The sequence below is a fragment of the Lathyrus oleraceus genome, chromosome 2 (assembly GCF_024323335.1).
Source record: "Lathyrus oleraceus cultivar Zhongwan6 chromosome 2, CAAS_Psat_ZW6_1.0, whole genome shotgun sequence".
NCBI classification, from domain to species: Eukaryota; Viridiplantae; Streptophyta; class Magnoliopsida; order Fabales; family Fabaceae; genus Lathyrus; species Lathyrus oleraceus.
The window spans coordinates 136,896,949-136,969,037 of NC_066580.1; the positions used below are offsets into that span (position 1 = coordinate 136,896,949).

The 72,089-nt window shown below is 37.5% G+C and overlaps 3 protein-coding genes across 3 annotated transcripts; all 3 read left to right on the forward strand.

Moving 5' to 3' along the window:
* Positions 1-25,663: 25,663 nt before the first annotated feature.
* LOC127122275 (probable protein phosphatase 2C 51) lies at positions 25,664-27,619 on the forward strand (the record flags this gene model as incomplete). The annotated part of the gene is made up of 6 exons (XM_051052638.1): positions 25,664-25,880; positions 25,978-26,242; positions 26,637-26,742; positions 26,835-26,976; positions 27,212-27,473; positions 27,571-27,619. Coding segments are annotated over 6 exons (1,041 nt in total), but the record flags the coding sequence as incomplete, so codon positions are not given.
* A 149-nt stretch (positions 27,620-27,768) lies between these two features.
* LOC127122276 (SPX domain-containing membrane protein At4g22990-like) lies at positions 27,769-30,314 on the forward strand. Its single transcript, XM_051052639.1, has 8 exons — positions 27,769-28,130; positions 28,273-28,583; positions 28,769-28,944; positions 29,092-29,282; positions 29,531-29,700; positions 29,783-29,880; positions 29,973-30,068; positions 30,159-30,314. The coding sequence occupies exons 1-8, from the start codon at positions 27,769-27,771 to the stop codon at positions 30,312-30,314; spliced, it is 1,560 nt and encodes a 519-aa protein (XP_050908596.1).
* Positions 30,315-38,354: 8,040 nt separating this feature from the next.
* On the forward strand, positions 38,355-41,328 carry LOC127118497 (uncharacterized). Its single transcript, XM_051048707.1, has 3 exons — positions 38,355-38,942; positions 39,548-40,658; positions 40,842-41,328. The coding sequence occupies exons 1-3, from the start codon at positions 38,545-38,547 to the stop codon at positions 41,130-41,132; spliced, it is 1,800 nt and encodes a 599-aa protein (XP_050904664.1). The 5' UTR covers positions 38,355-38,544; the 3' UTR covers positions 41,133-41,328.
* The last annotated feature ends 30,761 nt before the right edge of the window (positions 41,329-72,089 follow it).

Sequence of the window (72,089 nt, forward strand, 5' to 3'; positions counted from 1 at the left end):
GGCGAACGCCAATTATTCGAATAATCGAGAGGTAGTGAAGCGTACGCTTACTATCCTCCTTTTCATCCCAAAATTAATTTTTAAAATAAAGCTTTTAGAGTTATATTAATTAGTTTTGAAATTGTTCGAATTAATATGTTTCGAGGAACATTATTTGAGGTTGGACCAAAATAGATCCATCTTAGCAACAATTATCACCCATTTGATTGACTATAATAATCTAATGCTATAAATAACTAAAATAGGAATTAACGATAATAATCGAACTTATGTTGATAAGATATTTTTTGCTATTTATTAATCATAATCATTATGTTATTCGGATATTTAAATAAAATTTTGGATAAGATGACAAATGAATAAAACGCAGGCTGGGTGTGTGAAAGGAGAACAGGGGGTGAACCCTTGAATCATGCTGCAATGGCCCAACAGAAGTCTTGGATTGTGAGGGACCCGAAATGGGCCATAAGGCCCATGACCTCCCAAACTAAACAGTCTGCTAATACCAACACCAAAAAAAACTGAAAGAATGGGCCTTAAGCCCACTCGACCATCCATCTGTAGTTGTCCGCAAATGGAAGAGGAAAAGTCCCAAAGAGCAGTTGTACAGCCGCTGGGATTTCGAAAATCAAACAATAATATGGGGAAACGCACAACATTGTAAAGCTAGCAGGCACTTAAAGTGGTGTGGGGATATCCTGAGGAATCTTATTCATCAATTAATTCCCAACATGACATTTAACCAATTTTAAATAAATTTTGAAAAAAAGAAATAAAACACAATTAAGTCTTTGGTATCTACAGAAATAGGAAAGTCCATATAAATCTCTCTCTCCTGCATTTATCGTCTCCCTCTCTCTTTGTTAATTGTTCCCAATAATTATGGATTCAAACAAAATTAGGATATTAATTAATAAAATAAAAGAGATTAAATGGGGACTTAAAGGCTAATGAAACTCAATCAGAACAAATCACACCTACCCCCTCTCTTAAACTTCCTATCTCCATCGTTCCATCTTCTCTCGGTTAACTTTATTTTTCACGACTTCAAACTCTCCTCTCTCCATCGCTTCACTCTCTTCCTCTGATAACTTTATTTTCCTCTATTCTAGCACCAACGTCAACATTGAGGCAAACTTGGTGGTAACGACATAACTCTACGATGACATCTCTGTACGGCCATGGCGGCGCCGTCGCGAGTACACAAAAATCACATCTAAATCCTAGCCAAACAAACATTTGAAAACCCGAATCTAGCCATGTAATTTTCCAAACAAAAAAAAAAGGTCCAAAGAGCCAAGGTCAAAAACAAACAAAACAAGAAACCTAAGTTTTCAACTCCAAATTAAACTCAATACAACAGCGATTTCATGTGATAATCATGGGGTTTACGTTCTATGAGGCGATATGAACAAGATGCTAACATCAAAACATGCAAAGGAGAATTTTAAATACCAAATCGGAGCTAGCCCGAAGTTCGAACTCCGGCGAGGTGAGGTAAGCAATCTTAAGAACTTTCCGAGATCTTCTCTTCTTCCCTCTCTGTTCTTTCTTATTGATTCGATGATGATTTATGTTTTAGCAGTGGTTTAGCTCGAGCTTGTTGAGCTTCGGTGTGAAAATCCCAACAAGTTCAAAACTGAGCTTTTTAATAATGGTTTTTTGAGTAATTTTTCTAGAGCAACGGTGTCAGCGAGGTCCTTTATGAAATATTGCTATGTTGTTCTTGATGTGTGTTCTAGGTTTTTAGAAGAAAAATATTGTTGTGCATATGCTGTTGTTGTTGTGGTTTAGGGTTTTTAGCAAAAATTTCTTACTGTCTCTTCCCTGTTTTTCATGAACGTCCTATGAAGAATTTTTTATAAGTTTTAAAAGCTCCTTTCTTTTTCAATTTGTCTCATCCCAGATTATGTGGGATTTGATTTGTTCCTGTTTTATATCAACTTTGACATGCTTTTTGGATGTTTAGGTTAATTTTCTGGGTAAAGCTTCAAACTGAATGATTTATTTTGTTGTTTTGCAGTTTCTTAAGCGCTTCTAAAAAGTGTTTTTTAAATAAGTTGTTTTTGTTCTCTGCAGATTACAACTCTGAGATGACCTGCTGGAATGGAAGGTGGCTGCTCCAAGCTTTAAGGCAACCTGTTTTCATGACTAACTCCAAAGTGATTTCATCCTAATTGCTTGGTTTTGGTCATTAGGAACCTATTTCCATCTGTAGCAATTTTCACTGTAATTACTTAGTTTAGTTTTTTTTAGACAAAATGTGTGTTTGGATTATTTGGGACTTATTGAATTAAATTTTAATTATGTAATTACCTTTTAATCTTTCAAAATTTAACTCAATATTTATTTATGTTAATCATTCAACTTTTTTTAAAAACAACAAATTTCTAACTTAAGTATAATGACTTAATTTTAACAACAACAAATTTCTAATTTAAGTATAATGACTTAATTTTAAAAACAAATTTCTAATTCAAGTATAATGACTTAATTTTAAAAAACAAATTTCTAATTTAAGTATAATGACTTAATTTAAAAAACAAACTTCTAATTTCAGTATAATGACTTAATTTTAAAAACAAATTTCTAATTTAAGTATAATGACTTAATTTTAAAAAACAAATTTCTAATTTAAGTATAATGACTTAATTTAAAAAACAAACTTCTAATTTAAGTATAAAAATCTAAACATTGGACTTTTTAAAAAAAACACAATTCTATTTTAAATACAAAAATCTAAACATGGGACTTTTAATTTTAAAAAAAACACAATTCTATTTTAAATACAAAAAATCTAAATATGGGACTTTTAATTTTAAAAAAACACATACATGTTTCTAAAAAAATGCAAATTTAATTTGGGAACCCATGAAGAACTTAGAACTTGGTATAAATATTTGGGATGTGTAAATGGACTAGTAAATAGTGATCATAGAAATAATAACGTGGCTCTTAATACTTACTAATAGAAGAAAAAAAATAAGTTTTGGGTTAGTAATGTAAAAGGATTCAAACCATATTTTAGATTATGGACACACTTATGCAAATGGGCCTTTGAAATAAAAAGATCTCATGGGTAAACCACAAATGGCCGGACAAAATTTGGGTATGACAGCTGCCCCTATTTAATTACCTCAAACCGGCAAGTGATAATGACAACAGTCTTTACGCATTCACGGTGGGAGATAATTAAATACAAGAAGACCCAAATTTTGTCATAGGAAATGGAAGGAAGAAAATACAGGAAGAAAATGCGGTGAGAAATGGCGAAAGACATTATCCTATAGTAAAATGGAACAGTCAAGACTTTCTGGGAGTCGTCAGAACAGTATCTTGGACGTCATAGTCGAGATATGTTAGCAATGGAATGACATCCCTAGCTAAAACTCCAGATTTTTCAAGATGCTAGAGCAGTATAAAGAAAATATGGCATGAGACTCTTCATATCGATGAAGCAGCATCTCAACAGTAAAAGTGAGATTCTCTATATCGGGTCGAAACAACATCTTATATGATAGAATTAAAATATTCCAGCAAGGGAAAAATACTTTAATTGAATCTAAGACTTTCCGAGGATATTAGAGCAGTATCTCTAAAAGAAATCTGAAATGAGACTCTTCATATTGATGAAGCAGCATCTCAACAGTAAAAATGAGATTCTCTGTATCGAGTCGAAACAACATCTTATATGATAGAATTAAAATATTCCAGCAAGGGAAAAATACTTTAATTGAATCTAAGACTTTACGAGGATACTTAGAGCAGTATCTCTAAAAAAATCTGAAATGAGACTCTTCATATTGATGAAGCAGCGTCTCAAACAGTAAACATGAGATTCTATGTATCGAGTCGAAGCAGCATCTTATATGATAGAATTAAAATATTTCAGCAGGGGAAAAATATTTTAATTGAATCTAAGACTTTCTGAGGATACTTAGAGCAGTATCTCTAAAAAATCTGAAATGAGACTCTTCATATTGATGAAGCAACATCTCAACAGTAAAAATAAGATTCTCTGTATCGAGTCAAAACAGCATCTTATATGATAGAATTAAAATATTCCAGCAAGGGAAAAATACTTTAATTGAATATAAGACTCTCCGAGGATACTTAGAGCAACATCTCTAAAAAAAATCTGAAATGAGACTCTTCATATTGATGAAGCAGCATCTCAAACAGTAAAAATGAGATTCTCTGTATCGAGTCGAAACAACATCTTATATGATAGAATTAAAATATTCCAGCAAGGGAAAAATACTTTAATTGAATCTAAGACTCTCCGGGGATACTTAGAGCAGTATCTCAAACAGAGAAATGAGATTCTTCAGATAAATGAAGCAGTATCTCGAATATTCGTCTGTTGGGGGAATTTTTTGAAAAGACTCCTTTTGGGAGATTTACTAGAAATGCTCTGCAGGGGAAAAGCTCATAAGAGACTTTTTAGGGTAACCTCTGCTTGGGGAGCAATGACTGTAAAGAAAAATGCTGGGAATATCATTATTTAAAAAGTTGAAAAATGATTTGCTGAGAAATAACCCTACGAGCCTATGTAGGGTAATAACTTTATTTGGAAATGAGGAATGTCCGAGACATATACAAATGACCTTGGATCCTGTTATTTTATATTTGATTTTTGTATGATGTCCCACTTTAGGTGGGAATTCCATCCATGGGATGCATGCAAGTATGCAATTTTGCTGGGGATATTTGGCTGTGCATGTAGAAATGCGAGTGATTTTTATTTTGCTGCAATTCCCATTTTGTGGGAGTGTTATGCATGAGTATGCTGATGATTGGTATGACTGTTTTTTGAACTTCCTTGTTTGGCAGGAAATTATGCATGAAATGATGCCTGTGATGCATGCAGGAATGCAACTGGGTAATTGGATATGCCCCGGTTAAGACATTTCGCTTTGAGGTATGATGCCAACAGTATGGATTTTTTATCATTTGGGCGATCAATGGAGATCAAATTTTAATGCCCCTGCTTGGTGGTTTTGGGAATATATTTGGGTTGTTCCGAGTCATTGAAAGGCTCAGACTTTTCAACACGCGATACTCCGTCCATGATTTATCAATGTTTTTGTTGGAAAGGTGACCCGGTCTGGCTATACCGTGAGTACATTTATGAGAGGTATGAATCAGTAGTTAAAAGGAACATAATTGTCTGTAATCAGTCCTGCACCTTTATGAAAGACAAGAGTAAATCTTGAGGACTAAAGGATTCGTCCGCTTACTGTTTCAAAAGCAATTTTACCACTTTATTCAAACATGCATTTTATTTTCTCCAATAGTTTTTAAAAGTGATGTTTATCAAAAATAAAAGGTTCGTTGCAAACAAACAGATAAAATAAAATAAATGATTTGGGCACACTTTGTTGAGAAAAAATTCTCTTTTATTGATTTGACCCTTAAATGGGTGATTGTACATAAAGATGCAATTCCTTAATGAGGTAATTGTTGTGCATAGAAAACAAAATGGCAATGAGAATTGAGTTTTTATTGAGTTTCCACACTGCTATGATCCTTATGTCTTCGATAGCCCGAGCATTTTGCTTTTGAAAAGTGAGGTAGATCGATTCTTTGTCTTCGAGGGTATGTAAGATGTCTGTAAGTACAACTCTTTGCCTTGGAATTAATCCCTAACTTTTGCCTGGACCGTCCTTTCGGGTTTTCAATCCACCGGGATACCCATTTTTGCCTAAGTCGCCCTTTTGGGTTTTCAACTCAGCGGGTCAAATTCTTTCATTTTTATCCCTAATTTTTTCCTGGATCGCCCTTTCGGGTTTTCGATCCACCGGGATAGCCATTTTTTTGCCTAAATCGCCCTTTCAGGTTTTCGATTTAGCGGCTTTTATTATTCCACTTTTTTAGGTGAAGTACTTTTTAACAGCATCAGTGTTGGTGGGAAGCGGCAACTCATCACCGTCCATAGTTGCTAGAATTAGAGTGCCTCCGGAAAAGGCTCTAACCACCACAAATGGGCCTTTATAATTTGGTGTCCATTTCCCTCTAGAGTCTTTGTGAATGGGCAAGATTTTCTTTAGTACTAAATCTCCCTCTTGAAACACCCTGGGACGAACTTTCTTGTTGAATGCCTTTTTAAGACGCCTCTGATAGAGTTGACCATGACCTAACGCTTTCAAGCGTTTTTCCTCAATAAGGTTGAGCTCGTCGTACCTTGACTGAACCCATTTTGCCTCGTCTAGCTTAGCCTCCATCAGGACTCTCATCGAGGGGATCTCTACTTCTATAGGAGAACTGCTTCCATACCGTATACCAAGGAATAAGGAGTTGCCCCTATTGAAGTTCGTATCGATGTGCGATAGCCATGTAACGCAAAAGGTAACATCTCGTGCCAATCCTTGTATGTAACAACCATCTTTTGGATGATCTTCTTGATATTTTTATTTGCAGCTTCAACAGCCTCATTCATCTTAGGTCGATAGGGTGATGAGTTGTGGTGCTCGATCTTGAATGTTGTGCATAACTCATCCATGGTCTTGTTGTTGAGATTGGACCCATTATCAGTGATGATTTTGTTGGGAATACCATATCGACATATGATGTTATTTTTCAAGAAACGAGCAACCACGTGCTTTGTGACATTCGCATAAGACGCGGCTTCCACCCATTTGGTAAAATAATCTATGGCCACCAAGATAAATCTGTGTCCATTTGACGCTTTGGGTTCTATCATTCCAATCATGTTGATGCCCCACATAGAGAAAGGCCAAAGTGATGTTATGGCATTCAACGGGGTAGGCGGTACATGTATTTTGTCAGCATAGATTTGGCACTTGTGGCATGCTCTGGTGTAATGGTAACAGTCAGCTTCCATCGTCAACCAGTAATAACCTGCCCTTAGAATTTTCTTGGCCATGGCATGCCCATTGGCGTGCGAACCGAAAGAACCTTCGTGTATGTCCCTCATCAGCTGATTTGCTTCGTGTTTGTCCACACACCTTAACAAAACCATATCGTAGTTTTGTTTGTACAATACTTCTCCATTCAAGAGGAACTTTGATGCCAACCTCCGGAGGGTCCTTTTGTCAAGGCTGGAAGCCTCTGCCGGATACTCTCTCTTCTCCAGATACTGTTTGATATCAAAGAACCAAGGTTTACCATCTGGTTCTTCTGTTGTCGTCGGGAAATGAGCAGGTTCGTCAAAACGCCTAATCTCAATATGAGGCTGATGGTTGGGCCATATCAATTTGTACATGGAGGCCAGAGTTGCTAAGGCATCTACCATCTGATTCTCTTCTCGAGGAATATGAGAGAAAGTGATTTCGTCAAACTTTGGGAGTAGCTTCAGCACATAATCCCGGTATGGAATTAAGTTAGCATGTCTTGTTTCCCAATCGCCTCTGATCTGATGTATGACTAAAGCGGAGTTCCCGAATACTTCTAGTATCTTGATCTTCAACTCAATGGCTTCTTCCAACCCTAGTATGCAAGCTTCATATTGGGCCATGTTATTTGTGCAGGTAAAACAAAGCTTTGAGGTGAATGGTGGATGGAAATTCTTGGGAGACATCAGCACTGCCCCAATTCCATGGCCTATTGCATTTGAGGCACCATCAAACATGAGCGTCCAGCCTGCTCTTGGCTCGAGGCTCTCCTCTAGTTCGGAGTCTTCAACATCCTTAACAGCCATGATGTCCTCATCTGGAAAGTCAAACTTCAAAGATTGGTAATCCTCCAGTGGTTGGTGAGCAAGATGGTTTGCTAGTATGCTTCCCTTGATCGCTTTTTGTGTAACATATTCGATATCATATTCTGACAACAACATCTGCCATCGAGCAATCCTACCAATGAGAGTTGGTTTCTCGAATATGTACTTGATGGGATCCATTTTAGATACCAGCCAAGTTGTGTGAGTTAGCATGTACTGTCTGAGACGCTTAGCAGCCCATGTGAGTGCATAACAAGTCTTCTCGAGTAATGAATATCTGGTCTCACAATCATTAAATTTCTTGCTCAGATAATAGATGGCATGCTCTTTTCTACCAGTCTCATCTTATTGACCCAATACACAACCCATGGATTTATCGAGCACGGTTAGATACATGATGAGAGGTTTTCCTTTGGCAGGGGGCATTAGTATCGGTGGCTCTTGCAAGTATTCTTTGATTTTGTCAAAGGCTATCTGACAGTCCTCATTCCACTCCACGCCTTGATTCTTCCTCAGAAGCTTGAATATTGGTTTGCATGTTGCAGTAAGGTGAGAGATAAACCTGGCGATGTAATTTAGTCTCCCCAAGAAACCACAAACCTCCTTCTCAGTCTTTGGTGCAGGCATGTTCTGAATGGCTTGAACCTTATCAGGATCTACTTCAATTCCCTTTTGGCTTACAATAAAGCCTAAAAGCTTCCCAGATCGAACCCCAAATGTGCATTTATTAGGATTAAGTCTCAACCTAAACTTCCTCAAACGTGTGAATAGTTTCTCCAGGTTGGTGATGTGCTCTTCTTCTGTCTGGGATTTGGCAATCATGTCATCGACATACAGCTCAATTTCTTCATGAGTCATGTCGTGAAAGAGAGTCACCATGGCACGTTGATATGTTGCCCCAGCGTTTTTTAAACCAAACGGTATTACTTTGTAACAAAAGGTGCCCCAAGGAGTAATGAACGTGGTTTTCTCCATGTCTTCGGGATCCATCTTAATTTGGTTGTATCTTGAGAAACCATCCATGTAGGAAAACACGGAGAACAGAGTTGTGTTATCCACTAGTACATCAATGTGAGGTAATGGGAAATCGTCTTTGGGACTAGCTCTGTTTAAGTCTCGGTAGTCTATGCACATGCGGACTTTTCCATCTTTCTTCGGCACCGGTACAATGTTGGCAACCCATTGTGGGTATTTAGCGACTTCCAAGAAACCAGCGTCAAACTGCTTCCTCACCTCTTCTCTGATCTTGAGAGCCATATCTGGTCGCGTTCTTCTTAGCTTTTGTTTGACAACAGGGCATTCTTCTTTAAGGGGAAGCTTGTGAGTAAGAATATCAGTATCTAATCCAGGCATGTCTTGGTATGACCAAGCAAACACGTTGTCATATTCGTGGAGGAGCACTATCAGTCTTGTCTTCACTGTATCTTGAAGCGCGGCGCCTACCCTTACTTCTCTCTTATCTTCTTTTGTTCCCAGATTGATAACTTCAACGTCTTCCTGGTGTGGTTGAATAACCTTTTCTTCTTATCTGAGTAATCTGGCCAACTCTTCAGGGAGTTCGCAATCCTCCCCCACTTCGTCTTCAGCTTGGTAGATTGGACAATCAAAGTCATATTGGACCATAGCGGTGTCGTTATCAATGGTCTCGGTGGTGTTTCTGCATGTTATGATTTATGCAGTGTATTTAGAAAGTGCGTGCATAAAAAATTGATTGCCATTTTCGTAAATAGATCAAAACGAAAGAAAAGGAACAAAAATTTGAATGCAAAATGTCATTTCATTAATGATAGAAACTCTTGAAAAAGATAAAGGAGGCCCTACAACATGCCACTGTGCCTTGGGCAGAGCACAGGATTTTGTCTAAAAATGATAAAATTACTTTTGAAATATTTGGGGAACTTCCACAGCCTTCCAGTTTGTTAGTTCTTCATTAGGTGCGGCTTGACGCATCCAGCTGGACATCCCTTCCCTTCGGTCTTCTTCACTGATCATTGCCACCTGCTTGCTAAAGATGTGGTCAGCGTTGGTGAATGTTTTCTCCACATAAGGAATCTTTTCTTTGTCAAATTGGTTACCAACTTTGTGCGATGATGGGTCATACCCCAAGCCAAATTTGTCTTGTTTCTCTTTCAATTCCACCACTTTGCCCCAACCTTGTGCATCTTCACTTTCCATAACAACTTTAGCTCCCTGCCATGAGGCCATGGATGGTCCTGATTTTGGGACCTTCAAGGTCTGTTGAATGGCCATCATGTTCACTACTTCCAAGGATCGGAAGGGTGTCTCAGTGATTTCGCCATCCACCTCGATATATCGGAAAGATGTCAAGTGACTAACCAAGATATCTTCTTCTCCTCCAACCACAATCATCTTGTCATTTGTAATGAATTTTAGTTTTTGATGCAAAGTGGAGGTGACAGCACCTGCGGAGTGAATCCAGAGTCTCCCGAGTAAGCAACTGTAACCAGGATGTATATCCATGACCTGGAAAGTGATATTGAAAATAGTTGGACCTATCCTGGTTGGTAAGTCAACCTCTCCTATTACTGCGCGCCTTGAGCCATCAAATGCTTTTACGATTAGGGTGTTAGGCTTCATACTTATCCCTTCCACTGGCAGTTTTATCAAAGTTGTCTTTGGCATGACGTTCAATGAGGAACCTGTGTCTACCAACACCCTTGACAGTATAGTATCCATGCATTTCAAAGAGGTGTGGGGAGCCTTGTTATGGTTCTTTCCTTCAATTGGTAGTTCATCATCATTAAAACCCAAGAAATTTTCAGTAGTCACACAAGCTATCACGTCATCAAACTGTTCTATTGTTATGTTCTTGGTGATATGAGCGGCGCTCAATACCTTCAACAGCGAATTCCTGTGTGCTTCGGAGTTAAGTAGGAGAGATAAAATGGAAATTTTGGAAGATGTTTGGTTTAGCTGGTCCACCACCTTATAATCGCTTTTCTTGATTATTCTCAAAAACTCCTCATCCTCCTCACGAGTGACACCAGCTTTAGGAGACATGTGCATGTCTTGCATCCCCTGATTAGGAATGGGGATCTGGACAGCAGCCTTCTTCCCTTTAGCTCTCTCAGAAGTATCAGCAGTTCTTGGTGCGAACATTCGGTCGCTGCGCGTCATTCCTGTTGGGCCCACAATTGAAGTGACATTTGGTTCGTTAATCATTAGAGGTTTATCTTCCTGCCCCTGCTTAAAAGCTCTGGGCTGATATATCCATGGGATTGCCTTCTCATCTTTATATTCGAATGGTGCTGGGAACTCTATCACCAACAGGCTTATAGGTATTTCTACTTTGACCTCATCATAGGGGATATCTACCACGGCTATCTCTTCCTGACGCTTGCTCTTGACACGGTAAGTTATTTGTAACTCACCTCGATCCAGCATTTGTTGTATAAAACTCCTCAACTCTTCATTATTCTCTTCGTCAACCAGCTCTTCCAGGATCAGACCACTCTTCAGCAATTGTGCTCCTATCATGGTGATAGGGGTTTGAATCTCTTCAACCTTACGGATCAGTTTGCCTTCATCACTTTCCTCAATGGCACTGACGGAAGCATCCTTATGCGTCGACATAGGGTTGGTATTCACGTTCGGGCGTCTTGGAGTGAAAGAAACGGCCTTGGCTTCGATCAAGTCTTGTACTCGATTCTGGAATGCGAAACAGTTTTCCAAAGTATGACCAGGTGCTCCCATGTGAAATTCACAATGGGAATTAGTGTCGTATTCAGGTGGATACGAAAAAACAGCTGGTTTTAACTCCCTCAATGTTAGAAGGCCCTCCTTCTGCAGATATGGGAATATCTGACTATAACGTACTGGTAGAGGATCAAGTTGTCTTCTTGGAGGTCTTGGCTTAAACTGTCTTAGTGGTGCAGTATTTTGCTGATGATGATGTTGTTGATGTTGTGGTTGATATATTTGTTGTTGTTGTATTGGCTGTTGATAGGGTATGGGTACCACGGAGGCGACTTGAACATATGAAGCTTATTGCTTCCCTTTATAGTTCCTGGATATGGCGTTTGTTTCACCTTCTCTTTTCCTTGGGAAGCCTCCAGAATATTTCTTTGGTGCGCTAGATGTTGTTACTGCTCCAGGAATCTTTCCATCCCTCAACCCCTTCTCTATGCGGTCTCCAATCGTAACCAGATGTGCGAAGTCAGATGCGGCACTGCTCACTAATCGGTCAAAGAATGGGTCCTTCAAGGTGTCCACAAATATCCCAGTTATTTCCTTCTCAGACAATGGTGGCTCTACCTGAGCAGTCAACTCTATCCACCGCTGGGCGTATTCTTTGAATGACTCACTCTCCTTCATAGCCATATCTAAGTTGTATTTGTACTGACGGAGAAATGTATCAGCCAAATCCTCCCAACTTTGAATTCGGCCTTGTTCTAAACTCATATACCATCTCAGAGATGCTCCACTCAAACTGTCTTGGAAACAGTGTACAAGTAGTTTGTCATTTTCGGTATGAGCAGCCATTTTCCTGAAGTACATCACCAAGTGACTTCTTGGACAAGTCTGTCCTTTGTATTTCTCAAAATCAGGGGTTTTAAATTTAGCCGGGATGACTAAATTCGGTACCAAACGCATGTTCATGGCAGAAGCACAGAAGATGTTGTTTCCTTCTATGCCTTTGATTTTCTTTTCCAGGGCACGGAGCCTATCTGCAACAGGATCTGAAAGTATCTTGGGCTTTGGTTGATCGGGCATATAGAATGCATCATACTGGTCATCTCCAATCTCGGATCCATGATGAGTAGACGTATCAAAAGGTTCTGCACGGTCTCCATCTCCCTTGCCTCCTACCGATATCTGAACCAATCTCTTCTTGGTGGGGACGTAACTTTTGTCTTGGGGATTCAGACCTGGCGTGCCATCATTCCTTTTTGCCCTAGCTTCTTCCTCCTCGCTCCTCTCTCTCTGAGCGATCGCCAGCATTGTCTCCAACAGTTGATCCATCTTCTCCTGGATCGTATTGATGTATGTCCTCATGGTAACCTGGTTGGCCTCAACTTGTTTTAATGTCATCTTGTATTTGCTTCGTGTCTCGTACCGGTGTTGATTAGTCAGTGTGGCTGAATAAAGGGTAAAAAGGTTCGGTAAGTTTTTTGAGTTACCATGAAGCGTGATGCATAATGAGGATGTGAATGTCATGCATATTTTATTTTTAGGGAATTTTCAACACGGTTGTAGTTATATTAAGCATTTGAAGAAAACATAAAGTCAGGAAATAAAAATGAGCATCATCCTCCTTTATTCAAATGTTTAAAGTGGAGTACAAAGGCATAACCGCCCAAATCGATACAGCTCAAATACTAAACTAAATATAAGAAAAAAATAGAAGAATCACACAGCAGTCTTTCGAGTTATGAGTTCTTCTAATTCAAACTTGAACCTCTTCACCATCCCCTCACACATCATTACAAAACGGATTACAGCAGGATGTGTGCCATGTTGGTCCAATCCTTCCACTGCCTCTCTCAACCTCCAAGGTATTTCTCGGGTCGTCCAGTTGCAGAATTCTACCAAACTGTTGAGCTTTGTACGGTACCCATCTTTGTCCTCTTGCAAGAAATTGATAGTTCTCCTGAAGGTATCGTAATCCTCAATGACTTGCTCTCTTTCCCTTAGCCATATCACATTGTCTTGATGGAATGCCTCGAATTTATCTTTCCAATGTTGAGCAACTTCTCTAGCATCTTTTGCTTCTTGACATTTCTCGGCCCAAGTCGTAGGTGTGACTCGAGAAGCTTCAAGGGATCTTTCCTTAAGTCGGCGCTCGTGCTCGGCTTGGGTCTCAGCATTGTGGAGGGACATAGTGAGATCGTGTATCTTAGCCTCCAATATCTCTCTAACTTCTTTTTTCTCTTCTGTAGCTCGTAGCCACCATCGCTTATTCTTTTGGCACTCTTTCTCAACTTGTCTCAACTACTCTTCAATGGTTTCTAGGCAGTGGTCAGCTTGTTCCATGCCTGCTTTCACTTTCTTTCTCTTGCGTTCTTCCTTGTCGACCTTTTCCTCAGTCGCTTCTAGCTGAACCTTCTTCCTCTCTAGTTCCCACTTTATTTCATTTCTTTCATTTGAAACTTGCTGGAAGCTGGTCTGTAGCTCTTCATTTTCTCGTCCAAGTCTTGCTATAGTAGCTCTCAACGCTTCCACTTCTTCCATGGAGACAGGGATGGGTTCTGGTGGTGGAGGTTGAGTTGGAGGATCGAGGATGAATGGCAGCTTAATCTCTTGACTTCTTCTGGTGACCCATTGATGATAGGGTTCTCTATCCCCTATGACACCCTTTCCTTTGTCTTGTCCTCTGAAGCGAACTTTTTCCCAGGCTCAGATAACCCTTCTTAGCATAACGAGATCCTCCATATCATGGAACACAAAACCTTCTAACAACTGGTCATCCGGCTTGTATGTGATAGGATAACCCAACTGCCTCACTGCTAAAATAGGGTTGTAGTTAATGCACCCTTTTGACCCTATTAATGGTACATTCGGAAATTCTCCACAACTAGTAATTGTATCTTCCACATTCAAACCATGAGGATACCAAATAATGGTATTTTCAGTGAGTCCTACTAGCTTTTGAGACCACTCATATCCATCCATCCTTTCAATTGTATCAGCCTCTTTGAACACATGAGAGACAAACCATTGGTAAAGGAGTGGTATGCAACATAACATCAGTCCTCCCTTCTTCTCAAAGCGTAAGTGCAAGGTGTGATAAACATCTGCTAGGAGTGTGGGCACTGGATCTTCATTCTTAACCTTGACGGCCTAAAACATGCTAATAGCTGCTACATCAATTAACTTCTCCATATTAGGAAATAACACCAATCCAAAAATAAGTAAAGCCATAATAGTATCATGGGCTTCCCACTTCTGGGCCTTAGCAAAGCTTTGAGCAATTTTCTCCAGGTACTCTTGTGGAATTCCTTGTACCTTCCCCCAAATTTTGATGTTAGGGGTTAGATCTTCGACTCGGATGCCTAATACTTATGCCAACTCTTCGGGTTTAGGGATTTAACCTAACCCCTTGTATGGTTCCTTCTTCTACTTAGGAGAGTCCAACATTCTTCCGAATTCTTCTAAAGTCGGGGCCAGCTGGAAATCTTTAAAGAGGAAACTTCTGAGTGGTGGATCATAAAACTGGGCTAGTGCGGTGATAGCATCCTTCTGTACTGGTACAAACAACAAGTGTAGAATCTTCCCATATTTGAGTGTGAATGTGTCTCGACGGATATTAGTCAACCCATCTCTTAATGCAATGAACCCCTTCACACACGGTACCTTGGCTTTGATTTGGAATGTTTTTCTCTTTCCTGACTCCATTTGTTCTTGAATGCTTAATTAACTAATTTTTTGAAATTCCCTTAAAATAAAAAGTGTGTAAATGATTTTGTTATGCTCATAATGAATGCAATATGATGTTTATGCAATGACAGGGATCCAGGTTTCAAATATATCACAAGGTTCAACTTAACAACGGTTCTATGTCTTTTACCCCACACATCAAGGATTGCTCCTAAGGTTATCATTTTCATGATAAGAACTTAGAGTCATGGACCAAGTTCAGTCTTTCATCGCAATAATGGGCTAGCCACATTGAAATGAAAGTTCTAAATCAGTCTACTCTAAGTGGGATCCTCGTATTGTTCGAACAGGGTGTAGCCCTTCGGTTCAATACTACACGATCGCCAATCATGAAGACGGACTTCAATTTAAGATGAGGTTCCCAAAGTCATGGACCATGTTCAACGTTTCCTCATAATAATGGGCTAGCCATATTAGGATGGAAATTCTGAACAAATCTACTCTAAGTGGAGTTCTCGTATTGTCCCAATGAGGTGTACACCCCTCGGTTCAATACTACACAACTCCGGGTTCTAAGTTTTTCTCGAAGCTCGGGTACGGAGCTTATCTCACAACATGTGTCAAACACCATAGATCACCCAACATAATAGCAGAATAAATTACATAACATAAATAATACATCAAGATATACAGAAGCAAATAAAAGCGGTATTTTAACGTCCATAGCAAATTGACTAAGTTAGGCTTGACTCTCTCTTGCTTAGAGCAAAATGTCCCCAGCAGAGTCGCCATCTGTCGCATCTAGAAAAATACGATTCCTCGCGATGGTCGCGAAAATATTTATGTTCGAACAGAGTCGCCACCGAACTTTATTTATCCCAATGAAGGAATAGGAAAATATCGATAAAACCTTTTAAAAAATGGAATAATGGTCGTCGCAACCATAATCGGGTTCGGGAGTCGATTACGCAAGGGGAAGGTATTAGCACCCCTCACGTCCGTTGTACTCAACGGGAGCCTTTTAGTCTAATTTGCTATTTGAATGTTAGTTAAATGATATTTTCTTTCTTCGAGTAATTAGAGTTGATAATAGAGATGGATGAAGACCTCAGAAGGGGAAAGGGGAGGTTTTTTATTAGTGTGCTCGCGAAGATACAGCAATCTCCTGCCTACGTATCCTTAAATAAGGAAATCAGAGCATTCGTAGTTCGGGGAACTACGGTTTTGTTGGTGTCTTTTAATGAACGGCTGTGTAGATCGCGTTCTAAAGGCTAAACGCTGGCTTGTCTACTCTCGGAGGAGGCTTAAACATTGGTTTGTGGTGCGCATTAGAAAGGATTAACAGTGTTCTTTCGAAAAGAATTTTGGTCACGCGGGGATGACAATGTTGAATTGATGTGTTTGATGTTTTTGGTTTCGATCGCGCGGGGACAAGAAGTTAGTTTGATTCATTAGGGTGTTTTGAAGAACGACGAAAGATTGAGCAATGTGGTGCACACCAATCGTCCAATTCTTTCGAGGAATAACAAGGCGAACGCCTTCTACTCCTTTTTCGTTCGAATTATTTTGAAAGTTTGTTCGTGGATGTTAAATATGCACGGTAGTGAGGCGTACGCCTCCTACTTGCTTATTCAAAGAATAATGAGGCGAGCGCCACCTATTCCCTTATCCAAGTTTATTTAGCGTGTTTTAGTCAGAAGTCGATAATTTTGCAATGTGGCGATCGCCAATTATTCAAATAATCGAGAGATGGTGAGGCAAACGCCTCCCATCTTTTATCATCCGAAGTTTACTTTATAAAAGATATGTTTTTAGATATTGTATTTGATATGTGAAAATAATTTGAATTTGAATTTGTAGGTTTTGAAAAGTCGATGATTTGAGCAATGTGGCGTACGCCAATTATTCAAATAGTCAAGGAATGACGAGGCGAACGCCTCCCATTCTCAATTGAATTTAAGTTAAAGTTTATTTTATGAATTTGCGTTTGATCTAAAATGTGATTTTTAATCGATTGCGTTTTAATTTTGACGACGAGAATTCGATCAATATAGCGTACGCCAGTTATTCGAATAATCGGAAGATAGTGAGGCGAACGTCTCCCATCCTTAATTATCGGTAATTTAGAATGAAAAGAATTTAGAATTTGTAGTTAATTTAAAAGACATGATTTGAAATGTTATGGTTTGATGTTTTAATCGGGCGACAAGAACTCGAGCAATATGGCGTACGTCAATTACTCGAATAATCGAGAGATAGTGAAGCGGAGGCTTACTAATCCCTTTTTCATCCAAAGTTTAATTATTAAAATAAAACTTTTAGGATTTATAATTAATTTGGGGGAGTGATTTTAATTTTATGGAATTTTTTTAAGGATTTTAATTGAATGACGAAAATTCGAGCAGTATGGCGAACGCCAATTATTCGAATAATCGAGAGGTAGTGAAGCGTACGCTTACTATCCTCATTTTCATCCAAAAATTAATTTTTAAAATAAAGCTTTTAGAGTTATATTAATTAGTTTTGAAATTGTTCGAATTAATATGTTTCGAGGAACATTATTTGAGGTTGGACCAAAATAGATCCATCTTAGCAACAATTATCATCCATTTGATTGACTATAATAATCTAATGCTATAAATAACTAAAATAGGAATTAACGATAATAATCGAACTTATGTTGATAAGATATTTTTTGCTATTTATTAATCATAATTATTATGTTATTCGGATATTTAAATAAAATTTTGGATAAGATGACAAATGAATAAAACGCATGTTGGGTGTGTGAAAGGAGAACAGGGGGTGAACCCTTGAATCATGCTGCAATGGCCCAACAGAAGTCCTGGATTGTGAGGGACCCGAAATGGGCCATAAGGCCCATGACCTCCCAAACTAAACAGTCTGCTAATACCAACACCAAACAAAAAAACTGAAAGAATGGACCTTAAGCCCACTCGACCATCCATCCGTAGCTGTCCACAAATGGAAGAGGAAAAGTCCCAAAGAGCAACTGTACAGCCGCTGGGATTTCGAAAATCAAACAATAATATGGGGAAACGCACAACATTGTAAAGCTAGCAGGCACTTAAAATGGTGTGGGGATATCCTGAGAAATCTGATTCATCAATTAATTCCCAACATGACATTTAACCAATTTTAAATAAATTTTTTAAAAAAAGAAATAAAACACAATTAAGTCTTTGGTATCTACAGAAATAGGAAAGTCCATATAAATCTCTCTCTCCTGTATTTATCGTCTCCCTCTCTCTTTGTTAATTGTTCCCAATAATTATGGATTCAAACAAAATTAGGATATTAATTAATAAAATAAAAGAGATTAAATGGGGACTTAAAGGCTAATGAAACTCATTCAGGACAAATCATACCTATCCCCTCTCTTAAACTTCCTATCTACATTGTTCCATCTTCTCTCGGTTAACTTTATTTTTCACGACTTCAAACTCTCCTCTCTCCATCGCTTCACTCTCTTCCTCTGATAACTTTATTTTCCTTTGTTCTAGCACCAACGTCAACATTGAGGCAAACTTGGTGGTAACCACATAACTCTACGACGGCATCTCTGTACGGCCATGGCGGCGGCGTCGCGAGTACACAAAAATCACATCTAAATCCTAGCCAAACAAACATTTGAAAACCCGAATCTAGCCATGTAATTTTCCAAACCAAAAAAAAAAGTCCAAAGAGCCAAGGTCAAAAACAAACAAAACAAGAAACCTAAGTTTTCAACTCCAAATTAAACTCAATACAACAGCAATTTCATGCGATAATCATGGGGTTTACGTTCTATGAGGCGATATGAACAAGATGCTAACATCAAAACATGCAAAGGAGAATTTTAAATACCAAAATCGGAGCTAGCCCGATGTTCGAACTCCGGCGAGGTGAGGTAAGCAATCTTAAGAACTTTCCGAGATCTTCTCTTCTTCCCTCTCTGTTCTTTCTTATTGATCCGATGATGATTTATGTTTTAGCAATGGTTTAGCTCGAGCTTGTTGAGCTTCGGTGTGAAAATCCCAACAAGTTCAAAACGGAGCTTTTTAATAAGGGTATTTTGAGTAATTTTTCCAGAGCAACGGTGTCAGCGAGGTCCTTTATGAAATATTGCTATGTTGTTCTTGATGTGTGTTCTAGGTTTTTAGAAGAAAAATCTTGCTGTGCATATGCTATTGTTGTTGTGATTTAGGGTTTTTAGCAGAAATTTCTTATTGTCTCTTCCCTGTTTTTCATGAACGTCCTATGAAGAATTTTTTATAAGTTTTAAAAGCTCATTTCTTTTTCAATTTGCCTCATCCCAGATTATGTGGGATTTGATTTGTTTCTGTTTTAGATCAACTTTGACATGCTTTTTGGATGTTTAGGTTAATTTTTTGGGTAAAGCTTCAAACTGAATGATTTATTTTGTTGTTTTGCAGTTTCTTAAGCGCTTTTAGAAAGTGCTTTTTAAATAAGCTGTTTTTGTTCTCTGCAGATTACAATTCTGAGATGACCTGCTGGAATGGAAGGTGGTTGCTCCAAGCTTTAAGGCAACCTGTTTTCATGACTAAGTCCAAAGTGATTTCATCCTAATTGCTTAGTTTTGGTCATTAGGAACTTATTTCCATCTGTAGCAATTTTCACTGTAATTACTTAGTTTAGTTTTTTTTAGACAAAATGTGTGTTTGGATTATTTGGGACTTATTGAATTAAATTTTAATTATGTAATTACCTTTTAATCTTTCAAAATTTAACTCAACATTTATTTATGTTAATCATTCAACTTTTTTTAAAAACAACAAATTTCTAACTTAAGTATAATGACTTAATTTTAACAACAACAAATTTCTAATTTAAGTATAATGACTTAATTTTAAAAACAAATTTCTAATTCAAGTATAATGACTTAATTTTAAAAAACAAATTTCTAATTTAAGTATAATGACTTAATTTAAAAAATAAACTTCTAATTTAAGTATAATGACTTAATTTAAAAAACAAATTTCTAATTTAAGTATAATGACTTAATTTTAAAAAACAAATTTCTAATTTAAGTATAATGACTTAATTTAAAAAACAAACTTCTAATTTAAGTATAAAAATCTAAACATGGGACTTTTTAAAAAAACACAATTCTATTTTAAATACAAAAATCTAAACATGGGACTTTTAATTTAAAAAAAAAAAACACAATTCTATTTTAAATACAAAAAATCTAAATATGGGACTTTTAATTTTAAAAAAACACATACATGTTTCTAAAAAAATGCAAATTTAATTTGGGAACCCATGAAGAACTTAGAACTTGGTATAAATATTTGGGATGTGTAAATGGACTAGTAAATAGTGATCATAGAAATAATAACGTGGCTCTTAATACTTACTAATAGAAAAAAATAGGTTTTGGGTTAGTAATGTAAAAGGATTCAAACCACATTTTAGATTATGGGCACACTTATGCAAATGAGTCTTTGAAATAAAAAGATCTCATGGGTAAACCACAAATGGCCGGACAAAATTGGGGTTTGACAAGATCCACTTCATCTGCCACTTCAATTAATGAGGGAGATCAAATGTTCCACGTATTTTTGCATTTTCTAATTTTTAGTTTAATTGCTTTATTTTCATTAATTCATATTAATTTTAATATTGATCCAAAAATATAGGACTTTCACCAAAAAAAACTCAAATAAATTCCTCTTTCATTTTCTGAATTAAAATTATTTTTTGGGTAATTATTAATATTTTTCATGATTTAATTGTTTTTGTGAATATTTTTAATTATTTAAAAATACTTTTAAGTTTCCAAAAATAATGAAATTTTTTCTCCAAGGTCCTTTGACCTTGTTTGACCTATGATAAATCTCATGGTCATTTATTTGGTGTTTTGATGAGGTTGTAGGATTTTGACCAACCATGATTTAATTTAATGTATTTTTTAATTGATTTTTAATTGTTTAATTGCAAATAAATTATGTTGAGCCATTTTGATTGACTTGTTGAGTTTGACTATTGTTGTTGGGTCTTGGTCAAGGTTGATTTGACTTTGTTGAGTTAAAATTATTGAATTTAGGGGAGTGATGAAATGTACATTTCATATCCCAAAATGAATGAATGATTTTAATTTAATAAAAGTCCTCCTTTGACCAATTTGTGTTGATTCCATTTCCCCTCTCTCTTCATCTCAATCCCATTCTATCCCTATCCATTTCTTGAACCTATGATATCTCTATATCCTAAGGCTAGTTGATTGCAAAATCAACATAAGTATGGATGAGATTAGGTCCACCCCTTTTGCCATTTTCTTTTAAGTGTGATATATTTTTGGAGTATGGTTCATAATTTCATGTCTCTAACATGCATTAACACTAAAATTTCTATTGTCTGGTCTCAAATAGTTGTGACTTCTACATAAGTCCAATTACGATTGCTTAACATAGCGCTAAATTTTAACACAAAAGGCATATCATTCTAGTAAGTGAGGTTGTAAGTCTCCCCCCTTTTCATGGTATTGTGTGGAAACTTGGCCTTTTTCCTTCCTTTTGGAAGATGTCTTGGTTCAAGGATCCATGCTTGTGAATAGAGGGTTAAGTGTTCTCCAAAGAATGACTTAAACATTGAAAAGCAAAAGCAATACTAACTTCTAATCAACTAACATTCAACTAACATTTAATTTCAAGCTTTTTACTTTTATGCACTTTAAATTCAAGTCTTTATTCATTTTCCATTATTCATACCATTTAATTTGTTTATTTTAATATCATTTTCACTTTGCTCACTTGAGCCTTACTTTGTGATTATATTATGGTTGTATATACTTGTTTGTGTATCTTGTTTGATTTTGTGGTCTTTTGACCTTAATGCACATAATAACAACAAAAACTCTAAAAAAGATTTGTGTGGACTGTTGGACTTGATCTGAGACTTTGGACTTAGAATTAGGCAACACTCCCTATGCAAAAGGACTTGGCCAATGCCAACTTTTCTAAAACCAAGTGCTTGTGAAGTAAACTTCCATATGATGCAAATATTGAGATCCCTTTTGAGTTCATCTGCTACACGGTCTTATTCAAGCTGTTACTTTGAACCTGTGCCTAATGCCTATCTCTGAACCATTCAAGGATTATGTCATCTGATACATGGGAATTATGAAGAAGATCATGAAGTTTCTAAGCTTGTATGTGGCTATCTTTATTTGATGCCTTGCTCTTCATCTTTCTATTTGTGTATTGATATTGCTTGATTCTAAAATCCAAGGGAAATTTGGGTTTCTATATGACATTCTTGTCTATTGGATTGCATCTCATTGGTCAGATCTTTTCAACTCTTAACTTTTAATTTTTTATTAGGATTAGTCTCTTCATCTCCTCCCACTTCTTTAATTTCAAATCTCTCCCTCCTTTTAAAATCTTCTTTGCTTGTGATTTCTAAACTTAGACTTTGTTGCAAATTAGAAACTTTGGCCTTATGCCATTGCATTTTCAAACTCTTTTCTTAATCAAACTTGTAAATAAACTTAACTATACTTGACTTAAAATTTCAAAAGACAAAAAGAACTAACACTAATTCAAACCTTTTTAGGCCTTTTGTGCCTCTCTTAAATTCAAAATTTTGTTAAAAGCAACTCATTCACTTTGAAATTGTTACCACGAACTACGAGGTTTTGATCCCTCATTTTTATGTTGGTACGTAGGCACAAGTCCGAAGATCTTGTCAAACATAAAAAAAATATAATTAATGAATTCTTTTCGCATCCCCACACTCTATTTATTGCAAACATCATTTTATACCAAAACACATGTACACACAAGAAAGGGCTCCCTAGGAGTACCTAGGACACTTTGGGTGTTAACACCTTCCCTCTATGTAACCAACCCCCTTACTTGTAATATCTGGCATTTTATTAGTTTTGATTTGAAAACTTCTTATCTTTGGGTTTTGTCCGTACTTTTTCCTTTTCCCTTAGAAATAATAAAAGCGCGGTGGCGACTCTGGTTTAATTGACGTCTAGCTTATCCATAGCTTGATGGTCATGAATCTACTGCTACAATTACCAAGTTGCAAGTTTTTCCATTATATGCAGTTGATAAAACTGCATGAAGAAAGCTAGTTTGTTCCCGTGATGTTATAGAGTTTTTTCCAAGGTGGAGATATATGAGATATTGGATCAAAATCTAGTATGGTAGAAGGATAGTTTCTTGGTTCGACAATTCTACAGGACCTTAACATGTCGTCGAAGTCTCTTCACATGATGTAGTCGAAATATGCTAGGATTGTTAGCATGTCGAATTGGGTATGTTCGTTATGCCCAATTGTTTAAGTTAGCTTGTTCTCTAAGTTAACTTGTGTGATGAGCATGTGTGTAAAAGCCCATTAGGTTAGTATGTTAGTTTTCTTATAAATAACATACTAGTATCTCATCATTGCGCAATGCAAATCCTACTTACAGTGAGAGATGTTATTTGCTATTCTATAACACTTGTAATCTTGTTTTAATGAGAAAATAAAGAATAGTAGTTTATAACCAATTTCATTGTGTTATTATTGTTTTCTTCCTTTCTATCCTTGTGGGTTTCTTACCGATCAAGAAATCAATTATACTTTGTAATTTCAGCACCGTTTTCACAACAATAGAAAATGAAACCTAAACAGAATCCTCATTCTATTTAAGGCATGAAGAGTCTAAGACTATCAAATCCCTACAAATCTTATGGAAGGAATATGATGACAATGGTTTTGTAAAAAAGTCAGCAAACTGACTTTTAATGTCAATGTATTCAAAAATAACATTTTCTTTTTCCACATGATCTCTAAGAAAATGGAGTCGGATCTCAATGTGTTTGGTCCATGAATGAAGTATCAGATTCTTATTGAGGTTTATTGCACTCGTATTATCGTACTTAATCGAAATGCATCCAAGTTTTAAATCTAGTCTAATAATTGTTGTTTTAGCCATAAGACTTGTGCACAACAACTACTAACGGTTATATATTCAACCTCGACAATAGAAAGAGTAACGATATGTTGATTCTTAATATGCCAAAAAATTAAACAACTTTTAAATATGTGACATGTAGCAATAGTCGTTTAATTTCTAATCTTGCTTTAAAAGTGATTCAAACCAAATTGCAAGTACTTTATCTAATGTATACCTAATGATAAAGAAGATCTCCCATGTTAGTCTTCTACTAATGTATTGAGATATATTCCTACATAGTTCTAAGGAAATTTTGTCATAGCCAAATTGAATATTACTCACTTTCTTGCAAGATAGGTTCCATTTCATGCTCCATATTAACCATTCTCAAAATCTCGAATTGATCAAAGTAACTAACTACTACACCCTCTCTTCAAAAACATTGACGGCTATGATTTTTTTTAGCAAAATTCTTCACAAGAGATTTAAGTGTCGTTGAATTATGGTTATGAAATTATTGTAAAAAATGTATAATTTAAAGAAAGAAACGTGGTCCATCATAGTGAGCTCTAAAAAAAACCAAAGTAGCAATTAATGTTTCACCAAATTGATTACCGTAATTGACGCCATAATAATTCTATTATTGACTAATTTCTCTATGATGTGGGACACAAGGCAGACCAGGTTCCAAACTTCCAACGACTCTAGTATCCAACCAAACCCACCATATTCCACTTTCTCCCCCACAATCCATTTCATTCAATCACCAATGTTATCATCATCTATCATTATTTCGCCACCTTGTACTTTATCACACTAGTACAAAAAGAATAATATAATTTGTAAATTTACACCTGTTTTACAAAAAACGGGTGTAAAAAGCAAATGCGGTGGCAGTTTTGTAAATAAAGTCTTATTTTGAATTTTAGTACGTAACAATAGACACCCTATTTTTAAATAACGGGTGTAAATTCAAGTATTATTTATTATCAACTCTATATTACACCTGATATTCAAAAAAAGGGTGTAAATTTAAAAATAAAAATAAAATATTCGTGCCTTAAACAATAACTTTTATTATTCTTATTTGTTTAATCTTAAATTTTCTTTAAAAAATAATAAATTTTAATATTAATATATAACAATAGACACCCTATATTTAAAAATAGGGTGTATAATTATAACAATATAAATGACTAAATTTATATTAAACCCGTTATATTAAAATAGAGTGTAAATTTTGGAATATTAATATAACAATAGACACCCTATATTTAAAAATAGGGTGTATAATTATAACAATATAAATGACTAAATTTATATTAAACCCGTTATATTAAAATAGGGTGTAAATTTAGGAATCCCTAAGTACAATTTATCATTACCGCCTAAAATATAACCATGACTTCTCATGTTCCAAATTTTCTTTTCATTTCACATTTTAGAAATTTTTCATCATCGATGAAGTGCAAGAAATAGTGAAAAAGGAACAAAGAACGTGATTGCTCGGAAATCTTCACAACCCACAACGGCTTCATCATTCTTCTTTACCGTTTTCTATACTCTCTTTTACGCTGCTTTGGATATTAAAGTTGATTCATTCGTTGTTGTTCTTACTTTTCTTTGCTGGGTTTCTTCTAGTTTCATCGTTAATTCCATCAGTTTCGAACTCGCTTGGAAGGTACTTTATTCATTTATTCGTTTGTTTTCATTCATCTACTCATCAAAATTGATTCGCTGACGGTGAATCATCCACGTGCTTGACGGTTTACAAAAACGGCGGTGCTCCGGCGGTGTTCCAATCCCCGAAATGCCCTCGCTGGAGACTCTTCGATTACGATTCTTCTCCTCGAACTGCAACGCGTTGTCAATCTTCGATGCTCCAGGGTCGAAGAAAATCACAAGAGGATCGCACTCTCTGTGTACTCGATGTTCGCATTCCATTCCCCGGTAAACTATTCACTATTCCAATTTCCTTTCTGTTTCGTGTTCCAGAGGCTTCTTCGGAAGATTTATTTCTGATTCTATGTGTTTGTTGCTGGAGCAGGTACGATGGGGATCAGGGAGGTTGTAGTTGGAATTGTGGCGGTTTTCGATGGACATAACGGTGCTGAAGCTAGTGAGATGGCGTCAAAACTTTTGATGGAGTATTTTGTTCTGCATACTTATTTTCTTCTTGATGCAATGTATTCTGTTGTATCAAAGACTTCCACAGGAAAATTGCTTCACAGGCGAGACCATGATCACGGAAACTTATTGCATAGGTGGAAAGAGATTTTAGGTTGGCAATGGCATGAACTGCATTCTGAAAGGTGGTTTTGCAATTGCATTGCAGCTATAGTTCTACATTTTATTAATAGCTAGCACTAGAGAGGTGTTTTTGCATCTCTAGTATTGTTGATCAAACCTCGAGTATAGTTTATCATGAATGGTTGGTCTTATGTAAGCTGTGAATGTAAATGTGGCATATTGGTGCTTTCTTTTTAAGAATTTATAAGGAATGCGTATCAGTTAGAAATGTGTTATTTACAAAGTGATTTTTGTTTGGATAACTTTTGAATATCTATTTTGCTGATATTTGGTTCGGATTTGGAGTTGTTTTGTTGGTTTATTAGTGTACTAACTATTTCAAACAGCATTTAGTTTTACATTAATTTAGTTTCTCGCATTTGTGTGTCTGTATCTCATCTAAAATTACTTTTCCAGGTTGCAGAATGTATTTTCTGCTAATTTTGATGATTCTTTTCACTTGGAAATTTTGAAGGAAGCATTGTTGAGAGCAATCCATGATATTGATGTAAGGTTTTCTGAGGTGAGATTGAATTTTTGTTCACTTTTACAAAACTCTGTTTGATACAGTTTTGTATGTGTTCTTTATTGACATCTTTCAATTGACCTATGAAGGAAGCCTCTAGAAATAACATTCATTCAGGATCTACAGCAACAGTTGTATTGGTTGCAGATGATAAGTTTTTGGTTGCCAATATTGGGGATTCTAAGGCTTTCTTGTGCTCTGAAAATTTTCAGTCTCCTAAGGAAGCTAAAGGTGAGAAAGATTATGAAATACAGTATAACCAAACTTCCATTATTAAAGATATAAGTTTATCATGTCTTTATTAGGATATCGCATAAAGATTATATTGTTTCTCCTTGCTTCTGTCTAAACTTTAGACATAAAATATAAATATAATATTGTGTGTGGTTATGATAAGGTGACCGGCATACTTTTTATTTAAAGAAAACATGACTATTGTTGTTAATTTTAATATATATTTCTGTAGCCTCCTTATTAGAGCTATATAGGCAGACAGAGCGTGATGGTTCTGTTTCTGTGTGGGATCGTGAAAAGTATAGATTAGCTTCTTCCCATGGGCTCAATCATTTTGCAGTGAAGGAATTGACTAGGGATCACCATCCAGACAGAGAGGATGAAAGAACTCGGGTGGAAGCTGCTGGTGGTCAAGTTCTAAATTGGGGTGGTTTGCCTCGCGTAAATGGTCAGCTGGCCATTACACGAGCTATTGGTGATGTGTTATTTAAAAGGTAGGTTCAGTTGAAATTATTTTCGTAAACTCCAAGCTTATATCAACTTATCAAGTGTATATGCCTTATGTCATGTGCAATGTGGTTCATGTTGAAGATTGTTGGAATTCTTTTCTCACGAATGTGATGAGAGAATTCTCAACTGAATTCTCTTGATTTCTGTATTGTATTTTTGTTAACTGTGATTACAAAGGATTTAGATCTATTTAAAGAACCATAGATTTCAGGGTGACTGGTTTCTTTACAATTATGTATTGAAATTTAACACATTTCTTATAATGAAATTTCAACAGTTATGGAAGAAGAGCTGCCTGCACCTACTGATGAAAATGTTGATGAGAGATACCATTTTACGTCTCTTATTCTAAACTTGGTTAACACATTTTTGTATATGGTCAATACATATATCATTGTCCCTACAGCTGATGATTACTCTATGCACCTTGGGGCTGCACCAACGGTCTGTGGTATTGTGATCGGCGCAATGGCCGTGGCTCAGCTGTTTTCCTCTGTATATTTCAGTGCATGGTCAAATAAATCATACTTCAGACCTCTTGTATTCAGTAGCATAATTCTTTTTCTCGGGAATACCATGTATGCCTTAGCGTACGATTTTAATTCAATATGGATTCTCCTAATTGGCCGTCTTTGCTGTGGGTAAATAGTCTTCTACCTCTTACTTGCTTTCAATATTACTTGATGAGCATAGGTTTTCATGTTGTATCTTACCATTTCACTTTAGATAAATATTATTACATTAAGACCTCATTTGGTTTATAAACTTGTATTATAACTGCAGATTTGGTTCTGCCAGAGCCGTAAACCGGCGCTACATCAGTGATTGTGTGCCTTTGAAAATCCGCATACAAGCATCGGCAGGTTTTGTTAGTGCCAGCGCTCTTGGAATGGCCTGTGGTCCTGCATTAGCTGGCTTACTGCAGACGAATTTTAAGATTTACAATGTTACATTTAATCAAGATACTTTGCCAGGGTGGGTTATGACTATTGCTTGGCTTATTTATTCAATATGGCTGTGGATCTCTTTTGTGGAACCTTCTCGTGAATTTGAAGAGGACCGTAAAACAGATAAATCTCAGAAATCTAATGCTGGTACCTCTACTGATGACTTTTACTTTTTCTATTGTGATCTAGCAAGATAGTTAATCTGTATCATGCCATCTCATTGTTAATCATTATAGAAAATCATCTATGACTGCAATATATCCTTGCACTATTTTCATTCTGTAAAGCATCATACAAGTAATAGAAAATGACACTTTTTCCCTTACTAGTAGAAGACAGTGATGCACTTGAAAAGGGGCTACAGCAACCATTGCTGATTACTTCGGAAGATAAGGTAGATGAAGATACTGATCAGGATAATGATGATAGCGAGGAAGCTCCAGAGGAATCTCGTCAGCCAGCCACTTCAATTGGATCGGCATATAGACTCCTTACACCTTCTGTAAAGGTTTGTGAGCAACTCTAAATGTCATACTATCAATCCACTAGATGTTTTGCAAGTTATTTATGTTCTAATTGTTTGATCTTGCAATTCACAAAGTTCCAATTGAATTCAAGATAAACGGTCCTGACCAAGTTTACTTAACATCTTCAGGTTCAATTATTGATATATTTCATGCTCAAATATGTGATGGAGATTTTACTAGCAGAATCTAGTGTCATCACAACATACTACTTTAAGTGGTCAACTGGCACAGTTGCCATTTTTCTTGCTGGCCTTGGTTTGACAGTTCTTCCTATAAACATTATTGTTGGAAGCTATGTAAGCAACTGGTTTGACGACAGGTAACATATAAGAAAAACTCATGTCTCATTTGATTGCACCCTTAGAAGCTTATCTAGATTTTGTAGTAAGATGCATGATAGTAAATTTTGAACTTCAATAGACAAAGCAATATAAAGATCCAAGTGATTATGATTTTCAATATAGATTTCTTTTGCAAGATCAATTTAGAACCTTAAATTTGTTGAAAATTGAAATATTATCCTTAAGAAGCTAAAGATATAACAGCTTTCTATTGATCTATTTGTAGGCAAACTCTGTTGGCATCAGAAATCATGGTTTTAATTGGCATAGTCTCGGCCTTTCATGTAATCATTCCATACTCTGAGCTGCAGTACATCTGTTCAGGTCTTCTCATGTTTGTTTTTGCTGAAGTACTTGAAGGTAACATTTTACTAGTAATTTTCTTTTCTATTTTTGGTAACTGCCGAAATTGAAAAAGAAAATTCCGATTTTATAATTGCAAGTGATATATTTGTAAGTTATCATTATAAACATGTAGTATATTTATTACTGAATTGCACTTATGGTGATAAAATTATAGTTGTACATGCTCTGAACCAACTAAAATTGTATGTGTTTCTATGTCGAGTGAAGAAAGTTAGTGTTGGTACAAATTTTGTGAAAAAGGAAAAAAGTTTGTGATGTTGTTGTTTTTGGTGGCTTTAATGTAACTAGGAGTTTATATGCAGGGGCATCAACAAGATAACGGATGGGCATGTGGATATTATGTCATGAAAAATATGTTTGACATTATTGATGCTTGTATTGTTGAAAGATTCAATGAGGTATTTTATATTACATATATTTAATGAAAAACATGTAAATTATTGTTTTAACATGTAGTTGTTTAATTTATTATATGTTTGAACTTGCAGATATTCACAGACACCTCATCATATGAAAAAGAGTCAATTGATCACATCCGACAACTTTGGGCTCAATTCTTTTTGCAAAAGGTTGAAGAGCAAGAGAACCAGGAAAAGAAAGATTTAATGACAAAACAGAAGCGATTAAAAAAAACTTATATATAGATATATTTTTGTTCCATGAATGATTTATTGGTACAAGTTACATGAACAAAGTGGTTGAATTTTTTTCTTACATGAATACAATTTTTGTTGATGTATGACTTGGTGCAAGATTCTAAAGATTAGAGAAATGTTTGTTTTGGTTATTTTTGTTTTTTATTGAATATCCAGGAATATATAAAAATATTTGGTTTAATGAAATTTCAAATAAAATATTTTAAAAAAATTGACATATTTTACACCCTTCATACACAAAATAGGGTGTAAATGTGTTAAAATTAAATGTAATTATAAGATATTTTACATTTGATATATCAAAAATAGGGTGTAAATATTTGTCATTTTACACCCGTTTGAATTATAATAGGGTGTAAATTCGTTTAACTTCAATGTATGTAGGTGACAATTTACACCCGTTTTATATTAAATAGGGTGTAAATGTCCTAAAATTCAATGTATATATCTACCAATTACACCTTTTTTTATCTAAAACAGGGTGTAATAGGTGACAATTTACACCCGTTTTATATTAAATAGGGTGTAAATGTCTTAAAATTTAATGTATATATCTACCAATTACACCCTTTTTTTAAATCTAAAATAGGGTGTAATATATTCTCTTTTTACACCCGTTTTAAAACGGGTGTAAATTCTTCATACATATCTCACCCTTTGAATTTACACCCTATCATAACGGGTGTAATATGTATAAAAAACGGGTGTAAAATCTTCTTTCTGCACTAGTGTCAATGCATTATCACCCTCATTTTTCAAATTTTACATTTGATTTGGATCGCTAGCAAGACCTAAAACAAAAATTTCAAGAGCACCACCAAACAATAAAGCATGTGGAATAAGGGATCCACCATTCGTCTAAGAACAAAAAATTCCGTCCTCTAGACACATTTATCATCATTTGATTAAATCCAACGATTGTCCGCACAACACGTATCACCTTACGCGGATGATTTTAACCGCTCTCATTGTATAAGGAGAAAAACATGTCATTTCAAGTATCTATATTCATTTTCATTCTCACATTACTTCTTATTCTCTCACTAACTTGGGCATTAGAGTAATTACCTCTCAGGTCAGTCCCTTCTCCGTCACACTTGAAGCTTGTTACGTCGTACCAATATCTCATTTTACTGTTCATCGAACATTCTGGTTCCATGACGGAATAGTCGCGTCATCTGTGGGAATTCGACATCTGATTTTCGCAAATTTTCGCGCCCAGATCTTTTCTGATCCTGAGATTTAAATATCCTTTTCTAGAAAATCCAGATCTCTGTTTCTAAATTTTCTACCTTGGAGTTTCAATCTCCTCCTCCAACAGATTCATCCACAAGTTCATTAAGCATGGTGACAACCAAAGCCACTTGATCCACTATTCAACAACAAGCTACTATTGCAGTCGTTAAAGCTGTTAGAGCTCTTTCTCTTGTAACATTTTTTTTATTATAATAATTATTAATAATAAAAAAAAAACAATTTTAATGTGGTCCATAGTTTTTGGATTTTGGTTCTGAAAAGGGTATGATTTATTTTGGTTTTAATGTAAATTGATATGACCATTTAATTGGGTGGTAATGAGTCTTAGTTTTTTATGGTAGAATCAAGCCTATAAATAGTCTTTGGTCCCCAAAGTTTTCTCTCATTAGAAAAGAAATACACCATCTATATTGAGAGAGCAAGAGCTTGGAAGAATCAAAGACAGTGCACTCACAACACTGCAACATGTCTAAGAAAGGGGCCAATAGAAGTTCAAGTATATTAGAAATAATTCATACAGACATATGTTGTCCTGATATGGATGCACATGGTCAGAAATATTTCATCACTTTCATAGATGATTACTCACGATATATGAATATTTATTTTCTTAACAATAAATATGAAGCATTGGATGCCTTCAAAGTCTTTAAGGCTGAAGTTGAGAACCAGTGTGGAAAACAAATAAAGATAGTGAGATTAGATCGGGGTGGTGAATACTATGGTAGATACACTGAGAGTGGACAAGCACCTGGTCCATTTGCTAAGTTTCTTCAAGAACATGGTATTGTTTCCCAATACACCATGCCCGACTCTCCGAACCAAAATGGTGTTGCAGAAAGAAGAAACCGAACATTATTGAACATGGTGCGAAGTATGCTTAGCAACTCTAATCTTCCTAAATCATTGTGGAATGAAGCACTAAAGACGGTTGTGTATATTCTAAACCGGGTTCCATCTAAGGATGTCCCAAAGACACCATTTGAGTTATTTAAAGGATGGAAGCCGAGTTTACGACATATGCGTGTTTGGGGATGTCCGTCTGAGGTGAGGATTTATAACCCACAAGAAAAGAAACTAGATCCGATGACCATTAATGGGTATTTCATTGGATATGTCGAAAGGTCTAAAGGTTATAGATTTTATTGTCCATCTAATACAACTAGGATTGTGGAGTCAAGGAATGCAAAGTTTCTTGAAAATCATTTGACTAGTGGGAGCAATCAAATCAAAAATTCAATTTCTGTGCATGATCATATAGAGTATGAACCTTCCACTTCAAGTAATAGATTGGTTACTATTTATAACATCCCTCAAGTTCAAATGGATGTTGATCAATCAATCATCGAGACTCCACAAGCTACTGATGATCCAGTAAATCAAGTTGGTCATCAAGATGATGAACAATTAGTTGAATAACAAGATCCACAAGAAAATGTTGATCAAACATTAAGAAGATCTACTAGGACAAGAAAATCAGCTATTCCTAATGATTACATTGTGTATCTACAAGAATCTGACTATAATGTTGGAGCTGAGAATGATCCTGAGAGCTTTAGACAAGCCATGAGTTGCAAAGAGTCAAATTTGTGGTATGATGCCATGAATGATGAAATGAATTCTATGAAAAACAACGACGTATGGGATCTTGTAGAGTTACCTAATTGGGCAAAGGCCATTGGTTGTAAATGGGTCTTTAAAACCAAGAAAGATTCTTTAGGCAACATTGAGAGATACAAGGTTAGACTCGTTGCTAAGGGATTTACTCAAAAGGAGGGAATCGATTACACTGATACTTTTTCTCCTGTATCAAAGAAAGATTATATTCGTGTCATCTTGGCATTGGTTGCACATTTTGACCTTGAGTTGCATCAAATGGATGTGAAAACAACCTTTCTTAATGGTGATTTAGAGGAGGAGGTTTATATGAAACAACCTGAAGGTTTCTCTTCTAATAGTGGTGAGCATTTGGTTTGCAAGCTTAAGAGATCCATATATGGTTTAAAATAAGCCTCTCGTCAATGGTATCTTAAATTCCATGAAACGATATCTTCATTTGGGTTTATTGAAAACCCCATGGATCAATGTATATACCAGAAGGTCAGTGGGAGTAAAATTTGTTTTCTCATTTTGTATGTGGATGACATACTACTTGCAACCAATGATGAAGGTTTTCTACATGAGGTGAAACAATTCCTCTCTAAAAACTTTGATATGAAGGATATGGGTGAGGCATCTTATGTCATTGGCATTAAGATCCACAGAGATAGACTTCGAGGAATTTTGGGTCTATCACAAGAAACCTACATCAATAAAGTTTTAGAGAGATTTAGAATGAAAGATTATTCACCAAGTGTTGCACCTATTGTCAAGGGCGATGGATTTAATTTGAATCAATGCCCTAAGAATGATTTTGAGCGGGAACAAATGAAGAACACTCCATATGCTTCTGTTGTTGGAAGTCTTATGTATGCTCAAGTATGCACAAGGCCCGACATTGCATTTGTTGTTGGAATATTAGGAAGATATCAGAGTAATCCAGGTATGAATCACTAGAAAGTTGCAAAGAAGGTGTTGAGATATCTTAAAGGAACAAAAGATTACATGCTAATGTATAGGCAGACGGACAATCTTGATGTGATCGGCTATTCAGACTCTGACTTTGCTGGTTGTGTTGATTCTCACAAATCAACACCAGGATATATTTTTATGATGGCTGATGGAGCTATTTCATGGAGAAGTACTAAGCAAACCTTGGTTGCTACTTCTACTATGGAAGCCGAGTTTGTCTCATGTTTTGAGGCTACTTCTCATGGTGTATGGCTTAAGAGTTTTATTTATGGGCTTAGAATCATGGATTCTGTTTCTAAACCTCTGAAGATTTTTTGCGATAATTCAGCAGCTGTCTTTATGGCTAAGAACAATAAAAGTGGAAGTCGAAGCAAGCACATCGACATAAAGTATTTAGCCATTAGAGAAAGAGTTAAAGATAAAATAGTAGTAATCAATCACATTAGTATTGATTTAATGATCGTTGATCCTTTGACTAAGGGCATGTCACCAATAAAATTTAAGGATCATGTAGAGAACATGGGACTTGAGTCCTCCTTGTGATTGTATACATACAGTTTATTAATAAAACTCTTATATTGTGATGTTTTCTCATTTTCATGCGCACATCAGTTTGAGAAAATATGTTACATCTGGACCAAGAGTAAACATTGGTTTATTCATCAAGTTAGTTACCACATTACAGATATATACTTGAAAATAGACATGTTGTAATACATAGATGAGATTACTCGCTTTAAGAGGGACTATCTCTATGATTCACATATTTATTTCTTGAGTAAGTTTTCCATGACTCATTTATGCCAATAATCAGTTCTATAGACCAAGTGGGAGAATGTAACGGTTTCTTATTTTTATTATAACAATTATTAATAATAAAAAAACCAATTTTAATGTGGTCCATAGTTTTGGGGTTTTGGTTCTGAAAAGGGTATGATTTATTTTGGTTTTAATATAAATTGATATGACTATTTAATTGGGTGGTAATGAGTTTTAATTCTTGATGGTAGAATCAAGCCTATAAATAGTCTTTGGTCCCCAAAGCTTTCTCTCATCATAAAAGAAATACACCATCTATATTGAGAGAGCAAGAGCTTGGAAGAATCAAAGGCAGTGCACTCACAACACTACAACAATGGCTGAAGGTAAAACCTCTATTTCTATTTCCGCATTTTGTTTTATTGATCTTGTTGTTCTTTTGTTATCAGGAACATAGGGTCAATATATATTAATCTAACATCTCTTTCATCTCCTCCTTAAGAAGAAAACAATCAAATACATGTGGCGTCTTCTTCTAAACTTTGTGCAACACGATCTTGTTCCGCCAAGAGTTAGTCAATGAATGTTTTAGGTTCTCCCATTTTTGGGATTTAAACAACCAATTCACCAAGGAAAACCATCACACCGGCCTCTTCCATTTTCGGTTGTACCCAATCAAGAATCATCGAACGAATAAGGGTTGTCAGAGAGACACAAAAAAGACTTTGAAGCAATAATCGACGTGAATTGTTTATGAAAACTAGAAGCAAATGCAGGAAAATGGAGGAGGAATTAACAGGTCTCAAGAGTAGTGAAAGGGGGAAAAAGATATCCTTTGACTCCTTATGTATCCTTTGGTAAAACTGTCACACGACCAATGTTACATAGCATCAAAACGAACAATTGTATCACCAACGCTCATGACCTCGCCTCAATCTTTTCAAACACTAAAGTACTCTAAAAAGAGGGCAATCATCATTGCTTGTTATATAACCTCACGTCAAGTTTGTCCCAAGAAACATTATAAATTATGAAATTAACATTTAATGTGCATGTTCCAATGCAATCGACTTACCCTTAAAACCTTTCCACTTCTTCAACTAGAAGCCGACTTGAAAACCTGGTAAATAGAATAAGGTAGCCTGAGGCACACAACCCTTATTTCAACAATTAGTAATAAGGGCTTGAGGCAACTGTTCTAGGTCATTGGCAAAACCCATAGACAAAGACCTCATCATGGGGCCTAACACTGAAGACGGAGGTAACAAGTGGGGAACCAGTGAGACCTCAATCAAGTATGGAGCATGTGATTTGAGCCTCCGACCTATCCCCCACAGTCAAATCTAATCAAATGACGATTTGCACAATGTGTCGGGTTAAGTGAGAGCGGTTTTAATCATTCACCGTATATAAGTTTGACATACGTCAAGTATCTCTTTCACCCTCACTTTAAACTCCTTTTCAAATATTTTGCTAACGTAAGTGTTGAAACCCTAACTTTGCAGGTCCATCCCCTGAAGCATTCTTCGCCGCACTAGAAGAATGTATTCCTCTTACATCTCTTATTCTCGGTTCCAACACAGAATATCATCTTTTATTATCATCTCATGAAGGAGAATAGAGATCCAAAACGCAGTGGATATTAAAATTTTCTCCTTTAATGATCCTTACGAATGGGCATGACCAGTGATAGAAATCGTTACCTCTTGTGGCGATTGAAACCTTTGATGCAGATCTAAGGAGTGATCACGAACGTTGAATGGTGACAACGCCTCTACTTAGTCCACACGAACGAATTCCTTCAATCTCAGTGCTAGCTGCTACGAATGAAGGCTTAGAGAGAGAGAGAGAGAGAGAGAGAGAGAGAGAGAGAGAGAAATGAAACTTTTTTATCTAATCCAATGTTTCTGCACAAGGATTCTATTTATAGAACCCCTTGCGTGGGCTGCAAGCTAAAAAGCTCACTTAAGTGTATGTGGCCCCTATCTTATGATACACCAAAATCACTTAAGTGTGTGGTACCTTGCCATATTTCGTATTCTACTTAAGTGCGTCGTACCTTACGATGTTCTACAATTTACTTAAGTGCATCGTACCTTACGGTGTTCCTTATTTACTCTAGCTCTCATCAATCCGCCCTTTTGTGTGTGACCCTGTAGTTTTTCGCGACATTGGTAATTATATTAAATCATGTATTTAACATAATAAATAGTGAGCGGTATCTATCAACACATCACTACTATCCAAGACACGAAAATGTCATGTGATCTGACAAATACTTTTGTAATAATACTTATGTGTATAATTACCCTTTTTGCTCTTATATATATATTGAGCACAAGACATAGATCGTGTCATCCTTGTCCAGTTCAATATTGGACCCTTAGACATTTATCCTGTTACGCATGATGGGCAAATTCCATCTAGGTCACTCATGTCCCTCAGCATACTTCATGGAGTACCCATAAACTATCTTTATGGTCATCCAGTTACGGACAACGTTTGATCAACAATAAGACACTTGACTCTACATCTAAGGTCCATAGTGGTTTCAGGTTGAATGGTGGTATACACCACTATCACCATGAGAATAACTTATGACACTTTGCATAACATTCTATATAGTATTCTCATAGCGGATCAATCTAGTATAAATATTACTCTTAATATTCATACCTATGTTTAAGACTTGATAACTCCTTATCCATGATTCATGAGATGTGATCATCAGTCTATATACATAATAGTCTTAATGTTTTAATGTTATCTCTCTTCACAGCAAAGCTCGACTACAGATACTTTAAGAATAGTGTTCTTATGTTTAATGGGATCTCATGATTAAGTCACATTTGATACATTAAGCGGACTAACTATTCCAGGGACTTTATTAAACAAACATAATAAAGAAAAAAAGTCTTTTATTATTAATAAATAATTCGATACAAGTACCAAAAATATTGGCTTTTAGGACTTACACCAACATCTCAAACTAGGCATTTGCTCATACGTGCTTTAGAAGAAGATAATTTAGATTATTTTATTGATCCAAAGCTTCATAGTGAATTTTACTCTAATGAGAGGACTCGCATGATAGCATCTGATGCAACTTGCACACAACACTCACTTTAATTTGAGAGTGAGCTTGAATACATATATGATTCATTTTTCTCTAAGTAACTTAATTAAAGTGTTTTGACCACTAAATGCATTAAGATATCCCACAACAAAGAATCGGTTATGGGTGTACAAATAACGAGTTAGACCAGGTTGTACGTAACATGCCCCTAACATTTGTTCGAGTTAATTTCGGACCCGAAGTCAACCCTAATATTTATTCAGACCAATATTTAGTTCCGACCCATTAACAAACTTAATATATAGATGACTCCCCTCATCAAATTCATAGTTTTTTTAATCATAATATAGTGTCCGAAGATTGTTACACACATTTATTACTAGTGACACTAGTGAAGTAAGTAATCACCAAACAAACCAAATTGAAATTAGTACTATCATCCCCCACCTTACCACCCACCACCTTTTTTGGCCTTTCTTCTTTCACATCACACAAAAACACACTCTCCACATCAAACTACCTAACCACCCTCACAACTCCAAACCCACATTTCCAATGGCAGCAGCAGCATTAGAGTGCTGGCCAACCCGCACCACCACCGCCACAACCACCGAGGACGACACAGCTGAGCAACAAGTCCTCATGAGAACACACCATAGATCCGAACTTGCTTCCACTACTTCTTCTTCTCTTCCTTCAAGTTCCAAAGACTCGTCCAATCTCATCCACAAGAACAAGTTTCACAAATTTAGTCGCAATTTCTCTGATGCAATTACATCTTTCAAAAACACTCTCAACCTTAACAATAACAACAATCCTGAATCTCCTCCTTCTTCTAAGAAACTTGCTTGGGCTTCTGTTCTTCGTAATCTTACTCAACTCTACCCTGGAACTCAACTCCCTGATAATCTCATCTCCAGCATTCGTAATCATTACCATTCTCTCCCTCTCAGGTTCTTCTCTTCTTCATTTCCCTAATGATTATCGATGGAAACGAAATAGAATTGAATTATTGAATATTCTATGATTGTTATTACTATTTTGATTTTGATTTTGATAGATAGATTACCATTAATTGCAATAAAATGATTAAACAATCACTTTAGTCCTTGAATGTGTTAAGGAAGGAATGCAAGTATAGTCATTGAATTTCAATGTAAAAAATTACATAAACATCTTGGAATGTGTATTTTGTTAGTTACTTTGACATGTTCGGTTGGTTTCTAGTAGAATTGATTATGCTTTTTAGATTTGATTCTAGTTGAAGTTATGATTGGTAGCTTTTGAGTCTAAACGTGAATTTTCAAGTGTTCAACTCACTTTTGCAAGAATTTGTCCAAACACAAATCACTTTATCTTCAAGTTACTTTTATTTTCACCGCAAAACTAAACACCTACGTTAAAAAAGCCTTCATTTTTTGAAGTATATTTTGTTTGTGGGTAAAGAATATACCCTCTAAACTTCATTTCTTTAGCTTAACACAACAAAAATTAACATGGGTCATGGTGATTTTCTTTATTTGTTAATAAAAATGTTTTTTTATGGATTCTTTGATAGTTATGCACAAGCTGAATTTGATATGAAGGATGTGTTTCTTCACATCAAGTTGATAGAGCAGACATTGGAAAGTGATCAGCCTGCGATTGTGATTCAACAAGAACGTAGTGGTGGTGTTGGTGGTGGTGATGGTGATGGTGAGGTTCAGGTTCAAGGGTCAGTGTTGAAGCTCAGTTTTGCTTGCAACGCTCTCATTTCGTGGCCTGCTATGTCTGCTGTGTTGAGTAGTTTCTCCATTTGTAGCAAAAGGGCACAAATCTTTGAGAAGAAAGGTTTCACCTTAGGGGTTGTTCTTCTTGTTGTTAGGTCCGGGCACGAAAAGTTGGTCAGGACCCAGGTTGAGAATGCTTTGAAGTTTTCTCTAAAGAAGCCTAAAACCGGTGCTGTGAATGTGAAGCTTCCGTTTGGACTCTGTGGGTGTCAGGAAGAGAGTTTAAAGGGGAGAGAATTAGGGGAGATTGGAGAAGATAGTGGTAGCGGAAAGGAGTGTGAGAATTCTAGCCAAAAGATTCAGCTTCAGATGCCTTTACCTACCTCGTCTTTCATTATATCGGTGGATGAATGGCAGACGATAAAGTCAGGTGGGGGTGAGATTGAGAAATGGTTATTGAATGCAGATAATGTTGAGTTTACAGAACAGATTCGACACAATTCTTATAAGGGAGTCTATATGGGAAAAAGGGTTGGGATTGAGAAGCTGAAAGGGTGTGAAAAAGGAAATTCTTACGAGTTTGAGCTCCACAAAGATCTTCTAGAACTGATGACTTGCGGACATAGAAACATTCTGCAGTTCTGCGGTATTTGTGTGGATGATAATCACGGGTTATGTGTGGTGACTAAGTTCATGGTCGGTGGATCTGTTCACGACCTAATGTTAAAGAACAAGAAGCTTCACAGTAAGGATATTGTTAGAATCGCGGTTGATGTAGCCGAGGGGATCAAGTTTATGAATGATCACGGTGTTGCATTTCGAGACCTTAATTCACAGAGGATTCTATTAGACAGACATGGGAATGCTTGCTTGGGTGACATGGGTGTAGTCACTGCCTGCAAGAGTGTTGGAGAAGCAATGGAGTATGAAACTGATGGTTATAGATGGCTAGCTCCAGAGGTTTGATTCTATTCATTCCCACTTTTCAAATTAACAAAATAATGGTTAGTATTAAAACATCGTGTCACACAAACATGTTTCCTAATTATACAGTGAGAAAATACCAATTAAGTTTTTTTTATCCAAACAGGACTCTAGTTCGTGCTAACTTTTATCCCCTCTTTCTTTTTGGGTTAAAAACAGATTATTGCAGGAGACCCCGAGAGTGTGGCGGAGACATCGATGAGCAACGTTTATAGTTACGGAATGATAATTTGGGAGATGGTAACTGGTGAGGCGGCATATTCTGCACTTTCTCCTGTGCAGGCAGCAGTTGGCATTGCTGCATGTGGCCTTAGACCTGAAATTCCAAAGGACTGCCAACCAAATTTAAAATACATTATGACAAAGTGCTGGAACAATACACCTTCCAAACGTCCTCGGTTCTCCGATATTTTAGCCATATTACTGCAACCATGTAACAACAATAGGTAAATTTCTATGAACAGATAGAGGTGAACCTAAATATGTTGATAGAAATTTATAAAGTTAACAGGTAGAGATGAATTTCCTATGATAAGAGTAACACCAACACAGGAACATTATCTATTGAAAACTATGATAAGTTTGTGAGGAATAGAAAAAACCAAAGCATATCACGTTTTGGGGGCCAACCAGTGGTGATTAGTTAGTTCTTCTTTTGTTTATTTCACTGGCGGCTATCTTAATGGGATCAAAAAGTGGGTTCCATTTGGTTTTGTGTTCCCTTGGTAGGGAAATGATCCAACCATTTCAGGTGGGAAGTGTCACATTCTTTGTTTGTGTGGGATACAACGGTTTTTACACAAATATATCTGCTCCCATTACCACATTGAGCCTAATTTATGCATAAGGACAAAGAATTTCTTTAAAATATTTGTTCACTGGTGGGGTGGTTAGATTAGTATGCACCAAATATTTATATTAGATGCATGTATATTATCATTGAAATTATATAGTGAATCCTTCTTTCCTCTCTTCAATTTCAATTTAGCAGTACTGTTCTGAGTCGGCAGTAGGACCAATGAGGATAGGTCTAATTATTCATCCAAAAGCATATTCTTGAAAGGGTTGAGGATTTAGTGCCCTACATATGGTTACCCCTCGTATATGGTAGAAAACGCACGCACGTGGTTCTAACTATTCCATACGTAGAGACGAGAATATGTCAGACCGACCTATAGGAGTATATAACCTTGTCTATTTAAGTCTGATATGATCTATTTGTTGTAATTATTAATTAATGAAGAGATTAATTAAATACATAATCATTGTGGTGTTGTAATAATAACATGACGTCTTGCATGTAAGGAAAGAGATGTAATATTTAGTAAAGAGTTAACATTTGATAAAAATATGTGTTTTATCAAGGGTTGCAATACTTAGTAAAGAGTTGCAACACTTAGTGAAAAAGTGTGTTTTATCGAGAGTCGCAATATTTAGTAAAGAGTTGCAACACTTAGTCAAAGTGAATTTTATCAAGAGTTACAACCTTATGAAACAACATCATTTAGTTTATAAATAGACTGTTTCAGATTCAGAAAAACATATCAATTTGAACTATCTTCTTCTTTGTTTAAATTTCATATTTCTTTCTTCCCTACATTCGAGTTTTTATCTATGTTGTACAAACTCGAAGTAGATTGAACTATCTAGAGTACTCTTGCGTGTAGACTCTGAGACAAAATAGAGAGTGCTTGAAATACTATTAGAAAAGTGCTCGTATGCTCATGATATCATTAAACTTAAAGATATCTCAAGCCTCATCTCCAAGAAGACCCAATCAAGTGATTATATGATTGATGTGTTTGGTAAAATATTGAAGCTTCAGAGTGTGAAAGAGAGACCTAATTGAGTCTGAGTGATTAGTGTTTTGTAAAAACAGTGGCATTTTTGTGAAGTATTATGGATAAATTACACTCACTAAAATCCTTTTTTAACCTCTATTTATTAAGAAAATAACCTAAAAATATTTTAGAGTCTAGCCATATGAATTGAAAACTATCAGAATGATTACGACATGTATTTTGAACAGTCCAATCGATTGAAGCATATTCTCCATTGATTGGATAAGGGATAATTATGTTCATAATTGATTGTCAGAATTTCTTAATGATGGGTAATTACTCTCTATGAAATATTTTCAAAATGGGAAATTATAATCGATTATTTAGGTCATCCAATTGATTGGGATAAGGACCCAATTGATTGGGCCATTAATTTTTATCATGGATAGTTTCATTTCTTGTACCAACCTCTAGCATATAAACAAAGGTCTCTCCCTTCACTTATTCACATCCAGAAACGTGAGTTATCTTACCTTCCTCACTTTCTCTCTCTTTAACAATATTTTTCTTTCTCTCACATTAGTTTAGTCATAACGCTTTGAGAAAATTCTTGTGTTTAATTGAGGAAACTTGTTCTAGAAAAGGAAATTTGCAAATTCACCAAGAGCTATTTTTATCTCTTGAATGAATATCTCTTCTTAAGAAGTGTTTGTTAGGGTTCGAGTCTAAACCCGTTAAAAAGCTTTGTTCAGTGGATTTAGTATTAAGTCGTTGTTTGGTTCATGAGTTGAGTCACTTAACAAAAAACTCTCTTTATGGGTTCTTGAAGATAACTAGTGGAAAATTTTCTTAATCGGTTCTTGAGCTCAACCTAGTGTAAAAGCTTTACTTGGTTTGAGATCAGCATAGTGTAAAATCTCAGTTTGGTTCGTGGTCAGCCAGTGTAAAACACTGGTTCTTCAGAGATATCTTGATCAAACTTCCACATTGGTTCGAGATAAGTTCATATAAAATCTCGATTTGTCTAAGGGGCTAACCACCCAAAGTTTTTTTTCGTGTTTTGAAGGAAGACCAACTACTTAAGTCCATTGTTTGATCTTTGGTTGAAAGTAAACCTGAAACTTCATTTTTCCTAATATAAGGGGGTTCATAAGCTTAACCTACTAAAAACTCATAAGCTTTATTGGATACTCTCAAGATCAAGTCTTAGGAAGAGGATTAAGCCATTTCATTTAGACTAAACCTCTATAAATTATGGTGTCATCTCTTTTCCCTTATTTTTTTTACTTTCTGCATTTTTTTTACCTTTTCTTTTTCCACTAGATATTCAAACGTTTTCTTAAAAATATTTTTAAACTTTGATTTGGAAAAAAAATCTCTTTTTGAACTGTCATTTTTCAAACCTCCAAAATTCACCCTCCCCCTTCTTGTGTGTGGAGTCACATTGCCTTAAGGTTTATGGTGGATATATGGTGTCAAAGTCTCGTTGATTCTAAATATTTAGCCCATTGACACTTCTGGTGCTCCCCAGGTCCCCCCATCAAGTGGCACCAGAGCCTAACTCATATTCAAATACTAATCGCCTCAAGAGGATGATGACTTCAAACATTATTTCTAACAATATATCTTTCCTAAACACACTTCCACGGTTTAATGGTGATTGGTTTGAGCTATGGAAAACAAGATTTAAAATTTTCATTCAAATTCTTGATTTTGAATTGTGGAAAATGATAATGAAAGGTCTGTTTATCCATACTCACCTCATAAATGGAGAAGTAGTAGATAAATATGATTTCATTTGGATCATAAAGTAAAAGAGAAAGTTTGAAATTGATTTCAAAATAAAAAATTATTGGTTATGTTGTTAAGTGACAGTCAATTCCTTTATGTTCATAATTGCAAATCCGTCAAGGAAATGTGGGATACTCTTGATGGGATATATGAAGTGTCTTCAAGTATCAAACAAGAGTGAATGAACACACAAGGCAAAAAAGATTAATGTTTTATTCATAAATGATTCTCTAAATTTATAAATGTTAGAAATAGAATTAAAACATTTATCATTGATAAATATTTAAGAGTTGAGAATTGGAATCAGAAATCTGATCCAATCCTTAAATACAGAGATATGAGTGTTCATAACTTTAAGGGAAAATCAAAGAAGGAAGAAATTATAGAGAAATTGAACGAATTAGCTCAATTACTTAAATATGAAGACATAAGCTCAAAACTTGAAGAATCCTCAGTAACTTCATCTACAAGACAAATCATGTGGTTTCTTTCTAAAGAACAATCTTAGTAGTTGAACGATCTTTGGAGGATTCAACATCTAATAAAGGAATTTTATTTAGGAAATTCATCTAGAGGATGTAAAGAAGAAGAAGCCTCGTCTATTAGAATCTTCGAAAGAAGAAAGGATAATAAAGCCTTTATAAATGATGAATAATTAACCTCAGGAAGAACCTTCAAAGAATCTTCTTCCAATGAAGAAGATGAAGCCTTCTTGAAAGTATCTCATGAAGAAGATGACCATGTGGTAACAAAGCTATCATATAACTAGCTGTTTAAATTAAGTGCTAAGTTAATCGAAGAAAATGATATGATTAAAAAGCGTAACTTAGACCTTAAAGATTATCTTAAGTTTCTAGAGAAGAGTAATGAAACGCTTAAGCATGAAATAGCTAATATTAGAATCTCAATTGGAATGTGTGAGACTTATGCCTCAATGAAAAAGGAAGTATCAGACTTGCATGAAACCTTAAGTAAATTTATCGAGGAGAAATAAAACTTTGACTTGATCTTGTCAAGTCAAAGCTCTTCCTTAAATAAAATTTGATTAGGGTTTAAATCTGATAGAGCACATAACAAAAAATCAAATAGTAAGAAAGTGAATCAAATTGTTTATAAATACTCTCATTGTAATAAATTTGCCCATTTATATTTTTTTTTTGTTTTGATAAATGTAAATTTTTAAATGTAGTAACCCTAAACCTTCTAGAACTACTAACACATGGAGACTCAAGAAAATTTGGGTACCAAAGGTGAAACCCTAATATGATTTTGCAGGGATGATTTACAGCTTTTATAAAGCCTTAGTGCATATTAAATGAAGATGTTCAAAGCAAAGAGTATACTCTCGAGTATACAGTAGTTATGATGCGAAACTTACAATCCAAGGATGCTCAATGATGATGTATTTCAACGACAGTTATGAAAGCAAGGCTTTTATTTTTTAAATTGAGTGTCGGTGTTTTAGGGTGTTACACTACTCAATAGGGAATTTCGATACAAGTGAGTTGATCCCTTAGCTCGAACCAAATACTTATGATACCACTGCTAGGGTAAATTCGAGGGGTCAACACGAGAGAGATTTTTTTTACTTTAGGTACTTTCTTAATGAGCAACACTCCTTTGTGAGAGACATACAACATACTCACCCAAAACCTCAAGGTGGTGGGTGTGTGGGTTATCCCACTTATAAATGCTAAAGTCTTCACATTTCTAACCAATTTGGTACTTCTAACACCCTAAACCCCGACTCTTAATTAAAAAGAATAAAATCATCATTTTAGAATGCTACTCAACATAACATGCATACTTTCTAATTAAGTTCAAAAATTGCAATGGAACTCAAAATAAATAACATAACTTCAATTGTCTCTTTAGATGAGGTACTTAATGGAATTGATAACATTCAAACATTAACATAAAACAAATTAAACGTCTCGTTCCTTGATATTACATATCAGAGCATTAAACCAATTAAATATTGGTAAATGATAAAATAGACGAAGAAAGCTCCAAAGCCATCTTCTAACTTACAATAACATTTACTCCCCATGAGTATATGTTCAACAATGTACAAAGCAACACAAAACAAACAAGAAAGGGGTGAGAATACGCTCAAACATATTAACGGTGTAAAAGAATCCAATGGTAGCTTAAATCACCCATTCAATAACATACATTCAATTTACACAACAACACAACAATTTAATTCACATAGCCTTTATGTATGCAATTTGACTCACAACTCGACTTTATACATGTGGTACCAATTTGGACATTAGAGGTTTGTTACTGATCTTGTCCATTCAATAATGACTCCTCATTCGAACTCGGTCCCCACTTCTGAATCATGGGTCCCCTCTTCTGAACCCCGGATGATCACTGGTCCCCACTTCTAAACCCGTTACTCGCCTCTTTCAACACCCCAACACAAAATGATGCATGACATATAAGATAATGCAACAACAACCAATATGGTTCCACTTCTAACCATAAGCAACATACAATATAACATTCACATCAGTCTCCACTTCTGAACTACACACCCCAACACAACATATATAATTATATTCACATCATATAATTATACAAGCCATGTCACATCTCACATAAACAACATGTAATTATAACTCATCATACAGTTATACAACATTCTGAAACTTGTAACCACATTCATCAACACATAATTATAATGATAGTTCACAAGTCATACATATAAGTCTAATTCACAACTTATTAAAATCATCATGATATTTAATCACCAAACAATGTAATGATTTTCATCAACACATAGCAACCTTCACTCAAAATATTCCAACATCATAAACTCAACACATGGCAACCATTAATTCATGATTACATGATTATTCAATAATCGTCTCGTAAGAATTATCACAAATAAGCATACTCTTAATGTTTTCATGCATATATTAAACCTCTAATTAACCATAATGAGGTAGTATTTCGCGTCAGCTGTCCAACGCTTCGAGCTGCACCTCAAACGGAGTCACAGAACTTAAGTTATGATGAAAACAAACTCTGAAACGAAAACTGCTCCCCATGATCCGAATCATGTGCAATTCCTGATCCGAATCAATCCTAACAGAAGACTTTTTTTGCTAAAATTTTCCCTTGATCATAATCATGGTAAAACCATGATCAGAATCAATATGGCCAATGCTAAATAACTGACTGGAAGTAAATTAAATGTGATACTACAATCAAGAGAATAAGTTAAATAACTGACTGGAAGTAAATTAAATGTATAATTAGGTACATAAAGGATAGAAGTAACAGAGAGAGAAGGTAGAATTTGAATAGTATCAATCCCTTCGAATCGGGTTTGAGAACCATTAGCAGAAGTTATAGTAGGTAAGAAACCAGAGATAGAGAGGGAAGTAAAATATTTTTATTACTGGTAGCATGATCAGTCGCACCAGAATCAAGGACCCAAGGTCCAAGAGAATATGATTGAGAGAGACAAACAAATGAATTACTAGTGTGTGCTACCGAAGCTATAGAATATGAGTTCTGATAATTCTGATACCACCTGAGAAAATCATCGTATTTTAGCGTAAAGTTCTAAGGAGTAGCCATGAGTATCTAAAGAGAGAAAATATCATGCGAACCGGGTGAAAAAAGGCTCTGTTTGAACCAGATCACAATTTTTCGCCAGTGGAAAGTAAAACATGAGACTGGATCTGAAACAATTACGACATGGCCAGTGGGGTGATGGAAAAATTGTCGAGATCGGCCACCATACATTTTGTCACATGTGGTTTAGGTGGAAGTGCGTGAGGCCCATGCGTAGAGACAGAGGTGGCACATGTGGGTGGGTGCAGGTTCTACTGGTGAAAAAAGTGAGGAACAACTGGATCGGAGGAGGGGCTTCTACCGGTACATAAACGATTGGTGTCGAATGTGAGTCTCAAGGCCTTAGTGTCATCTCAGACATGCAACCGAAGTTTCTCCACTCACTATCCATGCTCAATTAGGTCATCCCAGTCTTTCTAAACTACATAAGTAGGTGCCAAATTTATCGAAGGTATCTAATTTACATTGTGAGTCGTGTCAGTTAAGGAAACACACTCGTAGACAATTTCCCAACTGAGTCAATAAATGAGCTTTAACCCCTTTTGCTTAGTTCATATTGATGTTTAGGGTCCCTCGTTTACTGTCTTTACTCCCGGGTCTATGTATTTTTTCACCTTTATTGATGATTTTTCATGTTGCACGTGGTTATTTTTAATGAAGAATAGATCTGAATTATTTTCTATTTTTGAATAATTTTATCGAGAAATAAGAACTCATTTAGGTATGTCTATCAGTACCTTAAGAAGTGATAATGCCCGTGAATATTTATCCTAACAATTTCAAAATTTTATGTCACGCAATGGTATTCTCCACCAAACATCTTACCCTCACACACCTCAATAAAATAGTGTAGCAGAATGCAAAAATCGATATCTCGTAGAAACCACTCAGACCCTACTTCTCCATGGTAATGTTCCACTTTGATTTTGGGGGGATGATATGCTAACGACATGTTACCTTATAAATATCATGCCATAATTTGTCCTTAAAAATAAAACTTGCTTTGTTTGTTGATGTTACAAGGGCTGGCTGGAAGAGGAATTTCCCGATTTGATGTTGGAGTTGCGGAGCTTCCTTACCTTACCAATGAAGCCTGAGATTAGAGTCGGAATCGGTGAAGCTTCTTTCCGCTCCCCTTGATTCTTGCGTTTTGGGGCCCTCATTCAATACTTTTTCCCCATTCCCCACTTCACCCAATTCCTCCCCGAGTCTTTAGGTCCACATGTTTTGTACATAATCTCTCTCTGGGTCTTGATAAACTATCTGCTCGATCACTAAAGTGTGTCTTTATTGGTTATCATCGGCCCCAAAAAGGTTATCGTTGTTATTCATATACTCTACAATGATACCTCATATTGACCGATGTTACCTTCTTCAAGTCTGTTCCATATTTCGAGTCCAACCACGTAACTTCAGAACCTCTTCAGAAAAGTACTCCCACACCTTTTATGGCAGTTATTAATGTTCCGTTTACCATTACCCCCCATCAATATATGGCTCCTGAGACCCCATTTATCGGACACTTCAAACATATCAGTTTCGTCAACCAACGTCTATCGTACATGTCCCTGTCCCGAAGGTCATTGCAGACTCTCCTCCAACCATCTCGCTATCATCGAATTTGATCCTGCAACCTAAGTCTGATCTTCTGATTGTCCTTCGAAAAGCTATACGTCAAACACAAAAATCCCTCTCCATATTATATTAATTTATGTTATCACTGTCTTTCCCTTTTGCAGTATACTTGGTTATCTTCTTTGTCTTATGTTTCTATTCCTAAAACTTCAGGTGAAACATTATCTCACCTTGAGTGGAGGCAAGCAATGATTGATGAAATGTGTGCTCTTCAAATCAGTGATACTTGAGAACGGGTTCCTCTACCCCCATGAGATATCTTTAGTAGGTTTTTATTGGCTTTATACAGTGAAGGTTAATCTAGATGGTAAAATTGATCGATTTAAAGCTCGATTGGTAGCCAAAGGATACACTCAGATCTTTGGGTTGGATTATAATGGTATCTTCTCGCTTGTAGCCAAGATGGGATCTGTTAGACTCCTTCTAGCCATTGTAGCCATTCGACAATAGCCTCTTCATCAACTTGACATCAAGAGTACTTTTTTACACTGTGATCTTGAAGAGGAATTATATATGGAGCAATCACCTAGGTTTATTTCTTAGGGGGAGTCATCAAATATGGTGTGTAGGATACACATGTCTCTTTATGGTCTTAAGCAATCTTCGAGAGCTTGGTTCAGAAGATTCAGCAATGTAGTACAACAATTTGGTATGGTCCATAGTGAAGCTGACCATTCTATTTTTTTATCGTCACTCAGCCCAATGGTGTATTTATCTTATTGTATATGTAGATGATATTATCATAACTGGTAGGGATCAACATGGAATACTCTAGTTAAAACAACATATCTCGAATCAATTTCAGACAAAAGATCTCTGTAAACTTCGCTATTTCTTGGGTATTGAGATAACCCAATTTAAAGATGGTTTGACGATTTCTCAACTGAAATATGCTATGGACATTTTGGAAAAATATATTTTTTGAATGCTAAACCAGCTGATACTCCCATGGATCCAAGTGTCAAACTACTACCCAATCAGGGAGAGCCTCTATCTGACCCAGGAAGGTATATGAGATTGGTTGGAAAGTTGAATTATCTCATAGTCACTCGTCTAGATATTTCTTTTGCAGTCAGTATGGTAGGCCAGTTCTTAAAGTTCCCTTGTCAGGAACTCATAGATGTTGTTATTAGGATTCTAGATATATCAAATATGCTCTAGGAAAAGGTCTAGTGTATATATACCTATATAAAGGGGATTGGTATTTTTGGGCTGGCCCTTTATTTTCAAAATTACTCTTTATTTGTATTTTTTTTATAAATATTTTTATTCTTCAATTATTTCTAATTAGTTTTAAAATAACTAAAATAAGAATTTTGGCAACTGCATAATGCACACTCCTCATACAATAAACTACCTCCAACACATTTCCTCAATTTGCCGGTTATTTATGAAACAACCACTACCCTTTACCATTTAATATATTCATTTATCATCAGCCTATCAAACAAGGAATTTTATATAATATATTTGGTGAAAGATACTTATAGAAGAACATTCAAACTAAGAATTTCATTAAAAAATATCTTATGTGCAACGCATGGTGATATTGTTGATTTTTGGAGAAAGTTGTTACACTTATCAAAATATTTTCTTATGTTATGTCCGTTGTAAATTCTACGGGATGAATTCAAATATTTACTTATGTAGGATGTCATGTTATGCATTGTGGTTATTGTTGAATTGTAATTCCTTGTGTCGAAGCAGGTTGCTCGACAGAAGCATGAAAGTGTCGAACCACCCAGTATGTTGAGTAGTCTTAGCTATTTTGGACTTTTATAATTTTGGGCTTTTATAGTTTTGGGTTTTGGCTTGAGGTCCAAGTTAACCAAAATCTATAAATAGAGGGAGTAACCCTTATTTTCATATATAGGTGAATAGAGTATTCACAACACTTATAATTCACAGTATTTTGTAGTGGCAAAGTGAATAAGAAGTTTTCCACAGTTTGTGGGCAGAGAGAAACTCTGCAGAATTATATTACTCTTCTCCTTCATCGTTCTATACACTCTTTCTTTCTCCATTGTTCCTTTCTTTTCATTGTCATTGTATAGGTAATAACAATCTTGTTCATCAAGATTGATTGAAATTCTCCATAGGTTTTGGGGGATTTCCAACATCTGGTATCAGAGCTGCGGTTTAACCGATTCGTGAGAAGAAAATCACCATGGCAACGGATCATCCAAATGGGAATTTTCCAGCAAATCTTATGACTCTCAAGAACAACAATTATGAGAATTGGTGCAAGCACATGAAGGTTGTGTTCTGTTATCAAGATCTTTGGGACCTTGTGAAGGAAGGAGTAGCAACGCTTGCAGAAGCCGCGACGGATCAAGAAAAGGATGCACATAAAGAATTGAAGAAGAAATATTATAAATCTCTCTTTATAATCCATCAATGTGTTGATGCAGATAACTTTGAAAAGGTTAGTGATGCAGAGTCAGCGAAGTAAGCATGGGAAATTCTGGAGAAATCGTTGGAGGCGCGGAGAAGGTGAAAGAGGTGAGGTTACAAACTCACAAAAGAACGTATGAATTGCTTCAGATGGAAGACAATGAAAGCATAACTGATTTCTTCACCAAGGTTACGAAATTGGTGAATCAAATTAAGGTATGTGGAGAAGTGTTGACATCAAGATCTATTGTTGGAAAGATCTTGAGGTCGTTGGCTCCAAAGTTCGACAACGTGATAGTAGCCATAGAAGAGTCGAAAGATTTGTCAAAATTGACAAAGGAAGAGCTTCAAGGGACGCTTGAATATCATGAACAAAGAATGACTGAAAGAGCTACAGGAAAGTCGAAAAGTGATATGGCTTTGCAGGCTCAATCAACAAAAGAAAGAAAAGGCAAAGGAAGTTGGAATGTAAACAAAGGCAGAGGAGGTTACAACAATTCGACTGGTCGAAATTAGCAAGAAGGAAACTCGTCGAATCAGAGAAAACCCTGGAACCAAGGCAACAAAAGAGATGGTGTTGCAAGTAGAGGAAGAGGTGGTGGTCAAAAGCCAGATAAAAGTCATATTCAGTGTTACAATTGTCAGAAGTATGGTCACTATTCTAGTGATTGTCCAGAAAAGCAGAAGAATTAAGAAACTTATGCAAAGCTGGCGAAACACGAAGAAGAAGAGACGTTGTTGATGGTTACAACAAGAGAAGAAGAGAGATTCAAGGACCAGTGGTACTTGAACTCAGGATGCTCATTACACATGTCTGGAAGAAAAGATTGGTTTGTCAACATAAAGCCCTCAATGAAGAACATGGTGAAATTTGCAAATGACAACACTCTAGCAGCTGAAGGTGTTGGTGATGTTTTGATTATGAGGAAAGATGGCAAGAGGTCAGTAATTTCAAATGTGTTGTACATACTAGGCATGAAGAGTAATTTGCTCAGCATAGGGCAGTTGGTAGAAAAGAACTATAAGGTGTCGATCAAAGACAAGATGATGTGAGTTCTTGACTCAAATGGAAGGTTGATCTTGAAGGCTCCAATGTCTCAGAATAGAACCTTCAAGATTGAGATTAATATGATGTAGCATAAGTGCCTCGCAACAGCATCCAACAGAGATGAATGGATATGGCATTATAGAATTGGCCATCTCAATTTCAAAGATATCAGAGATTTAAAGAGAAGAAATATGGTTTCAGGATTACCAGAAATCGACATTCCAAACGAAGTATGTGAAGAATGTGTGCAAGCGAAGCAACATAAGAACAACTTCAGTAAGGATGCAGAAAACAGGTCAAAGGCAATTCTTGAAGTCATATACTCTGATGTATGTGGTCCTCTCCAGGTGGATTCGATCGGAGGTAACAAATACTTGGTTATATTTATAGATGATTTCAGTCGAAAATTGTGGTCTTACCTGATCCAAAAGAAAAGTGAAGTAATCGAGGTATTTTCTAAGTTTAAGTCTATGGTCGAAAGACAAAGCGGTCAAAAGATCAAGATTTTGAGAACTGATGGTGGTGGAGAATATGTGTCGAAAGACTTCGATGCATTATGTGTGAAAGAAGGGATTGTGCATGAGGTGGTGCCACCCTACACTCCACAACAGAATGTAGTCGCAGAAAGAACGAATAGAACCATTTTGAATATGGTTAGAAGTATGTTAAGAGGCAAGCATCTACCCAAAGAATTATGGGGAGAAGTTGTGTCGACTGCGACATATATCCTGAACAGATGTCCAACGAAGAAGTTAGAAGGAATCACGCCAGAAGAATGTTGGTATGGTGTTAAGCCTAGCTTGAGTCTGTAGTACCTCAAATTTGCACCTCCCATCTATGTATACATTCATCTTTAGGTCATTAACATCACATTAACATTGCATTATCATTGCATAGTCCATTGCATCTCATCAGGCAAGACTGGTTAGGAGATTCAACTGTGCAAGGCAACAAGAGCATTTTCCATGAGATCAAAGCCCTAGGGTGGTTCCAAGGAGCTCACATGACTCAAGGGTCATTTGGAAGAAATTTGGCCAAGTGTTGAAGGCTCAGAACCCATCAGTGCATGATCAAATCATCTGAGGCCCATAGAAGTCAACAGAAGTCAACTGCAAAGTCAACTGTGGATTTGGAGGTGGGAAGAGCTTAGAGATGCTTCATTCATGTTCAAACAAGTCTCATTTGACATTTCAAACATCAACATTGAAGAATTTGAAGTCAGATCAAGACTTTCCAAAAATAGCAGGTGACCTGTAATTTGAACTTTCCAAAAATGGAAAGGTTTTGGACCAATTTCAACTCAAGATTACATTATCAAGAAAGCTTCAAATGAAATTTTGTCCAACATGAAAGTTGAAGATCTTTCTCTCCCATTTCGAAAAAGTCCAAGATCATGGATTTCTCATGTGTGGTTGAGGAGATATGGTCCAATCATGGCAAAGTGTGTTTCAAACTTCAAATGGGCATAACTTTTTAACCAAAGCTCCAAAATGAGTGGTTCTTTTTGCATTTTGATCCTTATAACTTGTAGTTTCCAAACATACCATTACATGACATGAATTTCATTTGCATGATCTTTGGCTTATTCATGAAGATTTTTGAAGGAAATTGCATAAACTCATTTTGGATGATCATGGGCATAAAAAACCATTTCAAATGTGTGCATGGACATTGATTAAATGGATTTAGGCCAGGAATTGGTACTGTTCACGCATGCATGGGGTGCATGAAGTGAAAATGTCATTTTGCACATACACCTCAAAATTGATTAATCTCATTTGCATTAGGCTTAAACAAGTTTTAAACATCATTAGCATGAAGTATATATTGATAATCATAACTGTTTCCATGATGAAGACACATTTCAGATCTGAATTCCAAGATTCACAAAAAATTTCTCTCAAACTTTTTTTCAATTTCTTCACACATGAACACTTTCTATTGATTGATTCATCCTCCTGAAGCATTTCTGAGCAAATTTGGACGTGGAATCAAGGCAAATCGTGGCATATTGAGCTAGATTCAAAGCTTGAAGCATCCATGGCATTTGCAAATTAAGCTGGATGCATGTGCAATTGAGCTTCAATCTTTCCTTCAATCATCTACACAAGTATCATAGAGAAGTTTTGGACCACTACAAGCCTTGGATAGCACGATTTCAGCTGGCTGCTCTTGAAGAGGTCATGATTTGATCTCTCTAATTCTCAAATTTATTGTGATATTTGTGTAGATCTTAGTTTGCTGGTAATTCTGAGCTTTGAATCGTGAATTTTGGTGCAATAATGACTGAGTTAGGTTAGATTAAAGTTTCATGGATGAATGTTATCTTGCTCGATTCTCTCTAATTAGGATGATGCATGCTTAGTTATTGTTTGATTTTGAATCTACGTGAAAAATGATGCATAATGATGTGCTCATTTGGAATTTCTGGAGAAATACTTCTGAACTGGTATGAACACCGAACACTGTTCATCTTCTTCGTGAGGAAGAAGATGAAGATCAAGCAATGGCAACGTTTTTCTGCATTAGGCCACGCTTTTCCTGGTTATTTGCCACGCTAGCTAGGGTTTGTCTTCTACTGGTCCACGTGTTTGCACGCTCAGCATTATGATTGGTTCAAAACGTTTTGACCTGTACACGCAAGCGCTGACCATGCCACTTCATTTAATAAAACGGTGCATTTAGAACCCTGGCGCGCCTCTTTTCAAATTAACACTGAGTTCGATTCCCAGCGATGGGAATTTTTTTCAAATGTTATTTCATTTTCTTCTTTCCCTCCTATTTTACATATGCCATGTCCATTCCATTTTTTAATTTTTTCTTCAACTTCATAAAATCACAACAAATTGAAAAATGCATCAATTTCACTCCAATTTTTTGCACAATGCTCCTTATCCTGTCTAGTTTTTATGAGTATAAAATTGCAAATTGTGCACGGCTAGAAATTAATTTGTGCTAGGATGTTTGAGTACATATGCTTGTTTGACCTTGCCTTGCTTATCCCTTTGTGAAATGCTTGTTTCTTATCCAATGACTCTGAAATTTTGTGTGTAGTTTCTAGACACTTTGAGGAACATTTTGGCTTTGGTTTGATATTTTTCCCATGATCCCATTCTGTTTTATGCCTATGCTAACTTGGTGTGACAATTTGTGTCACACATTTGGTTGTCTGTTTTATGCAATGTGATTGCCATGCCTAATGATGTCCAATGCTTCTGATTTTTTGTGTGATGTATGTTATGGATGTCTAGATTGCTCATGATTTTTTCCAGAATTTTTGGAATCATTTCTGTTTTGATTGAGATTTTTCATTCATGTTGACCATGTGGATGCTTTGAAATCACCTTTGACTTCACTTGATCATGAAATGCATTTGGTTAATGATTTTGATATGAGCCTTTGTAGGATATGTCAATATATGTTTGAAGTTGCTTCATGTCAAGTTTGAAGTTCTGTTTTGACTTTTTGATCCTCTTTTGACCCTAGGCTTTGACCTAGTGGTTTGGACTTATCATTTGAGTTGTGATTTCAGGTTCAGATGCACATTGCCATGATTGGAGTGACTCATTCATTTGAGCTTGATTATTGGTTGATGTTGGCTAACATTGTGTTGTTTTGTAGGCTTTGAGAACAAATTCATTTGTGCTTGTGCCTTGCTCATTGTTGCCTGATGCTTTGTCTGTCTGTGTGATATTAACTGTTGATTGTTTGTCTGTACAGTTGAACTGATTGGTTTAGATTTTTTCACAGGTACCTAAGTTGCTCTGAGTTCATTTTGAACTTGCTTTGCTAGCTTGTGGGTTGCTTAACCACTGAGGTATAACTCCTGACTTCATGTAGTCTGGAAGACCTGTCCTGTTATGTGGGCAGGCACCTGTCTGAAGCCCTCCTTAAGAGGCAATGCTTGTGAATGTTTAATGTTGTGCCAAGCAGGTAAAGACCTCTTAAGAGGCAATTGGCAGATAAAAGGGATGTGCAATCCATCCCCTGCTATTCATTTGTGTCATTCACTTTGCTCACACCGTGTGTTGATGCATTGTGAATAAGAACCCAAGATCTTGTTGTGTAAGTCACTTGTGGAGAAGAGTTCCTACATTCTGGACTCCCACACTTTCTATTCGAGTCAAGCTCTCCCAGGCCAGGGATAAGAGCTGTGAGACCTTATCCTCACTTCCCATTTCATCTGCTTTACCCTAACTCTCAATGTTAGGGTTAAGAGCTAACCACACCCTATTCCAGTTGGCTTGTTTGTCGAGGTTGATGTGACCCCTTGACTAAAGCCTAGCCTTGTGTGAGCCACTTGTTTGTATATAGTGTGTGTGCTTGCTTTTATGCTTGTGTTTGACTGTGCTGTTTAGGTTAGCTTGCTTCCTGTGCAAGTTAGGATAGAAACCTCAACATAGGGATCGTATGCATGACAACTTCTAGGCTCGAGTCGTAGTCTCTCTAGTAGTATGTTATCTCCCTTTGTCTCTGTTTAGGTTAGAAGTTCTTTCCCTGTGTAGGGGAACTACGTCGCCCTGATCCTCATACCAGATGAGGTACGTAGGCAGGAGATGAGCTGATCTCTCCGGGCGCCCTTTTGTTTTCAGTCCCTTTGTGTGTGTTTGGAGTCCGACATAAGTCCAGCGATTGGCAGTTGGTTTCCTGTGTGTGTTAGTTGGTTTGGAGTCTGATGTAAGTCCAGCGATTGGCATTCGGTTTCCAGGTTTGCCTTTTGGTGTGGAGTCTGACATAAGTCCAGCGATTGGCAGTCGATTTCCTGTCTTTGTTTTGTTTGGCGTGCGTTAGCCGAGCTACGAGTGCTCTGATTCTTCTCTGGTTAGAGAAGATACGTATGCATAGGATGCGACATCCTAGCGAGCACGTTTACCCGGTCCCGAACTACGTCGACTCTGATGTCTGTGTCTGACAGGCTACGTAGGCCCAGGATGCGATATCCTGCCGAGTTCCGCTTCTTTCGTCCTTTTGTGTTTGCTTCCAGCATGTGTGCAGTTTGTGAGCAGTTTTAGCAACCTTTCTTCTATTCTTTTGTGCGTGGATCCCATCGAGTACGACGGATGCGTAGGGGTGCTAATACCTTCCCTTCGCATAACCGACTCCCGATCCCATCTCTCTCTGGTCGCGAGACCATGTCCTTTCCAGGTTTACTTCGAGCGTTTCCTTTCCCTCTTTTGGGATAAATAACGCACGGTGGCGGCTCTGTTGTTTCTTTTTCCCGCCGGTTTTTCGCGTAATGCGACAGTTGGCGAACGCGATGGGACCATATCTCTGGTTAAAAAGTTATGTCCATTTGAATTTTCAAACACACTTTGCCATGATTGGACCATATCTCCTCAACCACACATGAGAAATTCATGACCTTGGACTTTTTGGAAATGGGAGAGAAAGATCTTCAACTTTCATGTTGGACAAAATTTCATTTGAAGCTTTCTTGATGATGTAATCTTGAGTTGAAGTTGGTCCAAAACCTTTCCATTTTTGGAAAGTTCAAATTACAGGTCACCTGCTATTTTTGGAAAGTCTTGATCTGACTTCAAATTCTTCAATGTTGATGTTTGAAATGTCAAATGAGACTTGTTTGCATCATGAATGAGGCATCTCTAACCACTTCCCACCTTCAAATCCACAGTTGACTTTGCAGTTGACTTCTGTTGACTTTTGTGGGCCTCAGATGATTTGCACATGGACTGATGAGTTCTGAGCCTTCAACCCCCAGCCAAACTACTTCAAAATGATCCTTGGGTCACATGAACTCATTGGCACAACCCTAGGGCTTTGATCTCATGAAAAATGCTCTTGTTGCCTTGCACAGTTGAATCTCCTGACCAGTCTTGACTGATGCAATGTATGGACTATGCAATGACAATGCAATGTTAATGTGATGTTAATGACCTAAAAATGAAATGTATATACAAATGGGAGGTGCAAATTTGAGGTGCTACAGAAAAAAAGAAAGACAGGGATCACAAAATTGTTTGCAAAACGTCCTTTATTAATGATATCATTGAAAAACATGATGAGGCCCTACAATGAACCACTACGCCTTGGGCAGAACGTAGGGTTTTGTGCAAAATGAAAAACAAAAGAAAATTACTTTGTTTGAAGAGTAACTTGGACCACTTCTTCAACCGTCCAGTTGTTGATTGACTCCCCTGGTGCACACGGGCGAACCCAGTTGTCTAGATCATAATCACTGTCACAGTCTTCACTACTGGCTGCAAAGACGTCACCATGATTCATCAGCCCATCGCTGGTAAAGGTACTCGGCCCTTTCTGCTCAATCTGCTCTGCCTGCAGAGGTTGGTAACCAATACCGAACTTGTCTTCTTTGACAGGCAAATCCACCATCTTGCCCCAGCCTTCTGCATTACCAGAGTTGACAACCTCCACAGCTTGCTTGTAGGATGCAATTGAGGCACCTGGCTTCTTCTGCTCAGCAAAAGCCACCCTCTCAAGAGCAACGGTCTCGAATGCCTGGCATAAAGTTTCATGGATCTCGCCATCCACCTCCACATACTTGAAAGAGGATAAGTGACTCACCAGAATATCTTCTTCGCCGCACACAGTCACAATCTGACCGTTCCAGACATACTTCAGCTTCTGATGGAGAGTTGACGAAACTACCCCAGCCCCATGTATCCAGGGACGCCCCAATAAGCAACTATATGCTGGCTGAATATCCATCACATAGAAGATAATACTGAACACCTCCAGACCAATCTTCACAGGCAATGTGACTTCACCAAAAACAGACCGTTTGGATCCATCAAAAGCGCGAACAATAAGATCGCTTGGAGTGAGGACAACCCCTTCCACATCAATCTTGGTCAGAATCTTCTTAGGCAGCACATTCAACGAAGATCCCGTATCCACCAGCACATGTGACAATACCGCGCCTTTACACTCCATAGTGATATGCAGGGCCTTGTTATGGTTGCGACCTTCAGGCGTCAGATCCAAATCTGTGAACCCCAAACCATGCCTGGTACTGACATTAGCAATAACCCCCTCCAACTGGTTGATAGAGATCTCTTGAGGCACGTAAGCCAGATTCAACATTTTCAGCAAGGCATTACGGTGTGCCTCAGAGCATAGCAACAATGAGAGTATAGAAATCTTGGACGGAGTTTGATTCAGCTGATCTACAATCTTGTAGTCACTCTTCTTAATAATCTTCATAAACTCCTCCACATCTTTCTCAAACGAACCCTCAGGTGCTTCCTTCTGAACAGGTTCTTCATCAACTACGGCTTGCTTACCCTTCGCATTGGCGAGAGCCTCAGCATTGTTATCTCTCAAAGCCTGTGGTGCGAACAGACGACCACTTCTTGTAAACCCTCCTAGTCCCCTAACATTGTCCACCACTGGACCCACAGTCACAGGAGCTCTGATTGGCAAGCCAATTGTTACAGGAGTCTGATTAACTGGTCGAGTCTGACTCTCAGCCCTTTTGTTGTTGCGGTAAGCGTTGTCATACTTCCACGGCACGGTCCTACTATTCTTAACAGCCCTTCTTCCCGAAGCAACGATAGTAGTGGGAGCACTGACAGTTACAGGAGCAAAAATGGTAACATGAGTACCAACGGTTGCAGGTGCATTGACAGTTCTCTGGCCACGTCCCTCGGATAGTTTGAAATAAATGGTGACAGTTGACACCATCCCACGATCTTTCACGGCCCTAGCAAACTGCAAACAGCCCTCGTCAATCAGATTCTGGATACAAACCCTCAACTGGTCACAACCATTCTCCGAATCTTCACAATCTGAACAGCCCTGGTCACAGCCCGGGAATACTCCCTCATTCAGCAGACGCTCTTTCACAACCATCAGCAAGGTCTGAATCTCATCAATACCGACCACCAAGTCTTCAGCTTCCTCACCTTCCACATTGTTCACTCTATGCGCACCATGCTGAGGCATAGGGTTGTTCACAACATTAGGCACAGGAGAAAAATTGATTGTTTTGGCGTCAATTAAGTCCTGGACCTTATGATGGAAAGCCCGACAATTCTCTATATGGTGCCCCGGTGCACCAGAGTGGAAATCACAACGAACATTGGCATCATACCCAGGTGGTATCTTTGTCAACGGGGCCATAGTACGCAATTCAACAAACCCCAATCTAAGCAATTCGGGTAGCAGTTCAGCATATGTCATCGGCAACGGGTCGAAACGACGATCCGGCATTCTCTGTCTCTGCTGAAACGGACGCTGTTGTTGTTGTTGTGGTTGTGGTTGTTGGACCCTCTGTTGTTGCTGTTGTCGTGGTTGAGGTGCTGGGATGGTTACAGCAGCAACCTAGCGATACTGACCTTTGTTCACATTCCTCCTGTGTTGCACAGCATTAGTCTCACCCTCCCTCCTACGGGGTGCCCCAGCAAACGGTTTCTTTGAAGATGAGGAACCAGCATCTTGAATCTTCCCAGCTTTAATAAGGCTCTTTGTCCTCTCCCCACAGATCACCACATCAGAAAAGCTACCGAATGGGCAACTCCCCATCCGGTCCATGAACACTCCTTGCAAAGTTCCAATGAACATATCAGTCAATTCCCTTTCCAGCATAGGGGGTTGTACTCTTACAGCCAACTCTCGCCATCTCTGGGCGTACTCCTTGAAACTCTCTCCAGATTTTTGACATATACTCTGCAACTGAGTCCGGCTCGGCGCCATGTCCATATTGTGCTTGTACTGCCTCAAGAAGGCCTCACCCAGATCTCTCCAACTTCTGATGGATTCTCTTTTCAGCTCCATGTACCAATCCAAGGAAGCTCCAGACAAGTTGTCCTGGAAGAAGTACATCCACATTTTCTCGTCATCTGTGTAGGCAGAGATCTTTCTGTAATAAGCCTGCACATGGGTGCGAGGACAAGAAGTACCATTGTATTTATCAAAAGACGGCGCCTTGAACTTGTACGGGATCCTCAATCCTTCCACCAGACCCATATTGGTAACATCAAACCCCAAAGAGTTCTGACACTCCATGGCTCTGATCTTCTCAGCTAGGGCATCCACTTTCCTGTCCCTCTCTTCAACTCTTTCGACCTCATCATCTTCACTGAGCAGTGTGAACATGTCTTCCTGCCTGTCAACCAGCGGTGCAGGATGGTGCACTGGAGCACGGGTTGCTCTGGCATTAACAGTCTCTGCAGCAAGAGGTTGTCCATTGATTCGAATACCCCTCAACTCATCACCCACGGCGTAATCATTGACGGGAGCAGCAGCAGCAACACCATCATTCACAGGAACGCCCACTGGCGAAGCACGACTGGATGGCATAATCACAGCTTCCTGTCTTTGGGCTAAGGCACGCAGCTCCTCTTGCCCTTGAACGACCCCTTGCATCATTGTCATGAATTGGGCCATGTTAGCCCTCATCTCAGCCAACTCTGCTTGAACTTGGTCCATGTTCCTCTGTTGATTCAGTCGGGTTGCGTAGCGGTGCGGACGTTGATCAACAATCCTGCCTAAAACAGGAACCAAAGTGAGAAGTCTTGATCAAGAACACCTATAATGCAAAATGATATGTGTATGATGCTTATGATGCGTATGATGCACATGATATGTTCATTGCTCAGGCATTCAAGAGCCCGATTCATCTTTCAAGAAATGGCAACCTGCAACAAGAACAACACAAAAGCATTCTACACAGGATAATGAGCACAAGGTGAAACATCAACAACTTCATCTATAGATATGAGCAACAAGGATCATACAACAAAGGTTCAAATGATCAGAGTACGACAATGAATCCCATCCAACAAGCCTGGAGGTGATTCTCAACATAAACAACAGAGATACAAGCTAAGACAAATGTTCTCCCGGAATGAGAGTCTTCAGGTAGTGACACTGGTCTATCAACAGGTCGCATTCTGAACATTCTGGCAGAGGGGTGAGCTTCTCTTCCAGTTGTCTTCTGAGCTCTACAACTTCTCCTCCAAGCTGACTCTCTGATGCATGTCTCAAGTCTACCTCCTCCTTCAATTGGATGTCTTTGTCCCTAAGCTGCTTTTCCAGGTCCCTTATCTTCTTCTGATAAGTAGCTTCAGCTCTCTGCAACCTCAAGCACTCACGGTGTTCTGCATTCAACAAGGTCTCCATCTCCTCATAGGACCTCTTCTTGCTCTTCAATCTGCTAGCATCTTCACCTTGCAGGCCCTTGAGTTGATGAGCCAAGTTCAACTTATCAGCTTTGGCTTTATAAAGCTCCATCTGGGTATCTTGTTCCTTCTCTTTCAACCGACGATTCTCCATCAAGGCTTGCTTGTACTACTCAGCAGGTACACTCTCAGCAAGGATTAAAGGTGGTTGTTCTTGCAAAGACTCCATCCTATCATAGGGCAACAACAAAGTCTCAACTCTCTTCTTGACCCATTCAATGTAATCAGGTATAGCAACAGCAAACTTCTTCCCTAACACAGCTCCATCCTTGACACCAATGGTCTTCCAAGCTCTTCCTACTTGCTCCAATCTAGCAGGGTCACTCCGCTTATCAAAATACACACTCTCAGCTATCTCAGCATCAAGTGGTCTTCCATTCATCACAAACCCCAACTGGCGAAGAGAAAGAACCGGGTTGTAATTGATGCAACCCTTAGTCCCTATAAGTGGCACATTACGAAACTCTCCACAACTCATGATGACATTACGCACATCCATCCGGTAAGATTGCCACATGATATCATAAGAGGTAAGAGACATAATCCTCTGAGTCCATTTATGAGTGCCCTGAACGTCCACAAAAGGTCCACTGACTGGCAGGAGAGACACGAACCATCTGAGCAATAAAGGGAGACAGCATCTGATAGCTCCACCCTTACCATGCCTGCTGTGTACAGCATAGTAAGTGTCAGCTAACAAAGTAGGAACCGGGTTTCCTCCAAGGAAAATGATGATAGCAGCATAGTCCACAAAATTGGGCATACTCGGGAACAACACAATCCCATAAATCATGATAGCTAACTGAGCATGAAAAGCCTCCCAATTTCCCTTATTTACTTCTTCTCTAGCTATCCTCAACAGGAACTTCAAAGGCAACCCCACCACATCACCACTCGACTTCCAATTGTCACTCACTTCCTTGACACTCAGATGAAAAGCTCTGGCAACCACTCTGAAATCAACATCCTCTGGAACATCCAAGAAAGGAACCTGGTATCTGATCGGGACATTCATCAGAATGGAGTACTCCTCGAGAGTGGGCGCTAACTGATAATCCTGGAAGGTGAAACAACGAAGCTCTGGGTCGTAGAACTGTAGAAGAATCTGCAACGGCACTGGATCTACCACCATCCTCAATAGCGTCAACAAATCCCCATACTGATCAACAAACACCTTCTGATTACCGTCGGTCACAAAGTTGCTCAACTCGATCAAAGACGTCAATGACTCACGGTGAAAACTGTAGGTGCAAGTCTTTCTCTTCAACTCGGGAACGGATGCCATCTCTCACAGTGAACAGGCTCCTGAATGAACCTGAGAAATGATATGCATGAATAGATTAGCTTTTTTCTTTGATTTTTTTTTTTTGCATTATTTTTTTTTTTGAAAATAAATATGCTATGATGCAAATGATGCAAACACGACTGGCTGGCTGTGCATCTCGGAGCACAGGATCAAAGCTTCGGCTTAAACTCGGGACCACAAAGTCATTTGAGACCCAAAGTCATCTGAGACCCATACTGCAGAACCAAGTCACCAACAAGTCACCAACGGTACCTGTAATAATGATCATTTCCCTCCCCACTCACGGGTGTAATCTAGGCCAGGGTAAGGTCAAGAGAAACGCAGGATAAACAACCCTTTCATAGAATATTATCATGTACACACCAGATGTATGTACCGATAATACCCCATCAGAGTCTGAACTGCTCGTGATATCAAGTTCCGCTAAGTGGCGCAATACCACCCGCTTCCCCTGAATCACTCCATTCCTAGGTGTTCTAGATTTCACTCATAGCCAGGGTATTGGGCCTTTTACCTCATGTAACTCTCACCCCAACAGAGAGACAAACACAGCACAGCCGGCACAGATGAAAATATGATAAATGCAAACATAAAATGCAACTATACACAAATAAATGCAATAAATGAAACAACGAAAGCAACCAAACCCTATCCTAGAGAGCGCTAGGAGAGACTCGCTTAGGGAAGATGGACCAGCAAGAGGTCAACTTCTCTATTGTATCCCCAGTAGAGTCGCCAGCTGTTTTAATTCCCCAGTAGGTCTGAAGGCTAGGGTTTTTCCCCAGCTAGTCTGAAAGCTGTCGGTTCCCCGCTGAGTCTGAAGATCATTAATCCCCACCGAGTTGGAAGGTTGTTGTATCCCCAGCGGAGGTATCAGTGAGTAGTGTATTCCTCAGCAGTCGGATTTGAAGTATTGTTATCCCCAGCATGGTCGTGAACGCTTTTCCCCGGCAGGGTTGTGGATGTCTATCCCCAATGGTCTGGTCTATTATTTCCCCAACAGAGTTATGCCTTTCCCCAGCAGGGTTGTGGATGTGTTTCCCCATCAGGGTTGTGTTGTTTTCCCCTAGCAGATCTCCCCAGCAGAGAGTTGTGTTGATGGTTTTCCCTAGCAAGTTCCCCGAGTGGATCAGGTTCGGTGGAAATTATCCCCAGCAGCTTTTATCTTACCTGTGGATTGGCAGCTATACTCAGCAGAGGCGAGCATTGGTTGTTTCCCTAGTGGAGTCCCCGAGTGGATTGGACTTGGTGAAGGGTGTCCCCGGTGGGATTCTTTCTCCAGTAGCAGTGCTATTCCCCAGTATAAGTGAGAAGTTGGTGCTATTCCCCGCAGAGTATTCCTCAAACAGAGTCTCCCCACAGAGTTGGAGAATCTATCAGTTGGTGTGCTCAGCAAAGCAATCCGTTGGCTCCCCAACAGGAGTTTTCATCATTTTGCATCTTGCATGTAGTAATCATTGCATCCTCAAAACGTGTAGCATTTCCATTCAATATGGAGCATTACGCCACAAAAAAATTCAAACATATGCATTCATGTGTTAAACCTAATCAGACCATGTCCCCGGCAGAGGCGGATCGTTGTTCAACAGTTGTACGACACGTTTGCTACAGTTGCTCCTGACAGCATTCAAGATTGGTAACTCCCCAGAGAGGTTTATTTCCTCACTCGTCCGTGAAAGGAAAGCTTGATTCTCCCCAGTGAGATCCCCAGCAAGTGCTTAGCCTTGCCTTGACGTGAAGATGTCATTCTTATGATACCGGTAAGTGTCATGTCTGCACCTGTGTGCATCCTTTCCTTGGTGTCGGTAAACGCCATTGTTTCAGTGTCAGTAACATTGAGTCTCACTCCAGTCATCGGTAAATGTCTGATCGTCCCTTGTTGATGTCGGTAAACATCATCTTTCGATGTGCGTAACATCTATTCATTCCCACTCATCCATTGATGTCTGGTCACCTCTCCGTTGGTGTCGATAAACGTTGAGTTTTTCCTATTCGGCCGTAGACGTCTAGTTGTATCTCTTCCTTCCCCAGTGAAGTTGCCACCTCTCCGTTGGTGTCGGTAAACGTTGAGTTTTTCCTATTCGTCCGTAGACGTCTAGTTGTATCTCTTCCTTCCCTAGTGAAGTTGCCACCTCTCCGTTGGTGTCGGTAAACGTTGAGTTTTTCCCATTCGTCCGTTGACGTATAGTTGTATCTCTTCCCCCAGGTCATCCGTTGATGTCTGGTCACCTCTCTGTTGGTGTCGGTAAACGTTGAGTTTTTCCCATTCGTCTGTTGACGTCTGGTTGCATACCCTCTTCCCCAGTCATCGGTAAATGTCTGGTCGTCTTTTTTTGATGTCGGTAAACATCATTTTTCGATGTCGGTAAACGTCGAGTATCTTTTTCCCAGTCATCGATAAATGTCTGGTCGAGTGTCCTTCCTTTGATAAAAATCAGAGATCCCCAGTAGAGTCGTCGGTAAACGTCTTGTTTGGTTCCAATTGCAAGTATCTTTTTCCTCCCCAGGTGGAGATGCCATCGGTAAACGACCTCGTCTTGCTTCGATATCGGTAAATGTCGAATGCCCAGTTTAGCCGCCATCGGTAAATATCGAATCCCCAGTCGGAGCCACCATCGGTAAATGGTCTTGCTTCTTTTGGATGTTGTTTCCCAGCAGCCATCGGTAAATGGTCTCGCTGATGTTGATATCGGTAAATATCAAAAGTTCCCAGCTAATTGGCCATCGGTAAATGGTTTCGCTTTCCTGAGGTAGTATTGTGCAGCCGCCATCGGTAAATGGTCTGGCTTTTCTTTGTATCATATCCCGCAGAGTGCAAATTTCTACGGTTCTTTGGTATTCAATCCCTATTTACCTTGAAGGTCTGACAGCTGTTGCTCTCATCCGTTCAGGTTCCCAGTTGATTGAATAGGGGCAGCTGTAGTACCTCAAATTTGCACCTCCCATCTGTGTATACATTTCATCTTTAGGTCATTAACATCACATTAACATTGCATTGTCATTGCATAGTCCATTGTATCTCATCAGGCAAGACTGGTCAGGAGATTCAACTGTGCAAGGCAACAAGAGCATTTTCCATGAGATCAAAGCCCTAGGGTGGTCCCAAGGAGCTCACATGACTCAAGGATCATTTGGAAGCAATTTGGCCAAGTGTTGAAGGCTCAGAACCCATCAGTGCATGATCAAATCATCTGAGGCCCAAAGAAGTCAACAGAAGTCAACTGCAAAGTCAACTGTGGATTTGAAGGTGAGAAGAGCTTAGAGATGCTTCATTCATGTTCAAACAAGTCTCATTTGACATTTCAAACATCAACATTAAATAATTTGAAGTCAGATCAAGACTTTCCAAAAATAGCAGGTGACCTGTAATTTGAACTTTCCAAAAATGGAAAGGTTTTGGACCAATTTCAACTCAAGATTACATCATCAAGAAAGCTTAAAATGAAATTTTGTCCAACATGAAAGTTGAATATCTTTCTCTCCCATTTCCAAAAAGTTCAAGATCATGGATTTCTCATGTGTGGTTGAGGAGATATGGTCCAATCATGGCAAAGTGTGTTTCAAACTTCAAATGGGCATAACTTTTTAACCAAAGCTCCAAAATGAGTGGTTCTTTTTGCATTTTGATCCTTATAACTTGTAGTTTCCTAAAATACCATTACATGACATGAATTTCATTTGCATGATCTTTGGCTTATTCATGAAGATTTTTGAAGGAAATTGCATAAACTCATTTTGGATGATCATGGGCATAAAAAACCATTTCAAATGTGTGCATGGACATTGATTAAATGGATTTGGGCCAGGAATTGGTACTGTTCACGCATGCATGGGGTGCATGAAGTGAAAATGTCATTTTGCACATACACCTCAAAATTGATTAATCTCATTTGCATTAGGCTTAAACAAGTTTTAAACATCATTAGCATGAAGTATATATTGATAATCATAACTGTTTCCATGATGAAGACACATTTCAGATCTGAATTCCAAGATTCACAAAAAAATTCTCTCAAACTTTTTTTCAGTTTCTTCACACATGAACACTTTCTATTGATTGATTCATCCTCCTGAAGCATTTCTGAGCAAATTTGGACGTGGAATCAAGGCAAATCGTGGCATATTGAGCTAGATTCAAAGCTTGAAGCATCCATGGCATTTGCAAATTAAGCTGGATGCATGTGCAATTGAGCTTCAATCTTTCCTTCAATCATCTACACAAGTATCATAGAGAAGTTTTGGACCACTACAAGCCTTGGATAGCACGATTTCAGCTGGCTGCTCTTGAAGAGGTCATGATTTGATCTCTCTAATTCTCAAATTTATTGTGATATTTGTGTAGATCTTAGTTTGCTGGTAATTCTGAGCTTTGAATCGTGAATTTTGGTGCAATAATGACTGAGTTAGGTTAGATTAAAGTTTCATGGATGAATGTTATCTTGCTCGATTCTCTCTAATTAGGATGATGCATGCTTAGTTATTGTTTGATTTTGAATCTACGTGAAAAATGATGCATGATGATGTGCTCATTTGGAATTTCTGGAGAAATACTTCTGAACTGGTATGAACACCGAACACTGTTCATCTTCTTCGTGAGGAAGAAGATGAAGATCAAGCAATGGCAACGTTTTTCTGCATTAGGCCACGCTTTTCCTGGTTATTTGCCACGCTAGCTAGGGTTTGTCTTCTACTGGTCCACGTGTTTGCACGCTCAGCATTATGATTGGTTCAAAACGTTTTGACCTGTACACGCAAGCGCTGACCATGCCACTTCATTTAATAAAACGGTGCATTTAGAACCCTGGCGCGCCTCTTTTCAAATTAACACTGAGTTCGATTCCCAGCGATGGGAATTTTTTTCAAATGTTATTTCATTTTCTTCTTTCCCTCCTATTTTACATATGCCATGTCCATTCCATTTTTTAATTTTTTCTTCAACTTCATAAAATCACAACAAATTGAAAAATGCATCAATTTCACTCCAATTTTTTGCACAATGCTCCTTATCCTGTCTAGTTTTTATGAGTATAAAATTGCAAATTGTGCACGGCTAGAAATTAATTTGTGCTAGGATGTTTGAGTACATATGCTTGTTTGACCTTGCCTTGCTTATCCCTTTGTGAAATGCTTGTTTCTTATCCAATGACTCTGAAATTTTGTGTGTAGTTTCTAGACACTTTGAGGAACATTTTGGCTTTGGTTTGATATTTTTCCCATGATCCCATTCTGTTTTATGCCTATGCTAACTTGGTGTGACAATTTGTGTCACACATTTGGTTGTCTGTTTTATGCAATGTGATTGCCATGCCTAATGATGTCCAATGCTTCTGATTTTTTGTGTGATGTATGTTATGGATGTCTAGATTGCTCATGATTTTTTCCAGAATTTTTGGAATCATTTCTGTTTTGATTGATATTTTTCATTCATGTTGACCATGTGGATGCTTTGAAATCACCTTTGACTTCACTTGATCATGAAATGCATTTGGTTAATGATTTTGATATGAGCCTTTGTAGGATATGTCAATATATGTTTGAAGTTGCTTCATGTCAAGTTTGAAGTTCTTATTTTGACTTTTTGATCCTCTTTTGACCCTAGGCTTTGACCTAGTGGTTTGGACTTATCATTTGAGTTGTGATTTCAGGTTCAGATGCACATTGTCATGATTGAGTGACTCATTCATTTGAGCTTGATTATTGGTTGATGTTGGCTAACATTGTGTTGTTTTGCAGGCTTTGAGAACAAATTCACTTGTGCTTGTGCCTTGCTCATTGTTGCCCGATGCTTTGTCTGTCTGTGTGATATTAACTATTGATTGTTTGTTGATAACACGAAATAATATCACATTTTTTGGACTTGATTTAATTAAATTGTATTATTATTTGTTTCGATTTATTTCATTTCATTCGATATTACTCGGTATTTTCTTTCTATTTGTCTCAGGTAGCTTATTTGAAGCACAAGTGAAAAAGGAAGAAAAGGAGGTGCAAAAAAGAAATGAAAAGAAGCAAATTCCACCAAGCCAAAGCCCAGCCCAAAAGCACAGGCGTTGCGCCTGTGACGAGCGTCACACAAGTTGTGACGAGCGTCACGCCCTGCCTACTTGTGTTACGAGCGTAACACAGGGTGTGACGGACGTCACACCATTCTCCTATATTTTTGGCTTCAGAAGCGCAACAAAGACGTTGAGGCCTATTGTTACGCTTGACCATTGCAACGTGAAGACTCTGTACACGGAAAACCATTGGAAACAGTTACAAAAAGTGACCAATATAAATAGTAGCTTCTGGCAAACCCTGCGGGAAGAGACTCTCTCTTCGCCGTCTCTCCTTTTCGTGCTTTTTCTCTTCCAGCAGTACAAGCATAACTTTACAGCATTATTTTTTTTACAGGCTTTATTTTTTTTCCTTTGCAATTTCTATTTTCTTTTCCAGCAATTCTTTTAAGCACTTAATTAATTTTTTGCACAATAGTTTCTACACCGGAAACTATTGTGTATCTTTTACTAGATCTAACCTTACGTTAGATCCTAGATTTTTATTCCTTCACTTTTATTTTCCTGTCTGATTGAAGAATTCAAGAACAAATCCAACCGGTCTGTGGTGGAGTGTTCAAGACCGTTGTTAATTACTCAGGTTCTTTAATTATTGTTTGAATTTATATATGCCTTGCTTTATTGTTGATTTATATTATTTGCCTGAGATGAATTTGTTTATGCATGATAATTATTTAGATCTGTTTAGCATGTCTAGCTAATTTATTTAGGTATCGGTATGTAGAGTAAGCGGAATGAAGGAATCAAAACTAAGTTGGTTTAATTTTATTTAAAAATAAAATCACTCTTTTTATGGTCTCAATTTACAAGTTTAATACCAAGGTTTTTGTACGAGAGTAAAAGACTAAAGAAGTTAAAATCAATAGAACGAAAGTTTGAGTTTTTAACTGGACAGTGTTGATCAGTGCATTTTGATGCACGTTCTTCCATGTTTGTACTTAAGCATTTCTTCGGTTTCCTTTACTTATTTTTATGTTTTAATGTGTTTTTATAATTATTTTATTTTTGCACTTATTTGTTTTTCGCATTATATTTTCAGCATTAGCAACTTTTACGAGAAAAATCATATCTTGAGCTACGAGTATCAGATTGAGGCTTGTGAGTATGCGTTGGAAAGCTAAGGAAAAGATCTACAACTTTTATTCAGAAGTCGAGAGCTGAATCGGACTGTAGTAGGGCCAGAAAGTCTGTTGAAGTTGCAGAATTTTATTTGTATTTTTGTTGGGTCATTTGTAGTGGGCTGGGTCGACCCAGTTGAGTTGTAAAACGGGTCTTTGTTTTCCCCTAGGTCTAGCAGCCGTACACCATTGGGAATGGAACGGGAAAATCATGGTTCATGTACGAATTTAAGAGCTTACAAAGAATGACTATGGAGAACTAATTTCCCAAGAATCAATTCACTGTAATCGGATGCCACTTTGAGGTTCTTTTATAATTTTCCATTAATCTGTTCCTTTGAATTATATCTATAATCACAATTACTTGCTTAATTTAATTGTTTTTATATGATAGAATTCTTTAATTTGATTGTTGTCTACTTTTGAATCAATTTCGTGATTAGTGTAGCTTTTGCATTATCGCGTTCGATCATATTGCGTTTGCTTAATTCGCAATAGTTTTAATCCGTTTGCTTTACTCGGAATTC

Coding starts and splice junctions, on each gene's coding strand:
- LOC127122276 (XM_051052639.1), top strand. CDS start 27,769: ATGGAAGAAGAGCTGCCTGCACCTACTGATGAAAATGTTGATGAGAGA. Junction 29,701..29,782: donor AATTTTCTTTTCTATTTTTG/GTAACTGCCGAA, acceptor ATAAACATGTAG/TATATTTATTACTGAATTGC. Junction 30,069..30,158: donor TTGTTGAAAGATTCAATGAG/GTATTTTATATT, acceptor TTGAACTTGCAG/ATATTCACAGACACCTCATC.
- LOC127118497 (XM_051048707.1), top strand. CDS start 38,545: ATGGCAGCAGCAGCATTAGAGTGCTGGCCAACCCGCACCACCACCGCC. Junction 38,943..39,547: donor TACCATTCTCTCCCTCTCAG/GTTCTTCTCTTC, acceptor ATTCTTTGATAG/TTATGCACAAGCTGAATTTG. Junction 40,659..40,841: donor ATAGATGGCTAGCTCCAGAG/GTTTGATTCTAT, acceptor GGTTAAAAACAG/ATTATTGCAGGAGACCCCGA.